General features: G+C 41.0%; 1 protein-coding gene across 1 annotated transcript; it reads right to left on the bottom strand.

Moving 5' to 3' along the window:
• Positions 1–34,838: 34,838 nt before the first annotated feature.
• On the bottom strand, positions 34,839–48,576 carry LOC308098233 (OX-2 membrane glycoprotein-like). Its single transcript, XM_080446509.1, has 5 exons — positions 48,488–48,576; positions 38,530–38,868; positions 35,176–35,469; positions 35,035–35,073; positions 34,839–34,940 (listed from the first exon to the last, which is right to left on the bottom strand). Exons 1-5 carry the CDS (start codon positions 48,552–48,554, stop codon positions 34,873–34,875), a joined length of 807 nt encoding a protein of 268 aa, XP_080302635.1. The 5' UTR covers positions 48,555–48,576; the 3' UTR covers positions 34,839–34,872.
• Between the last annotated feature and the right edge of the window lie 23,209 nt (positions 48,577–71,785).

Below are 71,785 nucleotides of genomic sequence, written 5' to 3'. Positions count from 1 at the left end.
TTGCCACAACACACAAACGCACGCGTGCACGCGTGCACGCACGCGCACGCACGCACGCACGCACGCACGCACGCACGCACGCACGCACGCACGCACGCACGCACGCACGCACGCACGCACGCACACACACACACACGCACACACACACGCACACACGCACACACACGGACGCTCTGCACATACACACACGCACACGCACACAGGAAGGGAAATCTGATAGAAAGAGAGCATCATGATAACATCATGATGCATTGTTGCCAGTGTCCTGGCAACAAACAGAAGATGATACAATGATTTCCCAGCAACAGTCAGACCCTGATGAAGATCTTTTAGGTCGATACGCTTTTGTCATATTGTTGCCTTGCTCAAAATAAATCCTTAATATATTTTTTCATCAAAGACGGAGTGCCTTGGATTTATTTTCTTTGCAAGTCAGCAGTCCACACCATTTGGGAATTAAGCAGTACTTCTTTGAAAAACTTTTTTTGTTCAGAAGACTGGAGGAATTTGAGAAGAGTTTCCTTCTCAAAGAAAAGGCCTTTAACTTTTATTGTGAATACAAAGTTATTTACACCAACCTGTATGTCAGAGTATGTTAATACAATATAACTAGTATACGTATGGTAGAGTATGTTAATACAATAGAACTATCTATTTACAGTAGTATACAAATCTTTAGCCATGGTTCACATTATGCTCGTGTGTCACAAGCGTCATGGAACCACTTGTTCCTGGTTTGCGATTCTTTTACATTTATAACTACTACATCTTCATAAACGTTCAGATTTCAAATATAAAGTGTTGACCCCCAAGCCACGGATATAACCAGTTAAAGTGTACCGGTCTAAGCACCCGTATCTTCCGTATTGTTCAATAAAAAGCTTTTTAATCCGATCGCCGGCCATTTTCTCAGAATTTTCTCCGATGCTTTCAACTACGCGATTAGGAGGTGTATTGCACTCTGATACATTACAACAAAAAAAATTATAGAAAATGGCCGCCGATCGGATTAAAATGCTTTTTATTGAACAATACGGAAGATACGGGTACTTAGACCAGTGCGCAAAAAAATCGCAAACAAGGAACAAGTGGTTCCATGGTCATGGTATGACAGTCATGTTTCAGGGCTAACAAATCTTATGTTCTTGTTGTGAATGGGGACACTGGTGTTGGAGAGGGGGGGACCCAGACTGCCCTGCTGAGCTCATGGGGGGGGGGGGTGTACCAGTGTTGCTACCTTCGCAGTCACAGTGCGTCCACATTAAAGGAGTAGTTACACACCCCATGAAGCCTTGAATTCATGGAGATGTTTTTGTTTTTGTCACATTCCTGAGCCAATAATTTGATGACCGGCACCTGGTCTCGTGAGATCACAGAGCTGTCAGTTTGAGAGGCAGAGGTAAGAAGTCCCCTCAATGCTTTACTTCATTGTATGGTTGTGTTGTGCGTGAATGCGAGCCGATCTACAAGTCCACAATGCATCGCTGATGCAACACATTGTGGGCTTGTAGATTAGATGTTTGCCACGCAACACCGTCATACTACAAAGGATGAATCAGCTCTGTAAACACACCAGACTTCACAAGGCAGACACACACACTAACAGGCTCGCTAGAAAGCACACGTGTTCAATCAACACACAACGTAATTTTTATTTATTCAAAATGATAACAGGTCAAGCTGAAATTGGTGATTCATTTGGTGGTAATGGCCGATCACTACCGTTTACACGCAATGTAAAAACTATGAATGGAGTGTCCCTCACGGTAAAGTTCCCTCAATTGTCACATTTCTTTTGTACCCTACCTTAATTTGATTTAAACAAAAAACAAATAGATTGCTCATTGCTGTCTCCGCCAGGCCGAAAGCATGGCCGAGACTATGTTTTGCACCCTGTCCGTCCGTCCAGGTGTTTGTCTGTGAACAGCTAATCTCCGGCACCGATTGATGTGAAACTGTGTACACACTCCCTGGATGCCAGAGCAGAACCCAATTTTTCACATGGGCCCGTTATAGCACCACCAGGAGGCCACTTTTTGTAAAACATATTTTTTGACAGTACTCCTACATATTTTGTCCAAACATCACGCAAATCGGTACATATCTCTATAGTCATGTGATCAAGACGGATCTGTTTGATGTTTCATATTCCATCCTGATTGGCTAAGATTGACATCTAAAGTTTGCAGGAGTTTTGAACAAAATGCTGCAAATCCTGAACGCAGCGTCCGATTGTGGTGAAACTTTGCACGCACATTTGCACGAGCATGACATTGAGGAACAAATGCCATTTTCCAATTTTTTTTTTATATATTACTCCTAAAATTTTGGTCCAAATATCACGCAAATCGGTACACATTATCTCTATAGTTAAGTGATCAAGACGGATCCGTTTTTCATATTCCATCCTGATTGGCGAATTCCGAACATTGCTGGCCCACAATAACCTACTTGACCTGGCGGATACCTGTGCTCCGAGGAGCACTTTTTCAAGTTTTGATTATAATTTCCCTTCATGTCGAGGTAAAGATTGTTCCAACTTCCATCACAGCACAATGAGCACATCCTTGGAGCCTTGGAGCCTTGGAGTCTCCGTTCTCCATAAAAGTCTGTGCTTGTATCTAAAATCATTTCAGCTTTATTAGCTATAGAATAAAATAAGTATGAGGTAATCATTAATTTGATCTAGCAAGAGAGTGGTTTCTCAGCACCAACCGCGGCCGGCGCATAGCTGTGTTTGAATAAAGTTTTACAGCATACAATATTTTATTTTAAAAATAATATACATTTGAAATTTGATAGGTTCGAATGGATCAAACCCACGTGGTGTTTTAAAAAGAATATTCGACGCCCGGACGGCTGACATAGCGGTCCTGTGACCTAGGCTGCTAATGCCAATGTGTCACAAGTTTGAATTCCGATCCCGACGACCTTTGCTACAGGTCACTCCCCATCTCTCTCTCCCTACGTCCTGTCAGTCTACTGTACTATCACATAGAGGCAGAAAAAGACCCAAAAAAAGAAGAATAAAGCCATCTTTAGTCCATATACAGTAGGTGGTGCGCCACCTTTCCCTCCTAGCTCTGCCTTGTGTTGGCTCCCACGCAGTGTCAGTGGGCTCAACATCAGTTCCGGGGTGCCTGGCACAGCGCCCCATGCGGTACTTATTCTACTTTAGTGTAGCCACGTCCAGGGCCGGATTTAGGGTTGTGGGGGCCCCTGGGCTTGAGTCATTGATGAGGCCCCTACAAAATGATAAACTACTCGAACTAGGAATTAGACAGCATTAAACAGCATACTATTGGCATAATTTAAAGCCCATGAGGAAAAAGCAAGGCCGTACGCTGCGAACGACAGGAAAAACTATAATATAGGGCATTAAAATGACTTCTGATTTTTGCAAGTCAACTTGTCATTTGATGACGTCTCTTCACATTGACACACAGACTGCTTGCAGTCCAACAATGAGCATCTTGTATTAAATATCTCTGTAACATTAACAATGTACAGTTAAATGCAGAATGATTCAGGCCTGACTACAATACAGTTAAGCAGCAGCATGATTAGGTTACTGTCAACAACAAATTTGTGCTTGAGTTCCTGTGCTTGAGTTCCTGATACTTGAGACGTCTAAGTAAGCCTTACCGAGCCCTGAGGCCCATAGGGCTGGAGCCTACCTCCTGTTTCCTTAGCGAGAGGCAGCTTGATGTACAAGTACACCCTGGACATGACGCTAGTATGTAGCAGGGACTTAGCCCAATCCCTTGATGCTCCAAGCAGGGAGGCACTGGGTCCCATTATTAGAGTCTTTGACCCGGCAGGGGATTGATCCCCGACCTCCCAGTCTCAGGGCGGACACTCTAACCACAAGGCCACTGATCAGCTACTTGAGATTAGCCTCGCGTAGCCAGACTATATCACTGCGTGCATATGAGTATGGTGCTTCTATGAGGACGTTTTTTTCCCAAGGGATCAAAACAATGGCTTTGGACGCAATTGGTTAGACATACAATTAACTATCAATCACAGTCTCCCATATTTGAATACTGGGCCCTGATTGGTCACCCCAGACTTCTGGAGCAGGAAATTGATTCACAACGGAGTGGTGCCAGACCCAAATCGGCGAGTGCAATGTTTTTTTTGCACTGGCAGATTCGTCTGGTCCCAGGCTAACTTGAGATGTGACCTGCCAAAACTACTCGGATGCTATTGAAGCTTATTTGGAGCAAATAAAGACCAGCGTGTTCTTTGTCAGTTTAACATGAGATATTCATTTCATTTCCTTGTGATGGTGACTATAAGAGGTGGTGTTTGTGAGAGGAAGAGATAGAACCATGTCTTCTTTCACACTGCTGCTGCAGCTGGTGCTGATGGGGTCCAGTGTGACTGCAGGGAATGCTGCTGAGCACAGTCCCACTAATTACTGGTACTATGGGGGATCTGTCACCTTTAGCCCCAAAGGCAATTATTGGCATGATGGGACGTATGAGGTAAATATATATTATTATTATTATTATTATTATTATTATTATTATTATTATTATTATTATTATTATTATTATTACCCTTATTATTATTATTATTATTATTATTATTATTATTATTATTATTATTATTATTATTATTATTATTATTATTGTTGTATTAACCCATTGAGGCCTGAGGTTCCGATTCTACAAAATGTCTTCTAAATCAGTTTTTTTGAAAAATATATGATATATGTTGCTATATCAGTGGTTCTCAAACTTTTTCATGACAAGGATCCAAAAAATGGTTTGAGTTTTAAAGAATATATATTCAAAGATTTGCACAACATTTCTCGATTTTTCAAAAATAGCAGATCTACAAGCTCGTAGTCCGGCACTCGGTGCCGCGCTATGAGCTTGTATATCTACTATTTTTGAATAGCCAAAGTGTAAAATAATGCTTTTTTAGCTCAAATCTAAAAATGACACAGATGCGTTCCAGGTCTGAATGGGTTCGTATATTATACAGGTTCTACATCATTTTCTGTTTTCACACATGCTTCCAGTATATAAAGCTTTTAACACATGGTGACATACATACTAATTATATCAAACTATCGACCTGTATCATTGCTACCTAAAAATATATGTTTTATTTTATTTTTGTAAATAGGCTTTATTGAAACATACAGGTTATTGATAGATCAACATCTTTAGCAGTGATGGATTTTGTGGAAAATAAGCAACAGCAATTGAATGGTTAAGAAGTTATTTAAATAATAGGTTTCAATATGTAAACATTAATAATACAGAATTACATCTTAGAAGGACCACATGTGGTGTTCCACAAGGTTCCGTATTAGGACATAAGTTATTTATACTTTATTTAAAGGAAATGTGTGTTTTGCTGGTGATACTGATTTACTTTGTTCAGGGAAGGACAGAAACAGTAAAAAGGGAATTGATAAGGTTAAATAAATGGTTTGATTTGAAGTTGTCACTAAATGAATACAAAACTCAATTCATGGTATTTGGTGGTGTTCCTGCTGACTGTGAAATTAAACTGAATCTACATGGAGCTGAATGGAGCAGTATATGAAACAAAATCCTTAGGTGTGATTATAGATCACAAACTCTGTTGGAAGCCACTTACAACATAATCAAAAGTAAATTAGCTAAATCTGTTGGTATTCTGTACAAAACAAGGGAGCTGTTGAATCAAAACATTTTGCATTATTGTATTTTTCACTTATAAAACAAATATAGATCCTAATATTAAATTACAGAAAAGAGCTAATAATAGACAAAGCCAGTTACTTTGAATCGACTAACCCATTATTCATAAATTCCTGCATATCAAAATATGTAGATATGGTGTAGATATATGGTGTACATAAAAATTCAAGATTAAAAGCCTTTCAGTTTTTGTATTCAACGTCTCTTTAAACCGAGAAAAGGGAAGTATAATTTAAGAGGGTTAGGTTTTTAGAAAACACGTACAAAAGCCAGAACTAAAGCTATATGGGTTTCACCTTTTTGAGTTAAACTATGGAATAGCCTTAGTGATGAGTTGACAATTGACAATTGAAATTGTCTAGATCTCAGGGGAGATTTAAAAAAAATACATAATTCAGGTTTACAATTTTCTCTTTATCTTGCAGCTGATTTCTTTTATGAATAGTAAAGGATAGGCAAAGAATAAACATTGTACTTCAACCTACAGTATTTCTTCTTTCGGTTATTGAATTTGGATTTTGTGTGTGAGTTGGTTGGATACGTACATTTATGATGATGGATTTTCTTGTAAGTCCACACAAGTGTGTTTTGGTTTATTGTAAACAAAGACCAAAAACATTGCTCAGAATTGGTCCATTGTGCCATAGTTCAGCAGCTGAGGAGGAAAAAGTAGACAGCTCACTAATGCTTGTAATACCCTGTCAGTTGAATCCATTTGTATTTAATGTCATCATCATTTTTTCTGTACCTCTCGATTCAGGACCTTTCCTTCAGATTCAATGTTTTGTAAACTTAACTCATTCTTTTGTTTGCAGGTGGAGCTTCGTATTAAGCTAGCCTCCTGCAAGTCCATTGACCAGCAGAATGACGTCGCATGTGCCTTTGGAGACTGTGGATACCAGATCAACAGCACCATCACAAGGATTGACGACTGGTGCCTGCAGGAGTTGGTCATGACAAGAAAGCTGCATAGCAACAGACCTTTTGAAATTAGGTGAGGACGTTTATTTTTATAAAGGCGGGCAGTCTGTCAATATTTTATCTTTTGGTTGGTTGGTTGGTTGGTTGGTTGGTTGGTTAGGGTATTTATTGGAAAATATGAGGGCATAAAATGCATAGTAAAGTGCAAGTATATGCAATTCAATTCAATTTCTATTCTATTTTATGAAAGTGTCAAATCACAACAAGTTGTCTCAAGACACTTTACATGTAGAGGAGAGACCCGACATCCCACCCTGAGCAAGCAATTTTGCGACAGTGGCAACAAAAAACTCCCCCTTAACTGGAAGAAACGTCAGGCAGACCCTAGGCTCTAGGGTGGCGGCCTTCTGCCTCGACCGTGTCGGGGGGAAAGAAGAGAGAGAGAGGGAGAGACAAAGGAGAGACAGAAAGAGATAGAAGAAGTAGTAACAATAACAATAGTAGCAAATATAATAGTGTAAGATAGTATATGATAATATAATATAGTACAACAATAATGTGTATGCAGTATATAATGGTATAATATAAGAATGTTAAGATAATATACAGTATAGTGTAGTAGTATAGTGTAATGTAGTAGAAATCCACGGTCGTGCTCCATACATACATACATCCATACATATGCACATACAATTTCAGAAGGATAAACACAAACAAGAAGCCTTATTTCCATTCAATCCATTGTGGTCCTTAATATAAATTAACAGCTACGTACACTATATAAACTTTGTTTGCTTGCATTCTAAAAATATTAAAAGTGCTTTAGTCGTGAAGTTAACTTAAAACACTATAGGAAGCATACAGTGTCAATCAAAATAGGGAGCATAAAAGCAATATAAAACAAATAGGTAATTCCATAAAATGGATGATTCCATAAAGCATGTGTAGGTGTGTATACAGCTGTGTGATTGATTGATTGATTGATTGATTGATTGATTGATTGATTGATTGATTGATTGATTGATTGATTGATTGATTGATTGATTGATGGATGTATGTATTGTCACAATTGCATATATTATGAACATACAGTATTTGTATATTGTCAAAAAACAAAAAAAGCTTGTGAGCTTATTTCCATTTTGGTCATTGAGTGCAAATGTGTGTAAACTGTGCTGTGTGTGTGTGTGTGTGTGTGTGTGTGTGTGTGTGTGTGTGTGTGTGTGTGTGTGTGTGTGTGTGTGTGTGTGTGTGTGTGTGTGTGTGAGAGTGCGTGCGTGCGTGCGTGCGTGCGTGCGTGCGTGCGTGCGTGCGTGCGTGCGTGCGTGCGTGCGTGCGTGCGTGCGTGCGTGCGTGCGTGCGTGTACCGTCTTGTACTATTCTTCAGTTGTTATTGTTATTGTTGCTACAATGAGGAGGACCTGAGACTAATTCATTTTATTGTTGTGTCTCTGTATGTGGGATATAACAGATGTATTTATTTTATTTGTGTAGATATCCCAAACATGATTCCGATCTTGGTCGTCTGAACTACTTTGGGAGCTCTACAGCTCACAGATTCACAATGAGAGCACATGTGGACCTTGGAACCCGATCTGATACCGGAAAATCCAACAGATCTCCCATCACAACTATTATACATCTCATACGGTAATGATCATATTATTGTTTCTTCATCTTTTTGGTTCTTTAATTGCAATTTACAATTTACAATGTGGGCATATAGTTGACGCTCTTATCCAGAGCGACTTATGACTTAACAAGCAAGGAAATCACATACATAGAATGCAAAGCAGCAGTGTACTTAGTGCCTCAATAAACTAGGATCACAGTTAAAACATGAACCTGGCATCAAAGAATCGGCCTGGCCACCGGAGAAACCAACGCTAACAAACTTACACCGCCTTGAAAACCCGGACTCTCTCTTTTCCCGGTGTTTCGCCCAGGTGGGCGTGGTTTGGAGGTTAGGTTTAGGTGTAGTTCCTCTGAGGTTAGGGTTAAGGTTAGGGTTAGGCATAGTTTTTATGAGGTTATAGTCCAGGCAGAATAACTGGACCACAAAATCTAAGTAATTGTAACAGAATCTTTTTTCTTCACAGACCATTTCTATTAAGTTACCAGAACAACATACTAAAAGTCCTAAGAAATCCTAGTTGCGGAAATATGTTTTATTGGCATCAATCCAAAATGGCCGCCACATTATTCTCAAAAGCCATATAAAATGACGGTGAGTCGTTTTTTTTTCTTTTTGTCTGAGATTTCAATTGACTTCCAAATACATTTTGAGGTGAGGAATTAAGATAAAATATTTTGAAAAAAAATCATTTTTGCCATTTCTTTATGAATATAACATAACAGGACGTTATTACCACATAGTCTTGCAAACTAGCATTTCACATCAAAGTAATTGTAACATCATTTTTTCACCATACATCATTTCTATGAGGTGTCCAGAACAACATATAAGTCCAACGAAATCCTAGTTGCGGAAATATGTTTAATTGGCATCAATCCAAGATGTCCACCAATTATTGTCAAAAAGTCATACAATGATGGTAACAGAATCGTTTTGTGAGACACCTCTGACATGATGAAGTATTTACAAAAAATATATATATAACATTAGAAGTTTCAACATGAAGATACAATATTTCTGCGATGATATAGCTAAAATCTAAAACGACACAGATGCTTTCCCCGGATTGAATGGGTTAACACTGTCCCAGTGGAGTAACTCCTGCCTCATTCAATTGTTCCTCACTTCACAGAGTACACCTAAATTGTCCAAGAACGTTGAATATCACAGCGTTTGATCCTGATCGCGACCAGGTGAGATGCAGCTATGCAACCAACCAAACTGAAGGATTCATCTTAGACCAGGTAAGACCAGTGGACACCCAAACGTTGTGTGTGTGTGTGTGTGTGTGTGTGTGTGTGTGTGTGTGTGTGTGTGTGTGTGTGTGTGTGTGTGAATAGAATGAACATTAATCACATCATACAATTTGTCAAACGCCTTTGTGCATTATTGTTTTCGTTTCTTCAGAATTCCTGTTCACTCTCATATACCTACAGTGTCAGTCAGGCTGTAATTGAGCTGGTCTTGGAAGACTTCCCCAGAGACGAAATCGCCGTCTCCTACAATGACGGATCCTCCACACCTAAGCACCCTCTCTCAGTCGACCCTACATCTATTCATTCATTAAGCAAGATTCCCCTGCACTTCACCGTTGTTGGTTAGACCATTTTTATTTACATTTTACGTTCTCATGATTATCATTCTGCAGTGATGGAAGAAGTACTCAAACGTTTTACTTAAAGAGAAGTATCAATACCACAAGGTAGAAATACTCTGTTACAAGTACAAGTCATGTACTCAAAATTTGCTTGAGTAAAAGAACAAAAGTATTGGCATCAAAATATACTTGTAGATCGGCTATTTTCAAATAGCCAAAGTATATATAGGGCTGAAGTGGTTATTGAATGTTTTGTACTAATAATCCAAATCTACAAAGTAACTACAGTATAGTAACTGAAGTTTTCAAATAATTTTAGTGGAGTCAAAAGTACTTTAGTATTTGCCTCTGAGATATAGTGGAGTAGAAGTAAAAGTATTGAACATTGGAAATACTCTAGTGAAGTCACTGTCATTCTGTGTATTTTTTTTTGTCTTTCAGTTGAGCCAGACGCCCCATCATGTCATTATGGTGATTATAGTCCCAGGTTCTTGTCTCCAACTCCACCAAATGGAGCCCACATACATGCTTTTGTCAACAAGACCCTCCAGATCCTAGTCAGAGCTACAGCACAATACAGCAGGTCAGGAAATGTCATTTAGTTCTCAAACTTTTCCATGCCAAGGACCCCCAAATTGGTACATTTGGCCACGGACCCCCATCTGAAATTGTTTTCTGCCAGAGACCCCCAGAAGAAAAGATTTAGTGTTAAAAAAAAGCTATTTTATTTTTTATTCTAAAAAAAATTCACGCTGTGAGCTTGTATATCTGCTATTTTTTAATAGCCAACATATAGAATATGGATAAAGTGGTTAAAATTATTGTGATGCTGTATAATACAGAACCCTGTCAAGGACCCCTGGGGGGTCCCCGATTAATAAAAAATGTTTTGAAAATAGTGAAAATAGCAGATATACAGCCTACAACATATTGCGATGCACCACATTGTGAGCTTGTAGATCAGCTATTTTTGCTACTTCTGCCTGACATTCTAAAAAAAACTAAACAAAAAAAAAGTTGATCTACGGAAATACAAGGATTACACCCGGCAGCGACGATACGGATTCTGAATAAATCAAATGTGTTTTAATTTTAAAAAACATGATCTTGCAGGATCTACGACCTACAGATCAATGGACCCACTGGGATTTCAAAGCACCGGATCTCCAACGAACGACACATCATTAAATGGACGCCAACTGACAATGAACTAAATCATCATTTCCCAATTTGCTTTGTTGTTGAGTCAGTAACAGTCAGGTAAACCTTAACCTTTAACTTTGAATCATCCTCTTAATTTCATTGATTCAATTAACCAGAACAAATTACTTTACATGATGTAACAGAAAGTTATTATGTCATGAAAATTATTAAAGGGGTATACTTCATCCAAGAAATATATATTTTGAGCCAATAATTCAATATTTGTGGTGTTCGCTGCGGTAGGAGACCAATGCAAAACTATATAAAATAACAGAAACTCCAAAACAACTCTCAAAGTGTTAATCACTGATGAGCCTACTGATGATCCAGGTTCAAAGAGGATGTTGCTTTGCTCTTATTAAGATTGGTCTCATATTAACTTAAAGCTGCACTATGTAACTTTCCTCTTCTACCACGGATTTGATTTCCTGCATTGTGCTGCATTTTATTTTTACCATTGAGCTAATGAAGCCTGCCTTGCTCAGGGGATAGATCGAATTTTGACCTTCAGGTCAAAGTTTGTGTCAGATCCATAGGTGAGATACATGACCTTTGACCAGCGGCGGACTGGCCATTTGGCGTACCGGGCAAATGCCCGGTGGGCCGCTGGGCCAGTGTGCCGCTGGGCACATCAAGGCTTCATGGGGTGGATAAGCTGCAATGTATTTACTTTGAACTGAAATACTGAGAGAAAGGCTGAATAATGTGTCACCATCATTCCATTTCAGTGGGGATTCATATCAGTCAGAGCTGAGATGTGTCATTACTCATGTTGGTAAGATGGTTGCACTTTTAACGCCTTAAATCATCTTCATTAATAATGTCTGTTAAAAAATATACATAAGGTTAAGTGTGCTACTTCATGAGAAAGTGATTATTTTAAACAAGTTAAACGAGCCAAAATAGATCACAGCCCTATGTTTGGGAAATATGATCTATATATCTATATCTATATATCTATATCTATATCTATATATCTATATATACATATATATATATATATATATATATATATATATATATAGATATATATTAGGGCTGCAGGAAAAAATCTATTCGAATACGAAGCGCAATCTCATTATTATTATTATTATTTTATTATTATTATTATTATTATTTTTATAATGACATTTTTTAGTGAATCGTGATCCCAAGAATCGAGAGATAGCAGACGATTCACAGCCCTAATATATAGATATATCCTAGGATGATTAACACTGGATATACGTAACTGTATTAACACATCTGATGTGTTGTGATGTGATGCATCTCTAACCTATACAGAAAGAAGAGAATTGTCGAGCCACGGTGTTAATGATACTAGACATGGTAAGTAGTAATTGGCCAAATGGGGGCGCTATAGCAATCATTTGAAAGATGCAACCTTTGAACAGGCACAACTCATGCCCCGTTTGACCTACAGCCATGGAACTTCATTACACAGTATGCCTCTTCTCATGAGGAACAACCTGACCTATGACCTCTGCTTCTTTTAGGGTTAGGGTCTTTTTAATGTTATGAAAAACACTTAGATCCCTGCTCCATCCCCTGTATTTTTGAGCAATCTGCACAAAACTTTCTACACACAATATATGGATCAATAACTAAACTTCCAGTTTGAGGAAAAGCTTGAACGTGAAAACAAAACCAGGAGCCAATGAATATTGTAATTTTATTTGAATTATTCTTCTGTTGTTGTTTCTGGGTCCCCAGCCAAATGATTGATAGTTCGGAACCAAATGGACCCATGTGTCTGTAACTCCGAGAGCGTACAAATGGAACCAAATGGGCCGTCTCTGTCGGGTGGAAACCTCATGTGTCCAAGTGTTACTTTTCTGGATTCAAATTCAGAAGTAGCAGATCTACAAGCTCAAAACGCGTTGCTTTGTGCCACGTTTTGAGCCGTGTTTCGAGCTTGTGGATATGCTACTTTTGTATGATGATGTAGTATGATGATCAAGTAAGGCGTTATTTACGAAAAAACACAAAAAGTTAGGATATGGAGGTTAAAGGTTTCTGCCCGACAGCAACGAAATACAACATAGATTTATTTTCCCCCCATCCCTACTAGCAGGTGTATATTTACATAACATTACATCAGCAACATCATCGGACATCATATGATATACAGTTGTTGTTATCCAGGAGCACAAAGTGATGTATGATGTCTTTCCTTTACAGAAACAACCACAGAGACACCATCAACAGCTGGATTTGATTCAGTTATCACTGAAGATGGGATGCCAGGAGGGCGTTTTGGATTGATTCCTACAAATGGACCAGGTAAGATGCAGGATAAAGTCATTATTAAAGCAGTGGTGCACAAATTGTAGCTCCTTAAAAAATAAAAGACAAATACAAAAAAAGACACTGAACTACTGCATGTTAACTCTCATGATTGACCCTCCATACTCCATTTTCATCCATCCGGCAGAACTTTCTTCCCCTTATTCACCAAAAGTTCCATATTGATGAGACACCTTTCATACTACATTTTACTGCCAACCAAACTGAGGTGATTCCACTCCCCCTCCTCTAATAGACAGCAGGGTAGTGTTTGGCTACGTGAGATTCTATGTCACGCAGTACGCAAGTACAGGTGATCACATTAGTGCTTCCTCTCAGGCTCCCGAATGCGCTCACCTGTGGTTGGCCCCCGCTGTATGCTCCAGGGCCAAGTTCAGAATGTACTTTCCCATGTGGCTCACAGTTAGTCTTTCTCAGATGAGTTCACCAACACTTATGTCCTTGCACTGATTAAACATGCTCTGCTGCACAGAAAATAGATCTAAATCAAACCTGTGATGCCAAATACTATTTTCTTGTCCCCTGCTCTGCAGCATGTACCAAGGCTGACATCGTCTTCTTAGTGGATGGCTCTGATAGCATCAGCCCAGACGACTTCCGGAAGGTCCGACAGTTCCTCCTCAGATTCATTGATGGATTAGATATTGGTTCAGACAAAGTACGTATTGGCCTGGCACAATACAGTCATGTGACACGGCCGGAGTTCCTACTGAATGACACCACAGACAAAAGATCTCTACTCGAGAAAGTGGACAGGCTCAGCCAAATAGGCGGGGGCACCTTAACAGGGCAGGGCATCACATTACTCCAGATGAGTTATTTCACAAAGGCAGCCGGAAGCCGCGCTGACGAGCAGGTACCTCAGATCACTGTGGTGATCACAGATGGGCATTCACAAGATGACGTTGTGGGGCCGTCCCAGCTCCTAAGGAATCAGAATGTCATCATATTTGCCATCGGAGTAGGGGGCTATGATGTGACTGAACTCATGTCCATCGCCAACCAGCCCCATGAGCAGTTTCTTATCGAAGTTGTTAGCTTCCAGGTTCTGCTGAGTATGACAGACGGTCTGCTGCAGAATGTGTGCAACATCAGTGTAGATACGTGTGAGAAACAGGATGACCTAGTGTTGTTGATCGATCAGTGCAACAGCACTGACCCCAACGATTACACAGTCATGAAGACATTCATGACAGACCTGGTGAGCAGATTCAACATCAGTAAGGAGCTGGTCCGGGTGGGAGTGGCCCAGTTCAGCAGCTCTCTTCAGGAGGAGTTTTATCTCAATGAGTTCTACAACAAAACGGCAGTGAACAACCGGATCCTCGCCATGACTCAACTCGGAGGAGGCCGAAATATCGGAAGAGCTCTAGCGTCCGTTCAGGACTACTTTCAAGCATCACGAGGCAGTCGCAAGTCACAAAACATTTCCCAGACCCTGTTGCTGATCACGGCCGGCCGTTCGCAGGACGATGTGGATGAAGCGGCCGCAAACCTCCGTTTACAGGGAATAGAGGTGTTTGCCATTGGCGTCGGAAACCTGGATGACCTGGCGCTCCTGCAGATCACTGGCAGCTCTGAGCGAATATTCACAGTGCAGAACTTCAGCTCCTTGGCCAACATCAAGCAGAAGGTGGTACATACAATCTGTAATTCTACCCACGTTCCAGAGAAACCTGGTAAGCTGCAATACAAAAAAACTATCTTCCCCTCCACACTCAAAGAAAGGTAACACACGTAAGACATAACTCCGGCTCAAAAGAAATGGGGAAGGCCATCATATTAAAATGCTAATTCCTCTATTATAATTATGCTCGAATACTGAATACTCTGATATGAACGTGGAAATAGTGGTAAACGCTGCTATTGAGCAGTAGTTTAACTCATTACTGTTTAACTGTATAGAAACAAGTTAAACTTCAAAATACTCATTAAAAGGTGGCACCATTTCGGACGCCGATGATGAAGTGGTTAAGGTGCATATCACATATAGGCTCTAATGCCCGACGGCATTTGCTGCATGTCACTCCCCGTCTCTCTCTCTCCATATTTCCTGTCACTCTTCACTGTACAATCCAACTAATGGTAGATAACCCTCCAAAATATATATATATTTTTCGAAATATATTTTCTATCTATTCAGTCTGTGTCTCAGAGGTAGCCTGGTAAACCCTCCCTCCGGAAATCTCAATTCCATTTCATTTCAGGAGTGAGTCTGGCATGATCCGCCTTTCTGCAATATTGGCTCTGTATGCCAAACGGCCGGGCCTATCAGCGTCGTCGCTCATTGTTCTGTGATTGACAGCTTACGTTGGCCAATCAGGTGGCGAGTTCGAGTGAGCCCAAAACACGAACGGCAGCCATCTTTTTCTTGTGCGGCCAATTCTCCGCTATTTTTTTACTTCAAAAAGCTCTCTAACTTCTATTTTGAGGCACGGAATTTACTTATAAGATATCGTTTGGATAGAATTTAGTTGTTTAACTTCATTATGTGGTCAATTAATCATGACAAAGCCTATTTAAAAAAAAAAAATTAGAGAACCGGTAGGGGCGGGCAGTGACACCATTGTACCCGAAAAAGGCAACCCATTTTGGGTATGGCTGTCTCAAAAGTCCCGTCGCGTCACATTAAGACTGGTGAACTGCTGATTGGCTGAAGGGGAAAAATTATCATTGGCTGAAGGGGTTGTCAGTCAACGGTATTACTCCCGCCCAACTCCAGCACAGCCAATATTGCAGACAGGCGGATCAGGCCAGACTCACTCCTGAAATGAAATGGAATTGAGATTTCCGGAGGGAGGGTTTACCAGGCTATCTCAGAGGAGGGCTGTGGACAGTTTAGAAACCTGGCTATGTTACGCAGGTTTGGTCATTTCAAACAAGATTTCAAGCTATTTTTGTATTATTATTGTAAGAGCAATGACTTCTATTTCATGTTAACTTTCATGGAAGAGAAAGGCTGATGTTTTTATTTCGTAGCTTGAAGTCCCCATCGATGATGTCATTGATAGGCAGGTTTCTGAACGTGTCCACAGCCCACCAATGAGATACAGGACGAGTTAGTAGACAGTAATGGTGTCATCTTATAATGAGCAACAGTGAGGACCAATTATACGTAGATAAGTTGCTCCTTGAATTATTTCTCTTTTCAGTGACCGATGTTTACTGCAATGAGACCTCCATGACCGGGTGCTGAAGTCCCCCCTCATCCAACACAACTTGGACAAGTTACACCTGAATGATGACAATGGCCCATCCTGCAACCTGACAACACACTCCAATCTCACCCACGTGATCTTTGTCCTGTCTTTGAACGACTGTGGGACCACCCTAGAGGTAGGATTGATGATAGGTTCTTGGTTTACCTATGATCCTAGATTACTATTTCTATGCATTTGGTGTATTACCTCGTGTATACCTTGCTTACTGTAAATCGCTCTGGATTAAGAGCATCTCCTAAATTGTTGTAAAGGACCCCCAAATTGACACATATTAGCCCCCTCATTTGAAAAGATTCGGTGGGGACCCCCATTAGAGAATACTTTTACAACTATAGCAGTGATGCTCAACCATTTAAATGTCAAGGATATGCATTTGATATGCATTATTAGGCCACAGACACTGGCTGCCTAGCCCATGGAGCCAGCGGCGTTGCCCTGCTCCCCACAATCACATGTTGTGAATTTAGGTCAAGCAACAACTTAGGTCACGAGCACTTTAAACCTATATGAGTCGGCTATTTGAAAATAGCCGATCTACAATCTCACAAAAACTCTTGCAGTAAAATGTGGAATATTTGGAATACACACAAATGCACAAATGCTCCCTGGCTGGCACAAAACATTTTCATGAAAATATTTGAGAACCACTGGTTTAAATAATAATTAAAAAACATATTCCAAATATTCTAAATGTTATTGCAAGTTGAGTTTTTGAAAATAGCAGATCTACAAGCTCACAACACGTCGCATCGCTTGTAGATCGTCTATTTTCAAATAGCCGATGCATACGTTGCTCATGTGGCCTAATAGTTGTATCTTTTGGGCTTGTTTTCCTAGACCTGGTTGCTTATTTCTCTCACAGAATATGGCAACACTGCAACATACACGTATCGACTTGTTTAGATAGATGACAAGCGACCAAGAGAATAGAAAAGGGAACACAAAGTGCACAGTGTCCTGTGGACACTGTGCACTGAACTCACTGAACTGTGTGTTTATGTAGCTCTGATCTATGATCTATGTTTTAATTACAGACACATTTTTTCCCTTAACTTATTATGTACATTAGCCACTCTCTTAAATGCATTTTACTGTACTTCTACCTCTATCTATCTTTTAACTGCATTAATGAGCTTGTACAATTAAGAATTTCACCTACAGTATATTACTTGTAATGTGATGTGACAATAAAGTTTGATTCTGATTCTGATTCTGATTCTATCAATCATTTGGCTGGGGACCCCCTGGAACCTTCTCAACCTTCAATGGTATAAAACGGCCATGCTTCCATGAAACAACATAATTTGTTCTGGAATTTATTCGGAAAGAGGCGAATAAAAGCATCAACCTGTATGAATCATCAACCACATGAATAGTTTGATGTGAATTGACATATTTTTGTCTTGTGCCTATACCTTTTGCTGTGCTACCAATCAAACTAATTCAGTAGCACGCTCTTGACATTTTTTCTTTCACTTTCAGGAGGCTATGGACTACCTTATCTACAGTAATGTGATCACCTCTGCCAACACCAGTGAAGTTATCACCAGGACATGTGATGTCGACATTACATTTTCCTGTTTCTATCACAAACGAGCCAATTTGACAGTTTTGTTCACACACAAAAGCCCATGTACATTTACAGAGAGAGGTTACGGTAACTTCAGCTTTCAGTTTGAATTCTTTGAGAATGATCTTTTCTGGGCGCAGATAAATGCCAGCATGTATCCAGTGCAGATGTCCCTCAAACAGATGATCTACATGAGGATTGAGGCGAATGCTTCCTTCCCCGGTACAGAACTCTTTGTGGAGTCCTGCAAGGCAACGCCCTACGACAACCCGAACTCTCGCATAACCTACACCATCATTGAAAATGGGTAGGGATCAGCACTGATGTATTCACCTCCGGACATTGTATATATAAACCAGCCTGGTCGCCAAAGAAAATGTTGTCACTGTACGTTTCTGTAAAGTGCAAAAAAGTATTGAAGATTTTGTTTTTGTTTGTTTTTATCCAAAACAACGTACGTGTGAACGCAACTGGATGCGAACCATATGGGCTAAATGTCGACATGCAACGTGTCAACATTGACATGCAATATGTCAACGTTGACAAGCAAGCAACCTATCTAACCCTAAACCTAAACATTGACATGCAACATGTCAACTTTGACAGAAACGTTCAACGGTAAGGTTTCTTCTCTGCCGATTGGGCTGATAAACGAATACTAATACTTATAAGAACTTCTTTCTTTTTTATTTCATTATTAGGTGTGTGATAGACCATACAGTGCACATCTATCCTGGTCCCAAGTCTCAATTCAGCTTTAGAATGGAGGCTTTTGAATTTATTGGAGCTCATGAAGAGGTAAATTTATTATGAAGCAGTCTTTATGTCGCAACATCATGCCTGTGTACATTGCTAGTGCGTGGTTAAAGAATGCATAAGACTTTACTTTCAAGAAGTGGAAAATAGCAGATCTACAACCTCACAAGGTGCCGCGATGTGACACGTTGTGAGCTTGTAGATCTGCTATGTTCAAAAGTCCGATGTATGTAGGGTTAACCCATTAAGACCTGAGGCCGATTCAGCAAATGCCTTCTAAATAAATAGTTCTCAAACTCTTTTGTGCCAAGGACCCCCAAATCCCCATCTGAAAATGTTTTGTGCCAAGGGCCCCCAAAGGGGGGTCACTTTGAGGACCATCGCTTTAGATTGGGGATTCCTCTGTGTCTCTATACCTGTAGGTGTACATCAGTTGCTCGGTCATACTGTGTCAGGCGGGGATTTCTGGATCCAGGTGCTCTCAAGGTTGCAACCCACCAAACGCCGCAGGGAAGCGCAGAAAGAGAGACGCTAACGCTGAGACCTCCACGCACTACATATCCCAGGGACCTTTGCACCTGATCAGCACCGACGGCAGCCGAGGCAAAACACATTTTCATTATTATTCTCACTTTGATGTAGACAGATATCAATGTGTGTGTGTGCGTGTGCGTGTGCGTGTGCGTGTGCGTGTGCGTGTGCGTGTGCGTGTGGGTGTGTGTGTGTGTGTGTGTGTGTGTGTGTGTGTGTGTGTGTGTGTGTGTGTGTGTGTGTGTGTGTGCGTGTGTTTCCCCTGCCACTGACATTGCATCATTATATTTTCATTATTATTTTGCTGCTGTCACGCAGAAACCTCCATATTTCAACTTTGTATGTTTTTCCGTACATTTATGCCCCGCTTCATCACACAAAAGTTGTGAAAATAGCTGATCTACAAGATCACAACGAGTTGCGAGATCGGCTATTTTCAATATATTTGTCTTTCTTTTTTTTTTTTACAATAATGAAAAAGGAACCGCTTTGTACACACAAGGTTTCCAGCCGACAGTGACACATTGTATTTACATTTCTTCTCTTACTTGAACTGCCCGTTTAGGTTCTGGTTTGAACATGGACTTGAGCATGAGCCTGCTCTCCATGGCTGGCTGTGTCCTGGTGTGTGGACTGGTGCTCTACCATTCCAGGAGGTCCAGAGTCCAGTACCAAGCCCTACCGACCTCTGACTTCAAATGACTACACAAAATAAAAGCTTTAGGGGTGTCAAACTCGCACTTTGGTGGACAAATGCGGCCCCCAACATGGTTTTCAGAAAAGTAATAACATAGTACCTTTTTTGACTCCGCCGGAGTCATAAAATAACAATAATAATAAACACAATTTGTAAAGTGATATACTATAGTTATGGCAATGACTGAGACAACAGGTTGGAAAACTAAGCCAGTAACAGCTCTGTAAGTGAACGTGCATGAGCGTGCGTGTCCGCAACTGGTCGTGGCCCTCGTCAAGTCACCCTTCGCCAAATGCGGCCCTCACTCTGAATGAGTTTTGACACCCCTGTGGCACATTTTTTTGGGGTGACAGCAGTAATCCATAATTATTACTCATTGTCACTTTTATATTCATTAGATTCACTGATCAATACATAAGGTATCAATATTACTCATGTCACAATTAGATTAATTACATTCACTAATCAATGCATACTACGTCATTATTACTTAATATGTCACTATTGGACAGGAATGATTCATTCATAGAAAGAACAGTCAAGAGTCTAGACCGACTGGTTCTCAAACTTGTTTGGCCTCAGTACCCCCTTTCCCTCATTACTGAATCCACCCCCTTTGAAAAAAATATAACATTACAAATGAGACATGGAGTGAAATAGTTGGAATTAGTGTCTCCAGAACATATTTGTATCAAACTGTGGCCATAACATTTCAGTAAGTCCAGTTTTGATGTCATTATTTCCAAATCAAATAACTCTTGTTTTCTATTCAATAACAGTTGTGTGACATGTTTTTTGATTTCATTAAAGCACTTAACAGATCAACAATAGTTGTGTCATGTTTTGTATTTAATTTGGTTGAACACTTTACAGATCATCAGGTTCACACAAAGTTTGTCTTAAACATAACAGCATAACACATTTTGCCTTTTTCTACTTTCACTCACATACTGTTAGCACTTCCACATACCCCTAGGGGTCCACATACCCCCATTTTTTGAAGCACTGATCTAGAACAGTGGTTCTCACAACTTAAGAGTTTGTGACAGGATCTCCATAATAGATTTATATGTTGTTAAAATGTTTCCAAAAATATTTTTTGAAATAGCAGATCTACTTTTAGATCGGCTAGTATTAGCCGATGTACGTTTATAGTTTTTATGCTATATTGATTAATTTTGTTGGGGGTCCTGGAACCCCCCAAACTAGTTAAAGTAGCAGATCTACAAGCTCACATGCCATCGTAACATTTGAAGTGGTGTGCATTAGGCTGACATGCAGTGGTGGAAAAAGTACTCAAATCTTTTACTTAAGTAAAAGTATCAATACTGCAATGTAGAAGTACTCTGTTACAAGTAAAAGTCCGGAATTAAACATTTACTTGAGTAAAAGTACAAAAGTATTGGTATCAAAATATACTTAAAGTCCCAAAAGTAAAAGTACTAAAATGTGTGAAAATAGCAGATAGCAATAGATCGGCAATAGATCGGCTATTTTCAAATAGCCTCGGTATAACATAGGGCTAAAGTGGTTAATGTATGTTTTATAATGTAATCATTTATATCTGCAAAGTAACTAGTAACTAAAGTCTTCAAATAATTGGAGTGGAGTAAAAGTACAATATTTGTCTCTGAGATGTAATTGAGTAGAAGTAAAAGTATAGACAATTGGAAATACTCCAGTAAAGTACCTCAAAATTGTACTTAAGTACAGTGCTTGAGTAAATGTGCTTATTACTTTACACCACTGCTGACATGACACTGTCATAACCATGACATGGCACCTGCCAGGAACAATGAAGGAAGCTTTATAAATGTAAGTGTTATTAAGTGGCATTCAGTCATTTATGTCACTTTGAATGCAAAGCTGATATTGTTTGGGAAGTATTTGTTATGACAACTTGATACGTAAGCCTGCTATATCATATTTATTTTGACAGGTGTCAGTCACCATGTCAGTAAAGTGTTACCCGCCTCATTATGGTCACAAATCAACCATCCTTGTGGCATAATGCAGTAACTAGACACAACCACCAGGTGGCCTCATTCATCCAGTCTATGAGGAGCAGAGGATTTCTGACACTGCTTGAGGGGCCAGAAGATGCTTTTAGAATACAAATCACTGGCATTAAAACATAATATGTAGCATATAACATATTTTATATGTGTATATTGTCACTGTTGGGGGGAGGGGGGACCTTGTATGTCGCAAATGGTTACTTTTCAGGAATCAGGAAAAAGAAGAATGTAGTCACTAGCCTATACATTTTCACACAATCAGTTTCATACTTTTGTGGTTAAATATTTTAAAAATATAACTTATACATTATTTTAGGGGGAAAATGAAGGAAAGGAAATGAAGACAAATAAATGTATTGAAATGTATGTAATCATGCTTACATGATTATTTACATTTATTATGTACATGTCTACGTGCTATGTTGTTATGAGGTGATCCAGGGGTGGAGCAGCAGGTCCTCCAAGCGTTGTCCAGACACCTTAGCAAAACCTTAGTATACGTGCGTGTGTGCATGCGTGCAAGTGGGTGTGGATGAGGGTGTGGGTGTGGATGTGGATGAGAGAGAGTGAGAAAACGATGTGTGAGAGCATGTTTGCATCCACACAGTGTAAATGTATCAGCGAGAGTGTAAAAAGGGGCGAGTTTAGGACTATTTCTATTCATTCATAACAAGTATTTTGCTGTGTTGTTGAGTGTGTCTATGGCTTACACATTGGGATAGCTGCTAGTGCTCAGTGTTACTGAAGGATGATGACAAGAATATTGTATAGGAATTCAGGTGGTGGGGCAATGGGCATAGACAATGGGTTTGAAACCTCTGCAATGCCAGCTTGGCTGTGCTTTCCATTCGAACACAATTGCTGTGTTTGCAGGAGGGAAGCCAATAACAATAGTGTACCAGAGATGTCAGTATCTAAATCTTCTGTCAGGGCACAGCTGCTCTCAAAGTATATCACCCTGAATTGCGGGGCCTCACAGCCTGTCTCATCAATGATGATGTTCTCCAGCTTCATGTCCCTATGAAACACCCCTTTAGAGTAGAACTCCATGACTGCATACACTGCTGCTAGCAGCTGCACTATTATGGTCTGAGAGAGACACATCACTAAGACAGACATCTTAGGAATGTCGGACTGCTGTCATGACTGATCTACTTAAGGACACAGGACCGCCCTAAAGAGTTTTTTTTTTTACTCCAATAGAGACACACGGCCGGAAGCGGAAGGCCTACAAATCCACGCCCACTTTTGACACTCGGGGTCCGTTAGAACGATGAACTGCAGCTCTCAATGCAATCTCTATGAGAGGCATTGTAAAATACCGTCATTTCACTAGTTAACTACTGAGGCTGTAGCGATTTTTTTTGTGTTCTAATAATCTGTCCCATTTGTTTAATTTGTCCTTTTTAATGTCCCATATCTTTCATCTCGATATACTACCCACAATATAGGCCTACTATAATATACTCCATCAGTATGTCAAAACCGCTAGCATCGAGATCCAGAGTTTAAGTGGTCGCATGGTATATACGTCACGGACGCATCCCTTGAGGTTTTCAATACCCAGAAAACTGGCGAAAGTGGCCGTTTTCAATAGGTTTTGGTCATTATCTCTGGAACAGAAGGTCCAATCTGCTCAGTTCAAAGCTTGTTGGATGCGTGACTTTGAGGACATTAAGCACGCAATGACACATTTTCGGGTTATTATTATTTTTTTAGGGGAGGCGAGGTCTTAGTTGGGCAGGCGACCGCCTCTCCTGCCTCTACAGTGGGTACGCCACTGGTCGGCGCTCGGCGCTCGTAAAGACAGTGATGTCACTGAAATGCCTGTCTGCCGTTTACCCTCTGCTGTGTTAGCATTATGGGTAACTCGTTAAAGTGGCAAATTAAATGTGAAACACATCAACTATTAAGAAAACAAGAAGATATGTTGACAAAGACACTCCATACATTTGGAAACATATTTTTATTTAAATCAATATCGTCTTCAGTTAATGCAGGATAATTTTAAAAGTAGGCTAACTTTCATATCCTCTCATAGGGAATGCATTGGCAGCTGCAGTTCATCGTTCTAACGGACCTCGAGTAGCGGCGCTGTCTCAAAAGTGGGCCTGAAATTTGTAGTCCCCGTGTGTCTCTATTATTTCTGCCCAGTTTTAGCACAGTGAAAACTGGGAGACTGTCTTTTGTTTCTATTGAGTGATGTGTTTAGAGACTGATATGCAGATACAGATAATATAGCGCATTACTACAAGGAGAAGCTGTAATATATTATTAAAATGACACTACGTTACTACGTTACTTTGTGCGTTACCCAAGTGAAGGTGTTTTTTTTTAATCCACCCACAAAGCCACAGGTCTAGCCTAGTTTAATACCTAAAGGTATTAAATTGATTGTCAGTGGCTGGCAGGCAGTGTGCACATGTAATCGCAAAAAACGACGCTTATTTTGTCTTGATCAACAGCAATAGGCCTACATTTGACAAAATACAGCGAAATCCCCAAATTCTTAATATCCAGTAAGCAATAGAAATTAACTGCAAACAAATTCAAAGTTATATGCTATCAATATCACACAAAAGTAGAGTGAAGCTGTGATCTCACCTCACAAACAACTGGACAAGAAATAATCCTTTCGCAAATAACATCCAAGTTCTGTTCGTTTGTCAACAATGATGTCAATGGAAAGTTTATTTCAGCAGCTAGAATGTGATAGTTTGACATAGTTTGAGCCGTTTTTTCTGCGCAGGCCCGTCCTGTTTAAGTTCATTGCTTTCACCTGATGTTCTACTGTGCGCAACAGGGCATATCTCCGCCAGGCCAGGTTTACCTACCCAGGTCATGAAATTCATAGGCAGTCATATTAGCCAATTAGAATGCAATCTGATAAAACTGACTCATATACTGACTATATATTGTTGCTGTCGGATGGAAACCTTGTATGTTCTTTTTTTTTATTATTATTTTAAAACAATTTAAAATTGTGAAAATAGCCAATCTGCAAGCTATAATTATTGATAATTAAGAAATATTATATTTTAAATAGTGAAAAATCAACTAAAGTCATTATTAGTGCAAGTTCAATCACATTTCATTTGAATGAAAATAACTTGTGGGCTAAATACACAAAATCTCTAATCTGTAGGGCGGCTTCACACTGGATCCGTTTTCATTCTAACCGTTTCCAAGAACGAATACTGGCCTGCATTCACATTGGCCAAGATCCAATCGCACCAGAGAACACTTGCATATATACCCCCGATCCTATAGGTGGCGGCATGCACATAGTGGTTAACCTGTAGACACAGACGTCATCAACTATGCGACAATGTTTGTGCTGGTCGCGCATAAATATAGGGTTGCGGCTGGGGGGTGAGTCAACGCACTGAGCGCTCAGCGCGTCAATGCACAGACTGCTGTGTTGTTGACGGACAACGGATGTACGCTTATGAGAAACAACACAAATAAAACCTGGTGAAACACTTGTGTGCATTAGCGCAAGATGAAGATACAGGAAACATTCAGTCTAAATGTCCAATTTGCTAACCTTCACAACTGCTACTTTTGTATTTGAAACTTTACATTTTTCTAAATATTATAAACTTTCACGACAGCTTAAGTACAAAAATATATCATTTATGAAAAGGCAACTATAGTAGCCTATACAGTGAAGTCGGACTGAATGACTGAAACCTTGTATTGTGAATTGTACTTCCATGTACTGTTTCTCATGTCTCATGTCTAAATAAAGTACATCAATCCAACGTCTTTTCTTTTTTTACTCTCTTGGTGTGGGGATTATCTGGCACATGTATGTATCTGTTATGAAAGAGAAATTGCATCATGAGTGAAACGGCTATAGTCCTTGGGAAACCATAAACCTACGTAGGCCTACATCTAAATGAGTTACCATATTTACTTACAAATTTCAAATTACAAAGCCTTATAAGCTATATATTTCTGGGATGCATAGTAGCTGAAACTCCACAAGATACCCACAAGATATACTATATAGGGTGGCCATACGTCCTCTTTTACCCGGACATATCCTCTTTTGGGGGGCTGTCCGGCCTGTCTGGGGGGTTTTATAAAATCCTTCAAATGTCCGGGGTTTTGAGAGTTTGGGTGATATCCCCCCCACTTCTGGGACGAAGAAAAAAGAAAAAAACTCGAGCCGGAGGTTTCTACGGGTGGAAAACGGAACGCTCGTCCTAAAACACACTGCCCCATTTTTTTCGCAGGCCGAGGCCGCCGGATTAGACCGGGGGCGAGGGTGTATTAGGACGACGGTTCTTCCATTTCAGACTCTGAATCAGACCCCATTGCGCTGCTCGCGCACCTGAAATGCGCGATGGAGACCCGCCAATGTTTCATGACTGATAGACATGAAAGAATTTTAAATTTTAAGAATCGGTTCAGAATTGAATGAGTAAAATAGTTAAATAGCCTGAAGTGTCCTCTTTTGGGGAATTCAGAATATGGTCACCCTATATATATATATATATATATATATATATATATATATATATATATATATATATATATTGTTGATGTCCTTATATGGCCGTGACACGGCCTCTCTTTCTATCTCTCGCTCTCTCATTCTTTTTCTGTATGTAATGTTTTATATAATAAAAAAAAAAGTTTTATATATAAATATTGCGGGTTTTAGTGCATCATCCCGCAGGTTCATTTTATAATTTAATGATGAAATTAACCCGCGGGATGCGGCGGGAGTAAATGTTAAATGAACCCGTGGGATGACAAGGGACAGAATGGGATTTCTTTTTATATTGCGGGAGGGAGCGGCGGTCAGTAATTAACTGCGGGATTCGGCCATGGTTGAACCCCTGTGGATTGATCTGCGACGTGTGTTTGTTGACTGTTTTTGTCGAGTTTATATACCGTCACCTATTACGAATAGCGGGCCACTTCCGTCTAATGGTACGCTTGCTTTCACATTGCAGCGTACCGTACCCAAATACGCATGATCCGGATCCGAGACTGCCTCCCGAGGTGGTTTCGGGTGCGATACGGTTATCCGTTTCGGGGGACGATACGCAACATTCACACTAGCGCGACACCTGCCAAGCGGTCTGGAGTGCGCACCCGGGACCATAGTGTGAAAGCGCTAATGTGATTCATGTGTACTTCAGTCTTCAGGGCTGAAAGTGACATATATTGAGACCAGTAGCCTATAACTTTGTACAAATATTGGTAATTTGCCAACACATTATTTTGTGAAATAAATAGGTTATATTTCACAGATAGTCATTCTTGTACTATATTAAAATAAAATCATCCTTAACCTTCAAGTTCAATTATTTCCGTGGACTTTTTTTATGGCCTTCCTGCCCTGGCATTTGGCCTTTGTGCCCTAAAAAAATGGCAACACCAAAGGCCAAGTGGCCTTGCCCCTAAAATGACGAAATTCCAGGCCTGGTTAGAAGTTAGTTTGTAGATTTGGATTATTATTACAGAACATACATTAACCACTTCAGCCCTACGTTTCAGCCATTTGAAAATAGCAGATCTACAAGCACTTTCATTTGCATTCTATGCTGCTCATGCAGTCCTTGTTCTGTGGACTTTAAATTAAAAAATGTATAGACAGAGGCTTGTGTCTTGTCATGTCATTATAGGCTACATTATAGAATTGATTGATTAATTTAAGTAAATAAATTGATTCATTAATGTAATTTATAATCCTATCTTATAATTTAAATGTTTGCCCATCTCTGTGTCCCAAAAAAAATTTGTGGTCTAATAATAATAATACAAAATCTAGATTATTTAATTGTTCAATTTTAGCTTATTTTTTTTAAGTAACTAAAAAGTAATATGTAATATTAATATATTACTGTTGTAACGAAATGTATTACTTTAAAAGGAAGGTAATAAGTAATAGTAATATATTACTTAAATAAAGTAACTTGCCCAACACTGCTGTTACTTAATTGTCTAGTATATTGAATGGGTCTCTGTGTGTTTATCAGTGGTGTAAAGTAACTAAGTACATTTACTCAAGTACTGTACTTGAGTACAATTTGAGGTATGTTTACTTTACTGGGATATTTTAAATTGTCAGTACTTTTACTTCTACTCCTCTACATCTCAGATTCAAGTATTGTACTTTTACTCCACTACAGTTATTTGAAAACTAGGGGTTACATAGGTAACCCCAGTTTTCTTAGTGTCGTAGTAAGAAACTTACTTATGGGATATCATCGCCCTCTGGCGATGGCACAGAGCACAACACATGAGCTCCCGGAAAATCTTCGATTGGACAGGGTTCTGTGACGCAAACCGGAAACCGGTTGGGTTATAAAACCCCCAGCGTCACTAGGTACGTCCTCTGATACCCTTCACTCTGCACACTAGTCGAAGCGCACAGAAGGGGTTTCTGGTAAGTTTCTTACTACGAAACGAAGAAAACTGGGGTTACCTACGTAACCCCTAGTTGTTCTTTTCGTTTCTTCGTAAGAAACTTACTTATGGGACACATAGACCCCCCTGGGGAGTCCCAGGAGCAACCCTATCCAACCTGTACTCCCCAAGGTCAAAAGGTCATGCCTCCCGGCAAGACCCCGACCCCAGACGCATGACCCAAAGGTCAAAAGGAAGGGAAACAAAACAGGAGCCATCAGATGATCCTGAGCTCTCCCTGAAAGAGAGCCAGGCTCCCATTCCCACCTTCCATCCCTGGGCCTGGCCCAGCCGGCCCCAGGGAAACAGAAAGGAGACCACCGGTCAGGGGAAGGAAAAACCAGCCAAGGCCAGTGGCGACCTCCCCTGACCACAGTCCCACCTAACCCAGACCATGCATGACACCCCAGGTGCCATCACGGTCGAGCCAGGGCCACAGAGGCCAAAAAACCTCTGTCAAGGTTCCACACCGGACGGCCAGCGGCAATAACCGTGTCCCCAAGGGACATGTATCACCGGTCTGACCACCACCGGTCTTTCACCGACCCCTCACGGGCCAGACCTATAGGTCCAACACCCCGGGGAACTCGTGAAACACCTCATCCCGCCTTGCCTCAGAAGATCTCTGAAAAGCGGGAGAGGCCAAGGTTCAGCGTAGAGGAGAGGAGCGATCTCCGACCTCCGCACTACCCATGCTGGAGCCACCAGCAGACCGTCCTGCCCTGGACCCTGACCCGCTCCAAAATGGACGGGATCAGTTCCAAGGGTGGGAAAGCATACAGCAGCACGTCCGGCCAGACGTGTGCCAACGCGTCCACCCCCAAGGAGGAATCCTTGTGATTCAAAGAAAATAATCGTTTCCCCTGGACTCAAACAGGTCAATCTGAGCCCGACCGAACCGGAGCCAGATCATGCTCGCCACCCGTGGTTTGAGAGACCACTCCTCGTACCGAAGCTCGCCCCTAGACAGCAGATCCGCTCCGCTGTTTAGGAGACCCGGCACATGGGAGGCGCGTAACGAGGCTAGGCGCGACGTGCACCATAGCGTCAGGTCGCGTGCTAAATTGTCCAAAACAACAGAGCCTAGGCCCCCTTGTTTATTGACATAGCACATCGTTGTGGTGTTATCCGTTCTAACCAGAACATGACATCCCACAATGCGGTTCTCGAACCGTCGGAGGGCGAGGAAGACCGCCAACAACTCCAAAAAGTTGATGTGGTACACCTTCTGAGCAGAAGTCCACACCCCCCTGGCTGAGTAGCCGTCGTGGACAGTCCCCCAACCTGAGAGGCTAGCGTCCGTGGTAATCACCTTACGTGACACCACCTCGCCCATCCCGACTCCACCGGACAGGAAGGACGCCTGTGACCACGGTTGCAACGTTGTCACGCACCAGGGAGATATCACCACCTTTCGAAACTTCATGGTGTGCGGTATCTTAAGACTCCGCATCCACCTGAAAAGGTCTCATGTGGAATCTACCCAGCCGGATCAGGTGTATGGCCGAGGCCATGAGACCTGCAGCCTGCATGCATGTCCTGTACGCGACTCTGCGCCCCACGCGTAAAGAGTGCACACATGCCAGGAAACCGGCTATTCTGTCTTGAGACAGGCGCGCCACCATCGTGGATGAGTCCAAGGAAATCCCCACGAAGGTGGTTTGCTGGGATGGGATCAGAACACTCTTCTGAGTATTGATCGTAAACCCCAGGGACGTCAGGTGCGCAATGGCTAACTTCGTGTGCCGCGCCACCTCCTCCCTCGACCCCGCCGCCAGCAGCCAGTCATCGATGTACGTCGCCAGACGGAGACCCTGCCGGCGTAGCGTAGCGATAGCCACGTCCGTGCACTTCACGAAGACCCGAGGGCTCAGTGACATGCCGAACGGGAGCACCGTGTATTCGTATTTTTTGCCTTCAAAGCCAAAACGGAGGAACTTCCGGTGCGCGGGGTAGATTGGGACGTGAAAATAGGCATCTTTCAGATCTATACTCGTCCACCAATCCCCCTGACGTATCGATCGTAACAACCTGGCCGTTGTTAGCATTCGAAATTTGAAGATCGTCAGAAACCTATTTAAACCTTTTAGGTTCAGAATAGGTCTCACGCCCCCCCCCCCTTTCTTTTTCACCAGGAAATATTCCGAATAGAAACCTAGCCGGCTCTGATTCGGGGGATAATTCTCTGATGGCACCCTTGCTCAGCAGAGACACAACTTCCTCTCGTAGCGTCACAGCCGCCTGGCCTGACGCTCGGGAGAAAATAACCTCGTCCGTCAGGGGAGGTTTACAGGAAAATTGCAATCTATACCCTTTCGTAATGGTGCGTAGCACCCAAGGATTTGGTTTGCAAGCTTTCCACTGCGCCAGGCAACGAGCTAGAGGGTTCGTGGGGTCGGAGGGGGTCAATGCGCCTCCTCACGTCCCCCGCGCCGAGGGAGCTGCCGGGACGTTCCCAGGAGTTGGTTCTGGCGGAGGACGACCTGGACGCTCCTCGTCTGCGTCCAGCGACGGCGGCGGCGAGGAGACCTGCGGTCGCCCCTCGCCTCTGCTGCTCCTCCGCCTGCGTCCTCCCGATCAGGTCCGTGCTGCTGTCGAAGAGGTTGTGGGCCTGGAGGGGGAGGGCGAGAAGTCCTGTAGACACATCCACCCCGCAGTTGTGGCCAGGTCCAACCACTGGGCCCTCTCCAAGTCTGTGGTGAGGGCCATGGCGCGACCTGTCCACATCAGGCTCTGGCAGGTGCAGAGGATGGCTATCTGCACCAGCCTGTCCAGCTCCGATGCATCCTCCACCCACTCTCTGTGGACCGCTGCCGCAGGCATCCTGTCCACCAGGGGTTTGGCCACCAGCTCCTTAAGTCTGATGGCGGCCGACCCCTGCAGCAACGACACCGCGTTGAGCGCCTCCGCAGCCGAGCCCGAGGCCTTGTAGAGAGCGTTGAGGGCCGCGGTGCGCTGTCGCCTGTCGTGCTCGGCGAAGACAGGCCGATGTCCCGGGCCGACCGTCACCGAGCCTCTCTTTACCCTTTCGATCCTGGTCGCCAGAGCAGGGTCCATGGGGGGAAGGCCTAAGACCCCCAGGTCCGCCCCGGAGAGGAGTTTGGTCGCGAAACCAAGCCTCTCCGGTTCCCCCCTACCTTGCCGCCAGGAGTGGTGCAGGGCCGGACGGACTCCCACCGCCTCGGGCAGGAGTTTAGAGGCGACCTGCCGTGGGACGAGGGGTGCCAGGCCCTGGAATCCTGAGATGGGGGCCCCGGCTGAAGCCCTCGTCGCCTCCATCGGCTGCTCCAGGCCGCACCTGGAGATAGCCCGTCGTGGCACCGCTGACACGGGCTCGAGAGGCTCCCTCACCAGGCTAGGAGCCATCACCCACGGTGCTGCTGGTTCGGGAGCCTCCACCCAGGCCGCTGCTGTAGGCGCGGGGGCCTCCGCCCACGCTGATGTAGACACAGGAGGCTCCGGACTGGACCTCGGTGCCCGACGGGGGGAGGGTCCGGCCTCCACCTCATCCTGGAACGCCTGTTCTCCCCCGAAGTCTTCCCCATCCGAGCACCCCTCTGGCGTCGGAGTGTCGCCCCAGGCGAGGACGGAGAAGGAAGGGGAGGAGGGAGGCACGCAGTCCTCGGTTGATGACCCATTGGCCTCGGCTGGAGCTGCGTGGTCCGGTGTAGGCGACGGAGGAGCCTCTTTCCGGACTTTCCTCCTGGCTCCGCTGGATCGTGGCGCCTCCTGCAGTAGGCCTGGCCCGAGGCCCGTGCTTCCCACCGACGCCGTGTGGCCCATGGCGAGGCCAGCGTCGGTGTTCGCACCGCCGCTGCTGCTGGAGGCCGCCAGGCCCTGGGCCCTCTTGAGGCGGCACTCCAACTGATGGACCGTGAAGTCATCGCAGGGCTTACATGCGTCCTCGTCGCCTGCGTGGTGCAGGGCGAGCCACGCATGGTTGGGCCCCAGGCACAGGATGCACAGCCGATGGCGGTCGTCCGCTGCCACTGGTAGGCCGCAGCCCGTCAGACCGCAGACTCGAGGCGCCTCCATCTTCTTTTCCTCCAGTCGACAGGGGCAGGTAAGCGCAGCTAGGCTAAGCTAGCCTAGCTTCTAGCTGTTTAGCTTTAAGTGGCCTGTAGCCTGGCTAACAGCGTTAGCTTACTCCACCTCCTCCCTCGACCCCGCCGCCAGCAGCCAGTCATCGATGTACGTCGCCAGACGGAGACCCTGCCGGCGTAGCGTAGCGATAGCCACGTCCGTGCACTTCACGAAGACCCGAGGGCTCAGTGACATGCCGAACGGGAGCACCGTGTATTCGTATATTTTGCCTTCAAAGCCAAAACGGAGGAACTTCCGGTGCGCGGGGTAGATTGGGACGTGAAAATAGGCATCTTTCAGATCTATACTCGTCCACCAATCCCCCTGACGTATCGATCGTAACAACCTGGCCGTTGTTAGCATTCGAAATTTGAAGATCAGCCCGTCAGACCGCAGACTCGAGGCGCCTCCATCTTCTTTTCCTCCAGTCGACACGAGGCAGGTAAGCGCAGCTAGGCTAAGCTAGCCTAGCTTCTAGCTGTTTAGCTTTAAGTGGCCTGTAGCCTGGCTAACAGCGTTAGCTTACTTTAGCTCGTGGTAGAAAGACTGAGAGGACAGGAAAAGGTAACGCGGGAGCGTTCTAATCTAACAACGATAAACTTGTTAAATAACGAAAACGCCCGTAGAGCGACACTGGGTGCCCTCGCTATGGGTTTTGTTGGGATTCGTCGAAGTTTATCGCAGTTGCTAGTCGTGTTGTCTTCAGGACTCGTGCGCATTCGCTGTAGCAGAGTGAAGGAAGAGGACGTACCTACTGACGCTGGGGGTTTTATAACCCAACCGGTTTCCGGTTTGCGTCACAGAACCCTGTCCAATCGAAGATTTTCCGGGAGCTCATGTGTTGTGCTCTGTGCCATCACCAGAGGGCGATGATATCCCATAAGTAAGTTTCTTACGAAGAAACGAAAAGAAGAACTTTAGTTACAGTACTAGTTACTTTGCAGATATAACAGTTTACAGTTTAGGCATTTAGCAGACGCTCTTAATCCAGAGCGATTTACAGTAAGCAAGAACACAAGATAATACATCATAATAAATCACTAATACATCAAATGCATAGAAATAGTAATCTAATAATAAAGTAATACATAAGTAAACCAATAATCTAATAATAACTAATACATATACGTAAACCATCAGCCTACATTAAAACTATACACACTATAGGATGCCAGGTCAACTCTCCAACAATGATCTGGCATCTGTCTACATAACATGCTATCTAAGTTATATTTTAGCCTTTGCATAATCCTGCAAGGTCGTCAAGGCTAGGGCAAGTGCTACGGGCTGGTGGAGTCTGAAGAGGTGAGTCTTCAGATTACGGCAGAAGATCGGTGAGATAGTGAGTCTGCAGTTCTAATTGCAATAGGGAGTTCATTCCATAGTTTGAGAGCCAGAAGGGAGAAGAGTCTGGGACGTGTGGAGATGTTTTAGCCAAGGTTCTGACAGCTTCCCTGTGGTAGCTGATCTGAGAGAAAGGGGAGGGGTTGTAGGGTTGGATCAGGCTTTGAAGATACGGGGGTGCCATACCTTTGGTTGCTTTGTAGGCCAACGTCAGTGTTTTGTTCTCTGTGCGGGCAGTAACTGGGAGCCAATGGAGGGAGCGGAGAAGAGGGGTGACATGTGAAAAATGTGGCTGGTTGAAGACCAAGCGTGCTGCAGCTGCTGCATTCTGGATCATATATATATAAATCACTAGTCACTAGATTATAAAACATACATTAACCACTTCAGCCCTATTTTATACATAAGCTATTTGAAAATAGACGATCTACAAGCTCACAACGCGTCGCATCGCGACACGTTGTGAGCTTGTAGATCTGCTATGAAGGTGTGGCACTTTGAAAGCGGTGCCCACCACCGCTTATATGCCCAGCTTTGTGTGTTTGTTTCTGTCTGTCTGTATGTAGCGTGAACACCTGCAACTGATTAGCAATAAGGCAGTAGGGAATCAGTAATAAGGGGGCATAAGGCAGTAAGGAGTAGTAATAAGGGAGCAATAAACTCATCAAAGGCACCGCTTATTTCATTCTGGGTGAGTTAGATTTGTGTTCCTTCTTTTGTTATTGTTCCTCCTTTTGTTATTGTCCATCTTTCTCCATGTCCTCCTTTTTACACTTACGCTTCCAATTGCACGACCCGACTATTGCTGCACAGCAGCTATAATTCAAGGTTGTTGCCTGATGTTTCTTTGTTGTTGAAGTCTAAAGACTAATCCAACTGTGATGATTACACCAACACACAATGACAGCAGCAGCAAACAGCCAATAACCTTTGAGGAAAAGATGAGAAACAGTCATGTATCATTATGTCCTACAATGAAAACATTTAGAACTAAGCAGGCACACTGATGAACAAGAACTTACTGCAACCACTCTGATCTGCTTCACATTTCACAAACACATCTGGGAAAAGGAAGTATCATAGAGAAATTAGTAACATCAGCCAATTATCCATCCAACTTTCCATACACCTGCATCTATGAATAAAATAGTGGAATTCCTCACATGGTTTGTCATCATAAATTACCCTGGACGCCTCCTTGACAACCCCGGAATAGAAATGCACCAAACAGCGGACCTGTGTAGCGTTGCTACGGAACCTTTCCAGAGAGACAGTGCTGGTCACTGAGAAGGTACCGTTAGAATTGGCTGTATGGACGGTGGTGTAGTTTGAAGATCCTACATGTGTGGGGACCTCCAGAGTTAATGTCGGAGCAGGACGTGAAACAGCTGAGCAGGACACAACCATCAGCTCTGTGCTGTTGGGTTTTGTGACGTGTAATATGGGCTCAGGTTGCTCTGAAAAATCAAACAATAATTAAATAAATTATGATTTTTTGTTTTCTTGTCTTATATACTTATGATGATATTCCATACTGTAGGTCTACATTCAGTCACCAACCTTAACACATACAAAATAATTATAATAAGAATTCCCAACCATACCATAGATAGTCTGACGTTAAAATATTTTATTCTGTTCCCCATCTTTGTAACTATGACAGAGAGCATTTAATAATTTACACACACACACACACACACACACACACACACACACACACACACACACACTTCATTCCAAACCGTTTTGGAATGAAGAGTTAAATGGTTTGTGGAAGGCAATGCGTAAAGCAGAACATATTTACTTGAAATATAAAGGAGATAAGATTCAGAGAGAACATTATAGAGTTAATTTCAAGTTAAGTCAAAATATGTTTGATAAAAGGGTACGTTATTTTAAAAGGCAGTATAATAAAGGATATATTTTACATTTGGAAGAAACACACGCAGCCAATCCACAACGTTTCTGGGATCAGATAAATAAACTTGGTCCAAAAAGGCAGAAGAAAATACCATTAGAGGTGTATGGTGATGAAGGTCAATTAGTAACTGACATTCCAATGGTTTTAAATGAATGGGAAAGGTGCTTTAGGGATTTGTTTTCAGGGAACCAAGAGGGAGACTATTTTGATGCAGCATTTGCTGATAACATTTGTTTACTTAAATCCCAGCTAGAAAATCAATCACCTCACCCCACTCTTAATCATGGAAATGTTCTAAACAATGTTATTAATACTGAGGAGGTGAAAATAGCTATTGCTGCTCTGAAGGTGGGCAAAGCCTCAGGTTTTGACGAAATAACAAATGAAATACTCAAAAGTACCTGGTTCACAGAGGCACTCTATGTTTTATTTGATTTTTGTTTTGAAACTGGGACTATTCCTTCAGTTTGGTATAAATCTATTGTAAGTCCAATACCAAAATCCGCTAAAAATGACCCTAGAATACCCCTAAACTATCGAGGCATTAGTCTTTTGAGCACAGTATATAAAGTGTATACTTCGATTCTTAATTCCAGGCTTATGAACTACCTAGAAGAAAATAACCTTTTAGTAGAAGAACAGAATGGTTTTAGAAAGACTAGAGCCTGTATCGATCATGTATTTTCCATTACAACAGTAGTTAACAATAGAATCATGCAAAACAAGTCATCCTTTGCCTGTTATATCGACTTCCAAAAGGCTTTTGACTTTGTCAACCGAGATCTACTAGCTTATCGTCTTCTGGAAGAGGTATACACGGAAAGTTTTACTGGGCCATACAATCTTTGTATAAAGCCCCCCAGGCATGTGTTAGAGTAAATGATTACTGTTCAGGGTGGTTCCCAACGCCATCTGGTGTCAAGCAAGGGGATTGTCTCTCCCCTACACTTTTTGCTATATTCATCAACAATCTGGCCAAGGAAGTCAAACAACTAGGATTGGGTTTACAGTATGATGGCAGTACCAAACTAGATATTTTGATGTATGCTGATGACATAATTATGGTAGCAGAAAATGAAAATGATTTACAGAAAATGTTGATGTGTACAGATATTTGGTGTAAAAAGTGGAAACTGACAATTAATCATAGTAAGACCCAGATCATGCATTTTAGACAAGCTAGAGTAAAGAGGAGTGATTTCCAGTTTTATTTAGGGGAACAAAAACTACAGTATGTTGAGAATTACAAATACTTAGGTCTTAACTTGGATGAACATTTACATTTTGAATATGGTACATCAGTCTTGGCCGGATCTGCAAGCAGAGCTTTGGGTGGTATTATAGCAAAAACTAAACAGCTGGGTGATCTGGGATATGCTGCCTACTCCAAATTATTTCACACTTGTGTCTGCCCTGTCATGGACTATATGGCTGGGATATGGGGGTTAAACACAAATATGAAAGGACAAATGGTCCAGAATAGGGCTATACGGTATTTCCTTGGAGTACATAAATTTGCACCTGTATTGGCAATAACAGGAGACATGGGATGGGAGGCATGTGAAATCAGATGGAATGGCAGCATGGTAGCTTTATGGAATAGACTAATCAAAATGCCAGAGAATAGAGTTGCCAAGAAAATCTTTAATTGGGATGTCTCGATAAAAGGTGCATGGGCAAGTACAGTAGAGGATATACTTCTGAGGGCTGGGTTGCTTAACCATTTTCAAAATAACAGCATTGCAAACATCTCTGTGGTGAAGGAGAAACTTTATGGTTTGTATCAGAGCAAATGGTCACAGGATATATTGTATAAACCAAAACTTAGAACATTTGTTATGTTAAAAAGCTGTTATGTTAAAGAAAACTATGTTAGTGCTCCATTGTCCAAAAGACAAAGATCTCTTTGTGCCCAACTCCGTTCTGGGATCCTGCCCCTGCACCTTGAGACTGGTAGGTATAGAGGAGTAGTGGAAGAGGAGAGGGTTTGTGTTTATTGTGATATTGCGGATATTGAGAGTGAGTTCCATTTTGTTTTTTATTGCCCTTTGTATCATGACCTGCGTCAAAAATTATTTAAGAGGTGTAGAAACCCGGATTTAATTTGGTTGGATGACGCACAGAGACTTATATGGATTTTTGAGCACAGGATATTTGCACTTGCGGAGTATCTGGAAGGGGCCTGGGACAGACGGGCAAAAAGAACATACCTGTGAAGTGTAATTTATTTTATTTTATTTTTGTTTTGTTTTGGGTGTTTGCCAAACGTTTTCCTTTGTGCAGTGTTCTATGAAGAGAACTTGATATTGTTTATTTATGTTTTGGTGTCTAATAATCCCGTAAGGGATGGGTCTTTTTGACAAGACACGAAAATAAAAATTCATTCATTCATTCATTCATTCATTCATTCATTCATTCATTCACACACACACACACACACACACACACACACACACACACACACACACACACACACACACACACACACACACACACACACTCTCACACTCTCACACGTACTCACACGCGCACACGCACGCACACGCACACACACACACACACACACACACACACACACACACACACACACACTTACCATAAACTGTGAGGCAGGTTTTCCTATAGATGGCTCCTTCAGGATAGGCATTAAACAAACATCTGTAACAGCTCTCATCTGCTTTGGTTGCATTTCTGATCACTATGGTACTATTCTGCAGTCCTGTGTCTTCAAACTGCACTTTCTCCTGAAAAGGAGGATTGATCTTAGTGCCAAAGCGTTTGTTGTAAGTAGCAACATCCTCTGTTCCTACTGGTAACATTTTCTGCCATGTAACTTGAAGGACGTTCTTAGATTGTGTGAGTTGGCAGGTGAAACGGACGTCCTCTCCCACCATGGTCCTTACAGTGTCCTGTGTTTGTATCATATCTGATAGACCTGTAGAGGGAGGAGACAACAGCTTTAAGAACGTACCATTGTCTTTATAAACAGGTAGTGACTGACGGCGGATTCACACTATGGTCCCGGGTGCGCACTCCAGACCGCTTGGCAGGTGTCGCGCTAGTGTGAATGTTGCGCATCGTTCCCCGAAACGGATCACCATTCCGTACCCGAAACCACCTCCGGAGGCAGTCTCGGATCCGGATCATGCGTTTTCGGGTACGGTACGCTGCAATGTGAAAGCAAGCGTACCGTTAGACGGAAGTGGCCCGCTATTTGGAATAGGTGACGATATATAAACTCGACAAAAACACGTCGCAGATCAATCCACAGGGGTTCAACCATGGCCGTAACATATCCACACCAAGCAGTAGCACAGCTGAGCAGTATGTCCAGCAAGCCATTAGACCAGAGGGAAAAGTAAATTTGAAGTGCCAAATTGTTTTAGTAAGAAATGTAAATGGCAAATAGCCTACATATTTCACATGAACATTTTGTTCATGCTGCTATGATTTGTTACAATGTTTTGTTCAAATGTTTATTTTCTTTTATTGAAGGACATGATGTTTTGGCTGACTTGGCTGTTTGCAATAAAACAGGGTCATTGACCAGTATTTCTCTATACTAAGTTTTTTATCAAATCTTATTAGTGTGAAATCACAAGAGGTTCTCTCGAAACACTACATATCTTTGCTGTTAGGAAGAAACCCTGTATCGACATATTGCAACTTTTAATGCTTTTTCATCATAAATGAATGCCCTATTGTCATACAGTGTCACACAAAAGTAGCAAAAATAGCCAAGCTACAACCTGAAAATGCGGCGCAATGCGACACATTGAGCTTGTTGATCTGCTATTTTTGATATTACAATATAGAGCAGATAACCACACTGATCTTGCATTGGAAAATATAATTTTTATTTTAAATATGAACAAAGGCAGGAGATGCACGTCCCCACAGTTCTTTTTTACACACAGTGCTGGACCCACAAATCATAAATAATTAAAAATAAAAAGGTGAGTCTGCACACAAACTGCTCTACAGTCTTTTTAAATTATAACCAAAAGCTCTAAAGTTAACGTTTCTCCCATGTAGGGCTAATAAATTAATACATAAAATAAGGAGACTCTTTTTAAATAACCAAAAGTGAACTTTCTCTTATTATTATTATTACTTTGGAGACTATGGCAAGCACGATCCTATTGCACACCTTCCTACATGACCAGCTATGGCTTTGCAGTCCAGAGGATGAGATCTGCACGTAATGCGCGGATGCGCAGATTAAACAACAGACAGGCAGCGTTGCGGAATACGTTTGTGTCAACTGTACTTGTACTTTTCTTCATAGAGAAAAAGAAGAGCACAGGGCATATATATATATATATATATATATATATATATAGTATATCTTGTGGATATCTTGTGGAGTTTCAGCTACTATGCATCCCAGAAATATATAGCTTATAAGGCTTTGTAAATTGAAATTTGTAAGTAAATATGGTAACTCATTTAGATGTAGGCCTACGTAGGTTTATGGTTTCCCAAGGACTATAGCCGTTTCACTCATGATGCAATTTCTCTTTCATAACAGATACATACATGTGCCAGATAATCCCCACACCTAGAGAGTAAAAAAAGAAAAGACGTTGGATTGATTGATTGATGTACTTTATTTAGACATGAGACATGAGAAACAGTACATGGAAGTACAATTCACAATACAAGGTTTCAGTCATTCAGTCCGACTTCACTGTATAGGCTACTATAGTTGCCTTTTTGATATATTTTTGTACTTAAGCTGTCGTGAAAGTTTATAATATTTAGAGAAATTTAAAGTTTCAAATGCAAAAGTAGTAGTAGTTGTGAAGGTTAGCAAACTGGACATTTAGACTGAATGTTTCCTGTATCCTCATCTTGCGCTAATGCACACAAATGTTTCACCAGGTTTTATTTGTGTTGTTTCTCATAAGCGTACATCTGTTGTCCGTCAACAACACAGCAGTCTGTGCCTTGACTTCTGTGCGCTCACTGCGCTCAGTGCGTTGACTCTCTCCCCAGCCGCAACCCTATATTTATGCGCGACCAGCACAAACATTGTCGCATAGTTGATGACGTCTGTGTCCACTGGCGAACCACTATGTGCATGCCGCCACCTATAGGATCGGGGGTATATATGCAAGTGTACTCTGGTGCGCAAGGATCTTGGCCAATGTGAATGCCGGCCAGCTGGTAGAGGCCATTCGTACTCGGGAACGGTTCGAATGCAAACGGACCCAGTGTGAAGCCGCCCTGACTGTATAAACAGTACATGGCCCCTGATCTCTATTGACAAAGACCATATGCACAAAAGATTGGGGGTTCAATCTGAAGTAGCATCAAGGGTTGGATTGGAGTAAGTCCCTGTGACATACTAGAATTGTGTCCAAGGGGTGTACTTTACATCATGTGACATACTAGCATCATGTCCAGGGGTGTACTTGTACATCAAGCCTCATGCTACGTAAACAGGCGATAGTCTCCTGAGCTATGGGGTACATGCTACGTAATTGCACACATCTGTCAAAAGAATAAACACAAAATAGTTTTGGAGCTTATTCCAGTAGCTTGAGAACAACCGCTAACACACCTATTCCCACTGCTTTGGAAACCAATCATATATCACCACCCCAATGTGCAGGACCGCCCTAAAGACTTTGGATTGGTTCTTCAATGCAGGTAAATACAAACTCTTTAAATGTTTCTACCAAGTGTTTCTACTACCCACAAAAGATGTTAGATTGTCCTCAGTCTCTAGTTCAGTAAAGTGTTTAGAGACGGGTATGCAGTGTTGGGACTAACGCGTTACAAGTAACGCCGTTACTTTTTTCAGTAACTAGTACTCTAACGCATTCTTTTTTTAATTCAGTAACTCAGTTACCGTTACTACATGGTGGGTTACTCCGTTATTTTTGGGCGGTGTAGGCGCCCCTATAAGTGGGGTTGGGACACCTCATTAGTACACCCTTCGCTGTACTGTGATTGGCTCATAATTAGTACACCCCTAGCATTAGTACACCCCTAGCTGTACTGTGATTGGCTGACTCTATTCAGCACTGTGATTGGCTAGCGAGACACATGATGAAATTAATAACCTATAAATAGGACTATGCACTTAAAAAAAAAAACTTTTTTTTAAAGTGAGCTTCCATCACTGTGATGACCACTGTGATGACCACACCGCCCACTTCACACTGGGTGTGATTTTTTATATTGAATTTATATATACAGCGAGGCGAACAGTGACTGAGAATTGTACTTAAGTACAGTACAAGTAAATGTACTTATTTACTTTACACCAGTCTGTGCGGAGACGCGCTGTGAGCGGCTTTGCAAGCTCTCTCTCTCTCTCGCTCGCTCGCTCTTTCTTTCTCTCTCTCTTAATAGCGTGTGTGTGTTTCTGACTGGGACTAGGAATACCACGATAACGCAATGGTGACTATGAACCACGTACCCAAACCCGTTGGAGGCTGCTTTTCCCAAGCTGAAATCTGCACTTAAACTGCAAGGCTTCATGGCTGTGTTGTTGAACACACAGCTAAACGTCGGGAAAGTTACACGACTCACTCGCCCAGGTGGTGTCAATAATAATCTACTAATCACCGTAATCGTAACAAAATTCAGAATCACAGCACTGCCTGTTTCGTTTAGTTTATTGAAATAATGTCATGCACATTTGTCCAGTGCATAGCCTACTGCAGGCCTTGTTGACTAGATTTAGAAGAGATTTTGAAGCTCTTGCTCCTGAAATGATCGATTATTTTTAAGGGGAAAAGCCATCATTTAACATGCAAGTCAATGGGTGAGAAGCAGAGATTGCCAGGCGCAAATGGTAGTGTAGGTAATTAATGTATTTGTGCAAGATGACTCTGCTACTGTATATAAAATGTGTATATTACTCGTTCATCATGGTTCATGTTCAAATAGCTCAATCCAAAATATAATGCTGTAGGCCTAAGTGTTAAGGCAGTTACACACCGGCGAATATGCGAATATACGCAAAATTCGGACTCGTTCCGAATAATTAAAAGACGCTTTTTTCGCTCCGCGAAACTGGTGTGGAAGCTTCCATTGACTTTATAAGGTTTTTTAAAAAAACGTATTATTCGCATGAAAAAAATCGCCCCGGTGTGTAAGGACCTTTAGGCTGTATTTACACACCTGCTTGTAATTAATGCTTAAACATAATTATGACCGGTATTTTTTATCAGATGTCTGATAAATTTGAATCATTCCGGACATTGGGACCAGCAGATTACAATCCTATAGCGCGACCCCTGGTATAGACCACATTGCTTAGCAGAGTTCAGTGATGCAAATGCATGTCAAGTTGATCAACAGATTGTATTATTCTCCAATGCAATAACAGTACTGAAATGAAGGCTATAAGGGCAATAATGGGAGCCATTTAAAAAAAAAAAGTAACTAAAAAGTTACTTTTCACAGTAACGCATTACCTTTTGGTGTAAGTAACTAGTAAAGTAACTGAGTTACTTTTAAATGAAGTAACTAGTAATGGTAACTAGTTACTGGTTTCCAGTAACTAGCACAACACTGCTGGTATGTAAGTCTAATCTGTGTATTCTGAATCTGAAAAGAGTTTTCGAAATGCATTGAGCATCTGCCAATGACTCAGTGATCTGTCTGACAACAAAGGGCTGTGTGCTCTTTGTTGTCTTCGTTGTGATAGGGAGAGGAAATGTCATTGGCCGCGTTTCCCAAAGAGATTCGTAGAGATGCTGCGTAGAGATCCTGTGCAGGTACTACGACGGGTCTTACGTGTGTCCACACAGGCTGCGCAGTACCTTAGCAGGCACATAGATTTCAGGTCATGCGTAGCCTACGCAGCTTGCGTAAGAGCCTCCTACACAGCTGGGACCCGGCGAAACCTACGCTCTAACCTCATTAGAAGCAGCTGGTTGTGCCCTACGTGCCATCTAAACTGGCTTCAGGAAGCACCATCGTCGTAGGTTCCCAAGTCCACGGCGTTACGTGTCTGCTAAAACTACATTCGGGCAACAGCAGGCACGTATCCTACTCTCCTCCTACTCCTGGGAGAGGCATAGACCTGAGTGCTGTCCGACGCAGCAGTTTGTTACGAGCGCCCTGGGGCGCTCGTAACACCCATCGTAGCGAAATAGATCTATGAAAAGACCGACCACACACACACACACACACACACACACACACACACACACATTTAATTTATATATATATATATATATATATATATATATATATATATATATATATATATAAATAAATTACGGCCGGGCCGGTGCGTAACGACAGCTTGCAGATCAGTTTTTTTGGGTAGGGCGAGCGGCTGCGCTGCTTCGTCCTCTATGCATGAACCCGAAGTTTACAAATTGTACTGTACTCTCACGAATGTTCTCTGATCTGATCATCTGATAAAAATATTAAGCAAGCCAAGTTAACTAAAGGACGTAAGTCCCCAGTTCCCCTCACAAAGTGACAGCTGATAAATGTATATGAAAACACATAAAACTACCAAAAGTAACAGCGTTCAGTATGGGTCGTCCACTAGCCTAGTGGTCTAGGCGCATATCACATAATTTGGGAATCCAGCATGATAGCTGTCGCGGGTTCGACTCCTAATACCGACGATCTTTACTGTATCTCTCTCCCCATTTCCTGTCAGTCTATTGTCCTGTCCAAATAAAGGCAAAAAAGCCCCTAAATATATATTTTTTAAAAAGGACGCAGAATGTCCCAAGTTTAATATGTATAAATATATTTTGAAAATAGCAGATCTACAAGCTCACAATGCCTCTTATAGCTTGTAGATGTAATTTAATGCATAAATATATTATTCAAACGTTGTATTTAGAGTGGACTGCTTCAGGACATCTGACAGTTCGCTCTGTCACCGACAGTATTTTTATGAGATGATCGGAATTTGCTAGAATTTATAAACACCGGATTCATGCATATATAGTGAAGCAGTGAGCTGGGATTGAACCCGAAGCTCCCACTCGCCAGCCCGACACGTTACCAGTCATGCCAATAAGCCTGAGCTCGATAGCCAAGTCTTTTGCACGCCGTTTCTCGATAATTTGAGTGTGGGGGCTACACAGAGAACCAGCGCAGCAGTTCCTCCTAACAGGCTGCGCTGCTTCGTCCTCTATGCATGAACCCGAAGTTTACAAATTGTACTCTCACGGATGATCCGATCATCTGATAAAAATATTAAGCATAAGCCAAGTTAACTAAAGGTATATAAATGATGCTGAGCATGTTTCCTTAATTTCTAAGTTTTATAGTTAAACATTATGATGAAAGTCCCCAGTTCCTCTCACAAAGTGACAGCTGTTGCGCTCGCCATGTTTATGAATGGTTAAAAAATCTTTTGAAAGCAGATCTACAAGCTCACAACGCCTCACAAGCTTGTAGATCTGCTATTTTCAAAAGATTTTAATACATATTAAATTTGGGAAATGGGACATTCTGCATACCTTTACTTTTGGTATTTTAAGTATATTTAATTTACTTGCATAATGGGGACACTTTAGTGTTTTATTTACCTTGCAGATGTCAACTCACCACTGTAATTTAATTCATAAATATATTATTCAAAAGTTGTATTTGGAGTGGACTGCTTCAGGACATCTGACAGTTGGCTCTGGTATTTTTATGATCCATTTCACTGTATATATTCGCAAAGGGAGTTTAAACTGCTGTGTAGCGTAGGACAGCACTACGTAGTTTACGTAGGCTTTACGTAGGCTGCGTCCAGGAGGTCTTTACGTGCATGCTGTCTTCGAATGTAGTTTTAGCACACACGTAACGCTGTGCGCTTGAGAACCTACGACGATTGTGTCTCCAGAAGCCAGTTTAGATGGCACGTAGGGCACACACAGCTGCTACTAACGAAGATAGTGCGTAGGGGGGTTGCTAGTGCGCACCTGCGTGGAGGCTCTTACGCAGCTTCTAGGCTACGCACGAGCTCAAATTCGTTTGGGAAACCCGGCCATTAGCTGCTAATCTCCTCTGGCTTTCTCTGACCTCGTCTGGCAGAGTGACTGGCACTTATGTTTATACTGGTCTGATATCTGCTGCAAAATAATTTCCTGTTCTTCAATTGGTATCATTTGGTTAGTTGGGGGGTGTTGACGCAATCATGGACAACCACTCCAACCCCCTTCTCTCACACACACACACACACACACACACACACACACACACACACACACACACACACACACACACACACACACACACACACACACACACACACACACACACACACACTATCTCTCTCTCTCTCTCTCTCTCTCTCTCTCTCTCTCTCTCTCTCTCTCTCTCTCTCTCTCTCTCTCTCTCTCTCTCTCTCTCTCTCTCTCTCTCTCATTGTCTCTCTCTCTCTGTAAACAGGTTGCACCTGTGTGACTGATTGGGGGTGTTTGCCCAGCTCCCCCTTCCTGTTTCCTACAGTGAGCATTTCCTCCAAAACACAGCAAAGTTCCAACCAATATATCAGTTCTTAAAGTTGAACAAAATAATGTAATACTATGATATAAGTTTTAATTAAACATTTAAATGTTATTATTATACTGTGTTATTGTTTTATTAATTAAATGTAATATTACTGTGCCATAGTAATTTGATTTGATCAGAAATGGCTGTTTTGCTTTGCAGCTTGAGTGGCTCATTTTAGCTTAACACTTTAAGGTCAATTGAGCCACTAACAAGTTAAAGGACAACTTCACCCATTTTCATCCTATCGTCATATAATTTGACCTCTAAAGCTCATAATAAAATGGTACCAAATTATAATGAGCATCAGCATTTTATCTGATGAAGTCCATCAGAACAGCATTTGATGCCATCAGGACATGTATTATACATCAATTATTTATCGATGTATCAACCTTATCATTGACAAGTACAGCTGTGGCAACAATCATTTCCAGCCATTGGCCACTGGCTTTAAAGCGCCAGGATTTAATAGGCTCAAACCTTAAGTGGCTAATTTTACATGATAGCTAATTGACCTGACATCACCTGTTACAAAGGATACGACACCCAGCATGAGACCACCTAATCTGGCACAATGCCAGCGTGACGTCACAGCACTATTGATATACTGACTAAAGACAGGAGAAGAACCAGCTAAGGTCTATAAGCAACTAGAGAAATAGCTAGAACAACAAGAGAATATCCAGATAAGCGACTATTTTGAAGAGGAAGATAACTCTATACTCAACTAGAAAAATAGCCAAGAAGAAGCAAGCAGATAAGAACTCTAAATTCAACTAGAGAAATAGTTTGATTTCAATATAGGAAATCAAGTCATTTTGAGGCAGAAACACTGTTAGTCACCATTTAGAAGCTCCAATCACTTTGTGGCAGCTGGTAAAATGTTTTTTTCTTATGGGTTGTAGGCCTACTGGCACTTAAAAGGTATTTAAAATAGTCAAAAAGACTAGTTAAAATCTGCGGCAGGTAAAACGATACGAGTCAAAACTACAAAATAGTCCTACAAAAGAGATGTATTTCTTTATTTTATGCACAACTATGTTTATTTATCACATTCAACCAACATATTAGACTAACCAAACACATAGAAACAACAGAAACAATACTACAGCCTTGCCGATGATCATGTAAATGTCATGCCTGCTTGTTTGACCCATATAAAAGCAGCTGCAGACAGGCTGGGTGATGTAGCTTGACACAGCCCGTGTGTGCTTTGTGGTAACACTTTTTGGCAGACAATCACTTTTGGCCGCAACATCTGTTTCAATCCCATATCAAATGACACAAACATCCTGGCAAATGACAGATGGCATACAAAGGGTTGTCAGAGTGAAGATCAGACCCCATGTGCTCCATTGTGCCCTCATGCAGGCACAAGTACTATTCTATTTTATTCTGTTCTAATCTAATCCATAAAGTACTATTCTATTCTATTTTATTCTATTCTAATTCATAAAGATGTAATCTAACGAATTCGTCGATAGACATGTTTTTCTTTCAGATGATGTTCTGTAAGAAAGCTGGGGCATTAAAGATGTATTAATCTGTAAGCAAAATAATGTTTGTAGTGTAAAAAATTGTACTTTACACCAGATGGCTCTGTCTGACCAGATGTCTTGAATTAACAATTTAATATTAGAGCTCTCACATTGTAACCATTCATATTTTTATCAAAAGGGGGTAATTCATTAACCCACCCATAGTGCTGTGATAATGCTTTGTCATTTTCACAACTAGTCTGAATACAATACAGAAGTAACTATCTGGGATAATTATACAGTCAAATTTAAAAGCTATCTATACAAATTGAGCTCTATCTAACCTCAAACCTAAAACAATGTACCTATAACCCATTTTGGCGGGAACCCTTATTTGTAACTATACCTTTCAAGACGGGAACCCCTTGGGGGTCTTGTTGCTATGTACAGTGTATACTGTAGCAACAACCATTTTTTGTAATTTTTTAAAAAATATTTGATTTTTTTCAGAAAACTTAGGTCAGGATTTAGAAGGTGTTTTTATAATCGGCCTCAGGTCTAAATGGGATAAGATAATAACACACAATTCATTTAACTTACCTTCTGAGACGAATACCAGTAGAAAAACAGCATGTGTGTGAGTGAGGTGAGCATTTCTATGTAACATTTTACTGATCCGAGATGCGACTGTGACTTGACTGAGGCTGATACTGTAGGTCTGTGCAGTGACACAGACCTTAGAGCAGGGGCTGGCAAATAAGTTTGGCCTCTGGCCAATTTTTAAGCCATTAGATGGTGGACCAGGACCTGCTTCTTTCCACTTGACAGTTATTTGTGGCGAGTGTCACCGTAGTAGTAGAACACAATCAGTGGTGGAAAAAGTACTCAAATGTTTTACTTAAGTAAAAGTATCAATACTGCAATGTAGAAGTACTCTGACTGTTACAAGTAAAAGTCCGGAATTCAAAATTTACTTGAGTAAAAGTACAAAAGTATTGGTATCAAAATGTACTTAAAGTACCAAAGTACTACAATGTTTGAAAATAGCAGATTTACAAGATCACAAGCTTGTGAGCTTGTAGATCGGCTATTTTTAAATAGCCTATGTATAAAATTGGGCTAAAGTGGTTAATGTATGTTTTACAATGTAATAATTTATATCTGCAAAGTAACTAGTAACTAAGGTTTTCAAATAATTGTAGTGGAGTAAAAGTACAATATTTGCCTCTGAGATGTAATGGAGAAGACAGTAAAAGTATATACAATTGGAAATACTCCAGTAAAGTAAAAGTACCTCATAATTAAATGTGCTTATTTACATTACACCACTGAACACAATGGCTGATGGGATAGCTTTAGAATTGTGAGAAAAAAAGAAAAAAAAAGGAAACTGCACCTATTATTAAAATAATAATAAAAAAAGGAAACTGCACGGGGGCCCCCCGTAGTGGGGGCCCCAGGCAGTTGCCTAGTTTGCCTAATGGAAATGCACGCCTCTGGTTGATACAATGCATTGATTGCACCTTGTGTTTAACCTCATGTACCTGCTGGTTTATGCTGTGTACGTACAGTATAGGCTTTGGATATTTTTTATATTTCTTACTCTCCTTGACATGTTTTATTTGCTTTACTGTTTTTGTTTTTTTTTACTTACTCCCCCCCCCCCCTCTTTTCTTTTCTTTTTATGAAAACAACAACAATTATGGAGCTTGCCCAAAAACGAATTTCACCCACCCTTTACACTTGTAAACATGTGATGTGACAATAAAGTTGACTCTGATTCAGTTCTAGGACATAATACTGTCTAGTCATTCGGTCATTATGAATATTAGGGGGGGGGGGGTCTCTATTGATTATTATTTATTTGGTTTAATTGATGAACGGCAGGAGGCAGTGGCTCTGCACTGGCACTGTTTGAGCCAGATCTGTTGCTGTCTCAGAAACAAAGAAACATTGCCACCCTGTGGTAGATCAACAGTTTCTGGGGTTACCGTCAACCTGGGAAGCCATCGACTAAAAAAAAGAAAAGAAAAATCTGTCTTGAGAGATTACTTTAACCCTGACATCCCAATTTTGGCCATGCCATTATAGGCCAAAAAAGAAAACAAGATAGCTGATCTACAAGCTCACATCATGTTGTGATGTGTTGTGAGCTTGTGTTTTGTTGTGGTTGAGTGGCTATAAATGCCTAAATACTGTTTTAAAATGTGTACCACAGTGGAATAGACACAATTGCACATTAGTAGTCCATTAGTTGCCTATGCATTTAGGGCTAATAGGCCTATGTGCTTCTCGTAATATTATTGACCACTTATTTTGCATGTCCATGGCAAAAAAATAAATATTGATGAAATCACAAGCTGGCATGGTGCTGACCCCAGGTTTACAGATGTAAAAAATCTAATAAAAATAAAGCAGGTGAAATTCTTTGTTGCACAAGCCCCAAAATAGCAGTGGCATGAGGCAGTTAGACGTAATGCCAGATAATGTACATAAGGTGCATGGTTTAAGTGGGAGAAAATATTATGAGGAATATAAGTAGAATATAAAAACAAGTCATAGTATTTTGTCAAATTAGTCATATATAAATAGAAGTAGAATAGAAATAAAATAGACAGCCTGGCAACAGGCGGTGCTCAGCGCTTGTTCAACAGTCATAGTATGCAGTGAAATATTAAATAAAAGTACCATGAATCAGTGGTGGAAGTTTGTTTTTTATCTTATGTAAAAGTAGCAATTCTACAATATAAAAATACTCTGTTACAGGTAAAAGGCCTGTATTAAAAATGTTACTTAGTAAAAGTACAAAAGTATTGGCATCAACACAAAGTACCAAAGTATAATTACCAAGAAATCTTTGAAAATATGTCCCAAAAAAATTAATAGCCGATCTACAAGCTCACAGTGTAGGGGTGCTTGCTATATTTAGGCTAAATCACTTTTGTAAGTAGCCTTCTCTGTGAGGCTATAATGGCTTAACTCTGAAGTAAGACTACAGGCCTTAAGCGCCACCTTGTCATTGTAGATGTGCTGTTTTTACTTTTTTTTAAATGTCTGCCAATAGTGGTTAGGGTGTGATCATGCATCTTTCCTAGTGGACAGGTAGCCCATATGGGCTTAAAGGAGTAGTTCACCCAAAAAATTACTTATATTCTATCAATTGCACACCCCATGAAGTCTTGAATTCATTGATTTTTGGTTCAATGGAGACTCTTTGGTCATCAAATTATTGGCTTAGGAATGCAACAAAAACTCTCCATGTAGGCCTATTCAAGGCTTCATGGGGTGTGTAATTGATAGAAAACTAGAAAAAGTGCTCCTCGGAGCACAGGTCTCCGCCAGGTCAGGTAGATTATTGTGGCCTCCTGGTGGCGCTATAATAGGCCAATGTGAAAAGGGTGCCATTTCTTATTAGGCCTTGCACGACAATCGGACACTGCATTCATGATTTGAGGCATTTTGTTCCAAAAATGTGGTTTGCTAAATTAGACCTGCTGGTGGCGCTATAACAGGCCAATGTGAAAAGGGTGGCATTTCTTCCTGGGCCAAGTGGGAATCTCTGTGGAAAATTTCACGGAAATCGGATGCTGCGTTCATGATTTGAGGCATTTTGTTCAAAATGAACCAATCCTGCAAACTTTGGAAGCCAATCTTAACCAATCAGGATGGAATATGGTAAATCGGACAGATCCGTGATGATCACATGACTATAGAGATACTGTCTACCAATTTGCGTGTTTTTTGGAGAAAATCTGTAGGAGTAATATCCAATAATGTGTTTTGCAAAAGTCGGCCTCATGGTGGCGCTATAAAAAGCAGATGTGAAAAATGCAGGGCAGATGTTTTTCCTTGGCCTCTGGGGAGTGTGCGTGCAAAGTTTCACGCAGATCGGTGCAGTTATAGGGAAAAACGTGAATTGGCCTATTATAGCGCCACCATGAGGCTGTTAGGAAAGTTTTCAAGTGGCATTTCTTCCTGGGCCAAGTGGGAATCTACGTGGAAAATGTCACGGAAATCGCATGCTTCGTTCATGATTTGAGGCATTGTGTTCAAAATGATCCAATCCTGCAAACTTTGGGAGCCAATCTTAGCCAATCAGGATGGAATCTGGTAAATCGGACAGATCTGTGATGATCACATGACTATAGAGATAATGTGTACTGATTTGCGTGTTTTTTGGAGAAAATCTGTAGGAGTCATATCCAAAAATGTGTTTTGCAAAAGTCGGCCTCATGGTGGCGCTATGACAGCCTGATCTGAAAAATGTGGGGCAGAGGTTCTGCTGGGACATCCAGGGAGTGTGTGTGTGCAGTTTCACAGCGACCGGGCCAACGGTGGCGGAGATTAGCTGGTCGCAGACAAGGACGGACACACGGACGGACGGACGGACGGACGGGGGGCACTGTACAGGTCCAGTACAAAATGCAGTGTCTACTACCTATCTATACAGATACTGTATCTATTTATTTTGTACCGACATAGTACAAAATACTGGTTCAAAATGGAGCTCTATGGGCTGGCAAGTAGACTATTAGAGGCCATTGCCTGCTCTCACAGACAGAAGATGCTGGTTGCAGACAGTGACAGTGACAGTGACAGTGTTGATTTTGAGCAGAGCGTTCAACAGTTTTCCGTGTGTGTTTTTGGGGTCGTCCACCATCTCGTCTCCCAGCATTTCTCTGATGTGGCAGTCTTCCAACTCCAGGAAGCTCTCAGTGTCTTGAACGGACAGCCGTCCCGTAAACACCCTCCTAAATGTCTTGCGCTTGTAGTTCATACGACAGCTCTCGCAACGCAACATCTTTCCCCTCCCTTTCTCCAGCAGGTTTTTTTGGGGGGCAAGACAGCAGCAGATGGTGCGACAGAGGTCCAGGAACATTGGATGCGAGTGAGAACAGAGTCTGTCGTTGTTTGGAGGGTGAACTCACTGAACTCTGCCACATTAAGGTTGGAGATGCAGTAACAGGTCTTCTCTGCCAGGTTCTGAGGTTCCCAGACAGTCAGAGAGGAGGAAGCGGTGTGGTCAGCGACCAGGTACTCTGTACGGTGTAAATAGAGCGTCGCAGTTCCCGCCCACTTCCTGTTTTTTTTGGTGCCGGAAGAAAAAACTCAATGCATTTTTCCATTGACATTTCCAAAAATATTTATATCTATTAATTTAAGCCTCGAATCAAACCATCACGAGATGACATGAATCATGACCATAAAACGTTTTTTTCTGTGATTTTTTTTTATTTTATATTTAATTATATGATATACTATATTTAATAAATACCCTTTGTTTTGCCGTTTTCAACAAAAAAAAAATCACAGAATCAAACGTTTATGGTCATGATTCATGTCATGTCATGATGGCTTGATTCGAGGCTTAAATTAATAGATATAAATATTTTTGGAAATGTCAATGGAAAAATGCATTGAGTTTTTTCTTCCGGCACCAAAAAAAACAGGAAGTGGGCGGGAACTGCGACGCTCTATACCTTTTATCTCTGGTCAGCAGGCGACCGACTCTCAACCTCTGAAGAACCTCCACGTTGACTGTCACCTGAGGGAGGGAAAACATTAAGGCAAGGGAAGTTTATTTGTATTGTACATGTCAACGCAAGGCAAATCAAAGTGCTTCATACAAAACATGAATACACCATGAATTTTTACTTTTTCTTCTTTTTTGTGTGTTTTTGGTCTCCCTTACCTCTCTTCTATCCCCAAAAATACCCCAGTTTGAACACTCAGGCTTTCAGAGCAAATCTGGGGTTTTCTGTAAATTGGTCTCAAAACAGGCCAAACTGATTTGGTCCCTGACGTGACGTCACGTCAGGGAACAATTCCTCCCGTTTTTCAGTTCCAAAAAAAATAAAAAATAAAAATACTTTTTTTTAATTTTTAATTTTTTCTTATTTTTTTTTTTTACTTTTTCCACACAGAACCAGGAGATAACATGCATACAAACTGGCTCAATAGCGCCCCGTGCCAAACAGGACAATGTGGTATTGCAGGTGAAAGTGCTTTATAAGCCAGAGAGAAGTTAGTTGGGGCTTGATTTAGGCTCAAACCTTTTGAAAAACGTTTGAGGGACATAAACAATATGATATTAAATATTATTATTTTTTTTTAAATTCATGGTGTAGACCCTTTAAGCATTAAGACACCAAGATAACACCAAAATAAAACATAAATAAACCTTATGGAATAAAACAGTACAGTCATACATACACACAGATAGACAAATGGACAGACATACAGACAAATATTTCTGCAATTTACAGATAGATATTGAAGACTTTTGATCTCCACTTCCAATTCGTTTTTAGTTGCTATGCTGATATTTGTATTATTTATGTCGTCCTATTTCCTTCTGTATGAAAGGTTTGACAGAATATATTAAACACACACATTAAATCAGACAGTTTACACTTAAAAAGGTTGTAACATTTCAGTGTAGTATACCGTATGTTCCATTGACTGACCGTTTTGTTTTGATAGCTCTCTTCTTTGTTAGTCTGCAGTTCAGCCAGGGTGGCATATCTGGCCTTGTGACTCTGGTCAAAGGGGAACGGGAGGCCCTCTGGGATGATTTGGAGCTTCGTTGATTCATTAACATTAATTACCTCTCCTTTTCCAAGTATCTTAAATGACAACCTCACCTGAGACCTGAATGACAAAACAAATGATATAATGTGGCATGCCATGACATCGTATGCATGGTACAGTATGGCATGGCTTTGTATGGTATTAAACAGAGTGGAAAAATGGCATCTCTTATGCGATAAGGTAAACTTAGATAAGGAAAACTTTGTGATGGTGAGATGGAGTAGTTTACTCCAAACAGCACTGGAGCGATGCAAAACCCCTTGATACATTTGGGTAAAACATTAGCCTTAGTTCTGGCCATTCTACAGAAGCGACATAGATGTATGACAAAGGTTCAAGGGTCCATTTGGTAACATTCATTTGTACAAATTTAAGTTAAATTAACACAGAGGTTTTTACAGTGTACTCAGTTAGTTTGTTAATGAGCTCTGTCTTACAGCTGCTGAGAAAAACTTATTTTTGTATATTACAAGCAACACTGTTGTAAAGTTGTAATGCACTGCAGAAGTATTTCTGTTTTAGTTTTCAGGAATGTACATTTTCACATTCAATAGGTAGACCCACACAATTTATTTTGGTTTACAACTTAAGAGGGAGAGTAATTATGCACACATCATGTTAAAGCAGTAAAAAAGCAATTCATACTATCTGACTGCTTGTATTAAATGATGAAAAAGCAGTCATGAACAGTCAAGTCAAGTCACCTTTATTTATATAGCACATTTAAAAACAACAGAAGTTGACCCAAAGTGCTTTACAATCACAATAGCATAACCTAATAAAAATACAGCATAGTTAAAGAAACATAAAGCATACCCTCAGATTGCCCTCAGACTGAGCTGAAGGCAAGTCGAACAGTAATAATATAGCAAGAGATGTGTCATAGAATCTCATCAAATCGTTCACAGGTGAATCATAATTTAATTGAATTGCGAGGCCAAGTGAAGATTCACACCTCTACTCACATTTTGGTGGAGTGACAATCTGATTAAAGGGATTCTTCAGAGATCAAAAAAAGAAAAAAAAAAATTGTCAAACAGTTAGTACCATTGACTGACAACCCCTTCAGCCAATCAGCAGTTCATTCTCCTTCAGCCAATCAGCAGCTCATTTTCCCCAGCACCAGCTAATATGACGCAAGGGGACTTTAGAAGGGGCTATGCCGAAAATAGGTTGCTTTATTCGGGTACATACGTGTCACTGCCCGCCCCTGCCGGTTCTCTGATTTTTTCAAATTTATTTTTATTTTAGGCTCTGTCATGATTAATTGACCACATACATGAAGTTAAACAACTAAATTCTATCCAAACGCTATCTTAAAAGTAAATTCCGTGCCTCAAAAAAGAAGTTTGAGAGCGTTTTAAAGTTTTAAAACCGAAAGTAAAAACACCGCAGAGAAAACAATGGCTGCCATTCCATTTTTGACGGCTGCACTCGGTTCCATTCGGTTTCACTCGAACTCGCCACACGGACACGGACGCGCACGTACGCGCACATGCGTGCGTTTCATTTACGTCCCGGACAGAGCTGGATACCCGGATGTCAAAACATAAATAGTAGGGAAAATACGGATTTCAGAAAGAGGACTGTGTTTCAATCAAGGAAAACACCCCAGCATCATTATATAGTGGCTGATAGAGGGGAAAAAATGAAAAATATATATATATAAATATGTTTTTAATTTGGCTTCAAGTTACCTAGAATCCCTTTAACGTCAAGCAGGTTTTTCCTCCCCACACATTTCTGTGTTGCCACTGCTGTTGTACCCTACTGGCTCACCTGCTAGAGAGGACCCCCTACTTGACACGGTGAGGGAGGTACTTTACCCCTGCGCCACCCGAGTGCCCAACAACTTACTTGTTATTCTGAGCAGAGAGGAAACGTTCCCTCAGATTGGTGTGGAAGACGACCATTTCCCTGGTCTAGTGTCTCTCTTGGAACTTGGCCAGGAAGTACTTCTTTTTTTTTTTTACTCTCTGTCCGGACACGTTGTGGATGTAACCATCCAAAAAGGTCTTCTGATCTGGCACAGAAACCAACACTCAGAAGAGTTGACTGGCTGCTATTTTCTATTTATGTTATCATAATATGATAACATAAATAGAAAATAGCAGCCATCACTAAAAGTAAAAGTGCTCTGTCTCCGTCTGTACTCACCCAATAATTAATTCCTAAGACTTGGAGTCAGATATTGTCCTCTAGTTTCATATCCAAGTTCTGCCAGAAAACGTGTGTTTAGTGAAATATCTCCACTTTTCCACGAGCTGCACACGGACGACTTTCTGTACGGGCGAGGGGCCAGACTTGAGTGATGGACCGAATTTATCAAAACTTCCTCTGATCACCACAAACGTCATCACAAATTGACACAGGGAAGCACAAACGAATGGGGCACACAATTGACATGTGCGTTGTGATTGGTGCGGGGTAATGAATCACATCACCTGCCAATTGTGTGCCCAAACATTTGTGCGTCCTAAAGGAAGTTTAGATATATTCAGTCCTGCACTCATTCCAGGCCCCTCGCCCATACAGAAAGTCGTCCGTGTGCAGCTCGTGGAAAAGTGGAGATATTTCACTAAACACACGTTTTCTGGCAGAACTTTCAAATGGATATGAAACTAGAGGACAATATCTGACTCCAAGTCTTAGGAATTAATTATTGGGTGAGTAGCCTACAGACGGAGTTTAGAGCACTTTTACGGCCGCGCAGATCGTGACTACACAGCGCGTCGTCCAGAGGGATCTATGACTGTGTATTTGGAATACATGAAATGCTTGTGTAGCCAGTCAGAGTTGAGCCTCAGGGGCCACCGTAGCCGTAGGACAGCTGCACTGTTACTTCCTCATTGACAATCAGTGGGAGTATTTAAAGGCCCTGCACACTACCAAACTACTGCTTGGTGGTTCATGGCTGGGGGTCTTGCGACCTGGGTTTTTATTTGTGCTTTTATCTTTTCCCTGCCTGGGTGAGTAACAGGATGCATATATGTTGTTTTGACCATTGTATTAAAGCAGCATTTTAATCATTATTTTGTTACTACCCAGGTTGGGGTCGTGTGTCTTGAGTCCATGTGCCGAGAGGGGGAATAATATGAAAGGACACTGACAATCCAAGGTATATGAACAATTTTTTATGGTGATTGTGTTTATTTGATTTGTTTATAGTGTACTAAATGTTGTTTCCACTCCCTTAGATTTCACCACTGCTGTTTTGTTTAGCCTGAGTTTTTATTGTTTGTTTTTATAGCCATTTCTTGTATACTTATTTGGTTTTTATACTTTAGCTGTATTGCACTGCATTGCTATTTTAATTAGGCATTTGATAATTATATGTAGTAAAACCTGAAATGTTCTGTGCTAAACTTAAATAAAGCTTCCATATATTTGGGGGAAATTCATGTCTCAGTCTCATTAACGAACTTGCATATTGGGGAACCTGATCTAGAGGTATTCATTTATTATAATTTCCTTGATACAAACAACATCAGGGTGGCGTAGTCATACAACATTAAACGTAGATCCCTTGCTCGACACCAGGTTACACATGTCACAGACATTCTAGGGCTACCACGGTCAACTAACTCTAATCCTCCATCCTCCTCTATCGATTAGATAAATTGTTCCACGTCTTGTCTGCTCGAGTTAAAAATACGTCTGGACCTATAGCCTGGACCATAGATATATATAAAGGCTAGATGACTCACCCGCGCTGCTGGCCAATGGAGTACGACGTTGCCACATGGCGGCCATCTTGAAACAGTCATTCATAACATTATGTCTATGGTGCATATACTTTAAAATAACCATAGCGTGCTCAATTTTCATCCGATTTTCAAACGGTTTGGTGTTGTAAACACCAAAGATGTAATGATACTGCATACTTAAAATTATATAGAATAAAATAAAACATGATTATTATTGTAAGTATGCAGTAGCATAACTACATCTTTGGTGTTTACAACACACCAAACCGTTTGAAAATCGGATGAAAATTGAGCACTCTATGGTTATTTTAAAGTATATGCACCATAGACATGTTATGAATGACTGTTTCAAGATGGCCGCGGTTGAGCTACGCTTGCGCCGCCCCCTTGAGCCATCTAGCCTTTATATATATCTATGGCCTGGACGCGTGTCGCGAACTGCCTTCTCCCATACTGTTGGGAGACTCGCCCCGAAGGGGCGAGGCTTCCCCTATTGGGCGGGCGCGCGGGCGGGGACTTCTTTTCTCTACAATAGAAGAGTTAGGACGTCACATTCTAATACAGCCCAAATACCCAATTTCAGCATTGGCCTCAGTGGCGCACCTCGCTAATCAATTGACTACTGATCCACCACCTCTGGGAGTCTGGGTTTGACTCCCACTTGGGACAATACTTTTTCAAATAACCGCAGACTATTTTTTTCGCCGATAAAGTATAGTTTTGGACCATGACGGAGGCGCGCCGACTCAGCAGACCTTGAGGCCGAGGAGTCGCGCCCCAGGCGCGAGTGCCCGCGACGACCGGCCGATGGTCTGCTAGTCGACTAAGCGCCGTCCGAGTTATGTACCGATAGGCACAGAATCGTAAATGATGTTGTGTGGAGTGGGGACTGCGTTTGCCCCAACTGCCACTCACTGCACTAACATAGCCGCCAGCCCCGCCTCCTTGTGCTTCAACAGTATGGGAAAAGGCAGTTCGCGGCCTGGACTGCTCACGCGAAGCGCTTGAAAATCGTGTCGCGCTGTGATGACGTTTCTGCCTGTCTTCTTCGTTTTCTTCATGTGATTTCCGGCAGGCTAGATGCCTTGCTGCCTCCCACAGGTCGGGAGTAGACTTTCCCTGCCTGTCGTTAGTGTTGCCAGATTTTGGGAGAGAAATAAGCAACAAAGTCTAGCAAAACAAGCCCAAAAGTAGCAACTTGCCATATGAGCACTTAAACCTAATATACTTTATACATTGAAATTAGCCGATCTACAATGCCAGTAGCACTCTGAGGCAGAGGTGGACACATTTCTTACTTAAGTAAAAGTATCAATACTGCAATGTAGAAATATTCTGTATCAAGTAAAAGTCCGGAATTCCAAATTTACAACAGTAAATAAAGTACAAAATTATTAGTATCAAAATATACTTGAAGTACTAAAAGTAGAAAGTACTCATTATCCAGAATGTCCCATTTCACAAGTTATCTATAAAATGTATAAAACATATGTATATTTTGAAATTATAATAAAAATCTACAGTAGTAACTATAGTAACTATTAACTAAAGTTTTCAAATAATTATACTGGAGTAAAAAGTACAATATTTTCCTCTGAGATGTTGTGGAGTAGAAGTAAAAGTACTGAAAATTGGAAATACTCCAGTAATGTAAAAAATACCAACATTGTACTTAGGCTAAGTACAGTACTCGAGTAAATGTACCTGATTGCTTTACACCACCCGCCGAGGTGTCTTTTAGTTAGCACTAGCAGCTGTGTTCATGACAAACAAACCAACCATATTATTATACAGTGAGTAGCCTGTGTATAAGTTTCATATTCATACTACAGAAGAGAGCTATAAGAATAATAAATAGAACTGATTACTATGAACCAACTAATAAACTTTTTATCAAATTAAATACCCTAAAATTCGAAGATCTAGTTCACTTAAAAACGGTGCTAATAGCATACAAGGCGCACAATAATCAGCTCCCGATCTGCATTCAGGGGCTGTTTGAAGCTAAAGAAACCAGGTATTGGTTAAGGGGAGCAAACATGCTTAAGGTAACTAAGGCCAGAACAAATATAAAAAAACAATGTGTCTCAGCAAAAGCAATTCATATATGGAATAACTGTGAAAATGATTTAAAAATATGTAGCTCTATTGGCAAATTTAAGAAAATGTATAAAATTAAAATAATGAAATATAATATGATAGGATAATGATATACGTTGCTATAGTAAATATAGTGATGTGGAATTGTTGATTAAGCAATTATTTGAAGAATAGAAGTATTATCAATGATTGATATGTGATTGATTTTCTGTTTTATATAGCTTGGAAATATTATATATATATATATATATATATATATGTATATATTTATTTAGATTTATATAGCAAAGGAATATTTTCTTTTTCAATGTTTGAGTATAAAAAAAAAATGATTTTCTGTTTTAATAGATTATTCAATGCAAGAAGGGTAGGCGCTATAAGCTATTAGCTTCAGCCTACGCCTACGCCTTTTCGGTCAAGCAGTTTTGTTCTGCTTTGTTTTTGTTTGTAATTGTTCTTTTCGTTAATTGTATGAAATGCCATATGGGTGTATGGTTGTATTGACCGAAATAAACTCTAACTAAGTGAAACTCTATCATCCTTGTGCCCACTAGATGGCAGTATTAAACCACACATGGCAACCTGTTGAACTATGAGTAGATTGTGTTCTGCAAGCCATTGATTTATAAAGACCCTTCCTGTTTAACTGTCATATTTAGTGCAGTCAATTCTCTTTTGATTTATTGAATACTTTATTAATATGCTTATTAACAGTACAGGTAGTACAGTCAAATGTTATGCTAAAATGATAACACAAAAAGCCCCAGGGGCTTGTTTCCATTGTGGTCCTTTGTTTTCAATTCATCAGTAATATGCTACATATAGGATAATACAGACAATGCAATCCAAAAAAACTACAAAACATCATGGAATAGAACTAAGTAGAATCACAGGGTATATTGACAGAGAAATTGGGAGGGTGCGGTGGTCAGGGGATTCTACTTGTGTTCAGGGAGTTAAACTGTGTTGTATTTTTCTTCTTAATGTAAGGGTTGGATAAATTGTATTTTACATTATAACTTGTGTAAAATAAATCAAATACAAAAAAATACAAAATGTGTCTTTCTAAATTAAAATTTTATTTAACTTGTGTCCTTTCACGAACAGAAAAGGTTTGTGAAAGGGTTAGTGTTTCCTGTCTGCCCTAGTTATTTTTACCTGTCTTGTCTCATTTCCCTGTGATTATTAGTTATCTCCACCAAGGTAATTGATAGAAGGTAGAAACAGTCTACGGGCCAGGCAGGCGCCATTGATGCGTATGGGAGGCAAAACTTGATCCGTAAGTTCGGTGAAATACATTGGAGTCAATGAGAGCCAGCTGGACCAGCTTGTGAACAAACACAATTTCTTAACAATTGGGACGTTGTGCTCTTCTATACCTCAATATAATTACAAAGTGTACACATCGAAAAGCAACACAGAAGAAAACAATGTGTCATGTCTTCTTTTATTTTCCTGCATGGGCCGAGTATTTCACAAAGGTCTCAGTTCTCTCAGTTCTCCTCTTTTTTCCATTTCCTCCTTTTCCACTTCCACTTCCAATTGCCCGGCCCTGACCATTGCTGTAGTTATAGCAGCTATAATTGATAAGACTACGGTAATTCAACTGTGATGATTACACCAGCACACAATGACAGCAACAGCTGCACATAGCCAGTAACCTGTGAGGAACAGATAATAAATAGTCATATTGCATGTCCTACAATGAAAACATTGACGATAAATGGCACATCGATGAACAAGAACTTACTGCAACCACTCTGATCTGCTTCACATTTCTCAATCACATCTGGGAAAAGAAAGTATCACAGTAATTAGTAAGTAACATCATTTATCTTTCCATCCAACAATCTCTATGCTTTTGATCGTGAACCTTAAATGAAATAGTGAAAATTAAACCATTTCTCACCATGTTTGTCCTTATAAATGACCCTGGACGCCTCCTTGACAACCCCGGAAGGCAGACCCACCAAACAGCGGACCTGCGTAGCGTTGCTGCAGAACCTTTCCAGAGAGACAGTGCTGGTGTCAAAGGGGAATCTGTACTGGGTGCTCAAAAACATAAATACATAATGAGGCAAAGACAACAATTCAGAATTCCAAGTATAAGAGATTTTACTCGAGTAAAAGGAGCAAACTTTACACAATAGCATCATGCAATGGAAATCCAGTTTGGCTCACTGAGGTCATATTCTACCTCTGGTTAAATAGGCCTGTTTCAGACACACCCCCTCAACACCTAAACACAGACAGTTTTCACATAGAGATGTTAATTTAGTCAACAAGCAAGATGACAAAACAAAAGAATTTAAATGTTGCATAGGTGCCAGCTTGTCTCATAGAAGCAGGGTGGGGTCAAGCAGAAGAACATTTTATCACATTAATCTTTTAAATGTTTATATTCAAATATCCTTGACATTTCCCCCATTTTAACATTTAAAAAACCTTTACACAACAATACTCATAGCATATCGCAGGAATAGGCGAAAAACCCATATTCAATTTCACAGGAAAATTCCTATCCAGCCCAGCTCAATTAGCCACGACCACCCTTCCGGCCAACGACATGTAGAAGTTCAACAAAACAAAAATGCACAGGGAGAAAGTCCATTCATGTACAGAAAAATACAGTTACAAAATACAGGTACAGATCATAAAAGAAATAAAGCTCCGAAAAGGTCCTTCTTCATGGCCTCAAAGTATCATAGTCCATTGTTCCACCAAATCTTGTTTCACCAAAGTGATAGCAATGTCATTCTCCTGTCAGCTTCTGCTGCACATATAGAAAAATTGAAAGTAATACATTCGACGACGCACGTCTCAATAGGTCAGTTATCAATTAGTTTGTTAGTCGTGCTATTAGTCACAAAATACACGTGGGATAAAACACACTCATTATACAACAACATGAAATCACATCAAAACATTATGTTAGCCTCCCATAGAACGACACCGATCCTAAAAGAAATTGGGAAGGAAACAACATTATAGAGAGTAACTTTCCCACAAGCCCAAAACTCAGAAAAGAAAACCCATACTGGTATTGTCGGATTCCTGCTTGCCATGGCGTCCCAATGGAGCAGAAATCCTCAACCCAGACCCTGACCCCACAGCGGATGAAGAGCCCCCATCAACACACAGGAGAAAACATCACACACTGTCTACATTAAGATATATTCACATTTTCAATCACTCATCCCTAAAAATAATGGCACTTCCATTGTAGTGTCAACAGGAATGGTTAATCAAATCACCATAGTAGCCAAGGTACAGGGCTTAATCCAACAACACCTAATTCCAAGTGTCGACCACCTGCTGTGAGGGAAAGAAACTGAAACACTCCCACTAAGATCAGAGCAAAGAAAAACTACAGGTGACAGTTGATCTAAGATAGGTGGCAGTATGTGCTTCACAGAGCACATATTTTCCTATTTTATAAACCTAAAACCAAGATCACTTACCTATGTAAACATAAAACTATATGTGACGCTTTTTGTTTCAATATATTCTCTCCACACAACCAGAGATAATGCCTCCTAATTTTGTGAACACAAATTCACTCTTATTATCTAAAAATTCCTATCTATTATTAGTTATATTAGTTAATACTCACTTTGAATTTTAAGCTACTCAGTACCCCTCCTTTTCAAGACAGCAGAATGACGGTTTTCTCGAGGCCTCGGTCCGTCCCGACAGGCCTTTAAAAAAATCCATGTACTTACAGATGCGGAACCTTAACCTTGATCAAAAGATAATTGTGTTGTCTTGTACACACACACACACACATACAAACTCATACAAACCATTCATTCTGTGCTAGCTTTGTTGTATATCTGTACAACAGGATCCCTCAGGCCGGACAAAAGTCCCCCTGAACAGACAGCCGGCGACCGTTTGATTGATTGATTGAATAACTTCTATACAAATACATGCAAAAACTAAAAGAGTCACTGAACGCATTTACACAACCTTACTAAACATGACCTCCTAACGGTTTGAGTGTGTCGGCTTATGATTACTGCGTTTCCTCGACTGACGTTAATCGGCAACACTAAAAAACATTCCACCAAGAATACAAATTTAAAAGATTAAAACACGTCCACAGCCTCCATTTTTCCATATATTGTATCCTATGTATTCAAAAAATCAAGCAAAGTCCCTCTAATCTGTGTCATGCGCATGAAGGCGAGACATTTCAGTCTCCCTACATATAGGCCATCAAAAATGCCTATGGTGATCACAATTCATCACTGATACTTTAGAATCCTGAAAAAAAAGTAATTCCTCATGTACAGAACACCCAAACAGAGACCTCATTACTCACCCCGGATGGCTGGCTGAGCAGCGAAGACTGCCAGGCCACGACCACTCTTCCCCACTCAGCCAGCACCCGTCCAAATCGTCCAAAGATCTTGGCGGACTACCTTCAAATGTCAAAGGGGAATCTGTACTGGGTGCTCAAAAACATAAATACATAATGAGGGAAAGACAACAATTCAGAATTCCAAGTATAAGAGATTTTACTCGAGTAAAAGGAGCAAACTTTACACAATAGCATCATGCAATGGAAATCCAGTTTGGCTCACTGAGGTCATATTCTACCTCTGGTTAAATAGGCCTGTTTCAGACACACCCCCTCAACACCTAAACACAGACAGTTTTCACATAGAGATGTTAATTTAGTCAACAAGCAAGATGACAAAACAAAAGAATTTAAATGTTGCATAGGTGCCAGCTTGTCTCATAGAAGCAGGGTGGGGTCAAGCAGAAGAACATTTTATCACATTAATCTTTTAAATGTTTATATTCAAATATCCTTGACACTGGTCACTGAGAAGGTACCGTTAGAATTGGCTGTATGGACAGTGGTGTAGTTTGTAGATCCTACATGTGCGGGGACCTCCAGAGTTACTGTCGGAGCAGAAAGGGCCACAGCTGAGCAGGACACAACCATAGGCTCTGTAGGCTCTGTGCTGTTGGGTTTTGTGACGTGTAATATGGGCTCAGGTTGCTCTGAAAAACAAACACTAATTTAATCACAATTGCAGTGGTGGTGGAAGTAGGCCTACTCAGATATTTCACTCAAGTAAAAGTAGCAATACCACAATATAAAAATACTCTGTTACAAGTAAAAGGCCTGTGCTCAAAATGTTACTTGAGTAAAAGTACAAAAGTATTGGCATAAATATATACTTAAAGTACCAAAAGTAAAAGTACTAAAATGTTTGAAAATAGCAGATCTACAAGCTCACAACGTGTCGCATCGCGACGTGTTGTGAGCTTGTAGATCTGCTATTTTAGTTTTTGCTATGGGGTTCAAGTCAAGAGACTGATTGCCACTCTAGAATCTTCCAGGGCTTCCTCTTGCACGCATGCACAGACTCATGCATGCACACACGCACTCAGCACACATGTCTTACCATAAACTGTCAGGCAGGTTTTCCTAAAAATGGCTCCTTCAGGATAGGCGTTAAATAAACATCTGTAACAGCATTCATCTGCTTTGGTTACATTTCTGATCACTATGGTACTATTCTGCAGTCCTGTGTCTTCAAACTGCACTTTCTCATGAAAGGGAGGATTGATCTTGGTGCCAAAGCGTTTGTTACACGTGGCAACATTATCTGTTCCTCCTGGTAACATTTTCTGCCATGTAACTTGAAGGACGTTCTTAGATTGTGTGAGTTGGCAGGTGAAACGGGCGTCCTCTCCCACCATGGTCCTTACAGTGTCCTGTGTTTGTATCATCTCTGATAGACCTGTAGAGAGAGGAGGTCACAGTTATAAGAACATACCATTGACTTTATAAACAGGTAGTGCAAAGTGACCCTGATTTTTTATTTGAAGGGCCTCTATACAGCACACCACCAAAAGCATTTTAATTTCTGTCCAATTGGGGCAAAAATAAATCTGTAAATTTGCACCGTATGTTGTAAATAATATTTCCGCCACAGCTGAAACCCACAAATTACAGTATATCTGGCTAGGCAAAAAAGCCTGCTGGAGAAATGTGCTCAGGCCTTGTGGTTAGAGTAACTGCCCTGAAATTGGGAGGTTGGGGTTCAATTGGATTGGGGGGTAAGTCCCTGTGGCGTTATTATGGATCCCACCGCAGCTCCAGGCAAACCCCGCTGTGATTGGTCAGTAGTCGCTGTGATTGACAGTTCTCGTTTTTGCAACTATGCCTAAACCTAACCCTAACCCTAACCTCAGTAAAACTATGCCTAAACCTAACCCTAACCCTAACCTCAGTAAGACTATGCCTAAACCTAACCTTAACCCTAACCCTAACCTCAGTAAAACTATGCCTGCCAGGGAGCCAATCAGACAGGTAAGGCGGGTCTAAATCCTGGAGCGTTGGTGGGATCCATAATCAGGCGTCCCTGTGACATACAGTACTAGTGTCATGTCCAGGGAGTGTGCTTATATATCATGTGACATGTTAGCATCATGTCCAGGGGTGTATTTGCTGAATGGTCAGCAGCAGAAGTTCTGGGAAACAGAAAGTCCCTCGTTTTGCGTCCTGGCCTATATGTCCTATGTGTCCTATGTGTCACTGAGCAAGACACTTAAATCCTAAAGGCGACTCTCCATCAAACAGACTGGTTCAGACTATTTCAGACTGCAACAGACTGGTATTTGGTTGGCAAAAGTTGGCATTTAGTCTGTCAGCCGACTTGCCCATTGAGATGCTAATCTGGGAATCAATCGCCCCAAAAAAAAGAAAAACAGCGCCCTCTGCTGTTCTTGAGAGATTACTAGCCTGCCAGCGTTGCCAGGTCTGCTTATTATAATCGACTTTGGGCTTGTTTCCATGATGTTCCCAGCGTTTTTTTTTTTTTCTTCACTGACGTGCAGTGGTGTAAAGTAACTAGTACATTTACTCAAGTACTGTACTTAAGTACAATTTTGAGGTACTTTTACTTTACTGGAGTATTTCCAATTGTCTATACTTTTACTCCACAACAATTATTTGAATGTTTAGTTACCAGTTACTTTGCAGATATAAACCATTATAAAACATACATTAACCACTTTAGCCCTATTTTATACCTATAAGCTATTTGAAAATAGCAGATCTACAAGTTCACAACGTGTTGCGATGCACGCGTTCTGAGCTTGTAGATCTGCTATTTTCAAACATTTTAGTACTTTTACTTTTGGTACTTTAAGTACATTTTTATACCAATACTTTAGTACTTTTACTCAAGTAAATGTTGAATTCCGGACTTTTACTTGTAACAGACTCAGAGTGCATCTATTGCATTGATACTTTTACTCAAGTAAAACATTTGAGTACTTTTTCCACACTGCTGACGTGTACACAACATTTTTGAAAATGGTTATTCGAATAATCAAAAATAAATACATGAATTAATTTATTGAAATTAACACCCAGAAAATAGCCAAAACTGAGCACATTTCGATCTATAAGGCCAAATATAATTTGAAAAAAATATATTAAGAGTATATGAAAGCCAATTAAAATGTTTAATGGAATCTTACACACCTGCTCCCAATAAATTACGTCATCACCACAGCGCAAAAGTAGGTAAAATCAATCAATCTCTCTCTCTGGGAGCGACAACGAGAAACAGTGAATGTAGGTTTTCATAGACATGGTCGCTTGTTTCTCTCACATAATCTGGCAACACCGACAGCCCTTTGTTGTCACTTCTTCTCTGCTACATAGCTACTCCCAGTCGGGCCCCAGTCTGCCAAAGAACTGAACATGTTCGGTCGGCTCTGGGTCGGCCGAAAAGGTCCCGACGGACCACCCGACGGACCCCTAACCGACTGGACGACTATATCGAACGCTTCCCGACGCCAAGTTGGCCCAAAGTCGGTCTGGTGGAGAGTTAGCTTAACTGCCCCCCCCCCCCCCACACACACACACACACACACACACACACACACACACACACACACCAAATTAGGCACAAATGCTCTTGTGCCTCATGTGACAATGTCAACCTCAAACATGTTTCATACTCCATATTGTTTGCCATATTGTAATTAGGGTAACAAAAGTGTGCATTGGGGCCTATATTTTGTATGACTATGGCATATCTTCAACGCAAGATCCAATCATCCGCCGCATCCAGTACCCATCCCTTCTTGTGTCCTAACAGCTGAACCCCATAGCTGACACAGCCCAGGGTAGGCAACCCAGCCTGGCGGAGATCTGCACATTTCTAGTCGTATTATTATTATTATTATTATTAGTATTATTAGTATTATTATATTTTAGTTTTTCTGCCGATATATATTGTATTGCATTAATAATAGCAGTAAATTGGTTTTAGATTGACTAATGGCTGTGGATTGATAGTTGCAAGAGGAAGCGGATTTGGGTCTACCTGAGGATTTTACCGAAATCGAAGCGCCTTGCCTGCTGTGGGATGTCTAAGAAAAGCAGTGAAAATGTGGCAGCTGAATGTGCTGATGAACTCCTATCTAAAAATCTACCTTTGTCTGAAAATGTGGGTGAGGCGGGTAGTATGGAGTTACATTTGTGTCTTTATTAACCAAACAAAAGAAAAACATTTGAGAGAGAAAAAATATAAACAGAGCAAAGAATAGTTTTGAATGAAAACAAATTAAAACAGCAGGCAAAAAATAATAATTTGTAAGCAAAGGAAATTATATAAACAGAACAAAAAACTATTTTTAATTTAAAACAATTAAAAACGCAATCAAAAATATATATTTGCAAGCAAAAAAATATAAGATTTGAAAGAAAATAAAAAAGAATTGAGAACAAAAGTTTTTAAATTCAAGAGTAAAAAAATAAGGAAAAACGGTTTAAACTACATAAAACAAAATACTTAGTAAAATGTTTGGGTAATAAAATGTGTTGTGCTAAATAAAATGTTTTTAATGTTTTTTTTCCTCATTTGCGAATGAAAGTAGTTTTTTCTGATTGCAAAATGCCTTCTCTCTCAAAACCTATGTCTTTGGTCTCGATATTTTTTTTCTCTCTCTTGGATTTGTTTGTGTGAGGGGTTAAAGTTCAGAAGGCGGGTCCTACGCTGATAGATGTAAGACACCTCTCCATTGGTCACTTGGAGTCTGAGTGACAGCTCCCCCTTCCTTATGTAGCTTGTTGAATGCAGGGATGGAGGTGTGTTACGGCCAGCATGGTTTTTTGATTGATTGAATTATTAGCAGTTTGCAAAAAAAACTAAAAAACATGAAAGTATAATGCAAGGTCAGCTAAGAGTATTTAAAACCCAAGAAAGATGACTTGTTTCCATTGGGGTCCTTTGTACTCAATTCATAGAGACATTTAATGACAGACAGATATACACTATGCAAAACATCATAAAAACAAAAACAAAAAAAAATATGTATAGTAAACCGTTTGAGTAAACAGATTGATGGAATACTTTATTAACAGTAGGATACAGAGGTACAATTGTACAATGATTGTTATAAGTATAACACAAAAAGGCTTGTTTCCATTGTGGTCCTCTGGGACTGAGGTCAGAGCTCCATTCCAGCTCTGGATGCTACACTATTCGTTACAATATTGAGCATTTTAGGCTATTAGCAATTCAGATGATTCCCTAATGTTAGGTTTCTGTTCTACTTACAGTTTGTGATCTGTATTTAAAATTGTTGTATTGTTGTTACTGTTATAGTAGGCCAGTGGTTCCCAAACTTGGGATCGGGACCCTCAGAGGGGGTCCCCAGATTAGCTTAATGGGCAACATTGTTTTCTCTCTCAACAGTAAACAAACCAACCTATACAGTATAAGTGTATACAGGGTAACACATTTCTAAAGTGACAATTTAATGACTTTTAAGACCTTTAAGGCATTGTGCGCTTGTAGTTCGGCTATTTTCACAATATTTATCTGTGGAACCGAGTCAAACTAAATCTAATGCCTGGGTCAGGGTGGGTGGTCCCCAGTTCAAGTATGATTATTTTGGGGTCCCCAGTTCAAATATGATTATTTTAGGGATTCACAGCCTGAAACATTTGGGAACCCTTTGAAATTATAAAATAAAGCTACATTATTTTATGTTATATTCGTTATTCTAATTAAGGCAAGGCTGAAGTGACTGGCCTATTGGCCAGGCCCATTACAGATAGACTGCTTTGGAAACGTTTCGTCTGATAGTGTGCTTCAGGCTGTGAATCCCTAAAATAATCATATTTGAACTGGGGACCCCCCAAAATAATCATACTTGAACTGGGGACCACCCACCCTGACAAGCACTTGAAATTGTAGGCATTAGATTTAGTTTGACTCGGTTCCACAGATAAATATTGTGAAAATAGCCGAACGACAAGCGCACAATGCCTTAAAAAGGTCTTAAGTCATTAAATGTGTTACCCTGTGTTACGACCCCTAGTCTAGGGTTAGGGGAAGCAACATAAAATGCAGAAGGACCAAGGCTTTAAAACTGAATATAGATTTATTACAAACAAAAGTATAAAGAGTTGCAAAGATATATATAAACTGGAGATGCCTAACCTATAACATAAAACAACTAAACTAAACACACAATCAAAAAATAATACAAAGAATCAAAGGGTCATAGTCTCTAGTCTTTCCTAAAGAAAGACAAACATAAGGGTTGGTTTGGGTGAGAGAACAGAGGGAGTGATTCTCTGCTGCTGGTAAGCTGACAGTCATCTGCAGCAATGGATTCAAACTGAGGCTTTATAGAGGAGCAGAAGTGGCCACGCCCAATCAGCAGCCATGATCATTAGTGAATCAGCGAATGAGTGGCAGGTACCATTCCCCACAGCCGTCAGACATTTGGCAATCAGCAGCACTACCAATTCTCCCTCCACCTTAGAAACAGGAATGACAGAATACCAAAAGCAACACACAAATACTATAATACATCTAAAGAAATAACTAATACGAAATATGGTTGGCCGTAACACCCCCCTTCCTAAAAAAAACTTCCCCAAGAAGTTTCCCTTGAAGGGTTTGGGCCAAATCAGACAGAATAGCACAGCCACATTTTAGAATGTCACATTTAAAAAAAGGTGAGGTTGGCCTCCCTCAACATCTCGAATCTCACATTTTAATCTGTGGATATGCTTGACCAGTTTCAGAATACAATTAATGGATTATCAAATTAATGGATTATAACAAAATACCTTTTCTCATGTTAGAATTAATTAATCACAATTTGACCTGAAATATAAGAACAAATTAGTATGTGAGGGTAGAATACTAAATATGGATAAAAAACATTTTGACTTTAACATATTCACACCACACGAATGAGCAAACAGGCACTAAGCACACACGAAGGGAAGGAAAAGGGCACAGAGTTTCAAGTGGGAATAGGGAAACTAAAGAACCAGTCGGATACACGACTACTGAAGAACACATTACTGAAGGACAGTCGGCTACATGACTACTGAAGGACACACTAGGCTACTACTTAAGGACAGTCGGATACACGACAACTGAAGGACACATTATTTCTCAAGCACAGTCGGATACACGACAACTGAAGGACACGGAGGTTC

Source organism: Gymnoscopelus braueri, assembly GCF_963280865.1.
Source record: "Gymnoscopelus braueri genome assembly, chromosome: 13".
In the NCBI taxonomy this organism is placed as follows: Eukaryota; Metazoa; Chordata; class Actinopteri; order Myctophiformes; family Myctophidae; genus Gymnoscopelus; species Gymnoscopelus braueri.
The sequence above is the reverse complement of the archived record's forward strand: the minus strand, read 5'-3'. Positions and strand labels throughout refer to the sequence as shown.

Coding starts and splice junctions, on each gene's coding strand:
- LOC308098233 (XM_080446509.1), bottom strand. CDS start 48,554: ATGTTACATAGAAATGCTCACCTCACTCACACACATGCTGTTTTTCTA. Junction 38,869..48,487: donor ACTGGTATTCGTCTCAGAAG/GTAAGTTAAATG, acceptor CTCCCTCTACAG/GTCTATCAGATATGATACAA. Junction 34,941..35,034: donor AGCAGATCAGAGTGGTTGCA/GTAAGTTCTTGT, acceptor TTTTCCTCAAAG/GTTATTGGCTGTTTGCTGCT.